Consider the following 72089-nt stretch of genomic DNA (forward strand, 5'->3'; position numbering starts at 1 on the left):
CTTTTTTAATTACATGGACAAATAACTTTTTAAGAAATTTACTATAGCCAAGTTTGATTAGAATGAGTATGTGTTTCTTGCACAGAGTAATTCATCAGTAGATATATGATCTATACTATCCTGCTATAATTTTCATCCTTTTTCTAGGCAAGGCCATATTTTTAGATTCTCATTAAAAACCTCTAATCCTATTTAAAGCACATTTACTAATCATTATATCCAACACGTTTTCATATTATCAAAATGTTCAATATCACTTGGCATCAGGAAAATACAAATCAAAACCACAATGAGATACCACCTCATACCAAGTCAGAATGGCTAAAATTAACAACTCAGAAAACAACAGATGTTGATGAAGATGTGGAGAAAGGGGAACCTTCTTACACTGTTGGTGGAGATTCAAGCTGGTGCAGCCACTCTGGAAAACAGTATGGGAGTTCCTCAAAAAGTTAAAACTAGAGCTACCCTATGACTTATCAATTGCACTACTGGGTATTTATTCAAAGGATACAAAAATAGTGATTCAAAGGGCACATGCACCCCTATATATATCAGCAATATCCACAGTAGCCAAACTATGGCTATAGCCCAGATGTCCGTCAACTGATGAATGGATAAAGAAGATATGGTATATGCACACCATGGAATGTTACTCAGCCATCAGAAAGAGTGAAATCTTGCCATTTACAATGATGTGGATGGAACTAGAGGGTATTATGCTAAGTGAAATGAGTCAGAGAAAGACAAATATCATATGATTTCACTCATATGGAATTAAAGAAACAAAACAGATGAACATTGTTAGAAGGGAAGGAAAAATAAGATAAGAACAAAAGAAGACAAAACCATGAGAGACTCTTAATTATAGGAAACAGACTGAGGGTTGCTGGAGGAGAGGTGAATGGTGGACAGAGTAATTGGGTGATGGGCATGAAGGAAAGCACTTCATGTAATGAGCACTGGATGTTATATATAACTGATGAATCACAATTCTAACCTTGAAACTAATAATACACATGTTAACTAAATTGAATTAAAATTTAAAAAAAAATTAAATGCATCTGGTCAATAACAGATACCCCTAACCAATGTAGACCATCCTAAATATCATTGAATTTTGTCTAAAGTCCATTCCCGGAGCATGACATTTAAGGAAGCACCAAAAAACTCAACACTCAAAATGAGAGTTTAATGCAACATTTTAAAAAATGACAGTGCAGAAAAGTCTATGATGAACAAAATAGGAATTTAAAGAGGGGGTCAGTAGTGCTGATTTTTCCTTTTGTCTCAAGCTCTAAAATGGCACAGAGAGATACTGCTCACAGCCTATGCCCTCAAGGATTTCACCTTAGAGGGAGAAAAAGACGTAAATGGGTAAATGGAGTGTTGGGGCCAGAAGCACGGATCTATCACCAGTGCTGGCCAGATAGACTAACTGATGCCTTCCAGAATAAACAACATGGCTATTGCTGTTGCTATGCTTAAATTACCTTTAGGGAAAGAAATTTCTGATACCCAGGTCTACCCAAAAGCATGCTCCTAAAGATCATTATTCCTTCAATTATCTTCTTCTCTTATTGATTGGTTAGGAGAGAAAGAGCTAATTGTTTCTAATTTGAATTTGATGTGCCCCTATCTAATTTGCAATTAAAGAGGCTTTTTTTTTTTTTTACAAAGTTAATGAATCTTCATCCCCTTCATCAGACTATCTCTGTTAATTTTTGCAAATCAGCATACACACAAAAATGGTACATTTTCATTGAGTTGTCTGACCTAACAAGCACTAAACATTTGTGATCTAATTTCTCTGAAAGTTTCAGCATTTTGGTACTGACATATTGCTAATGTGAAGAAATATGACTTTATTCTGCTGACTACTAATTAATCTTGATAATTATATCATCTCTCAAGCATATTCGAAATCAGATGTGAGAAATAGTGGCTAAGAAGTAAAAAAAAAAAAATGTCTTTATCTGCACAAATGCCTTGCTATCTAGAAGAGACTTCAACTAAAGCTTCACTTGGAGCTAAGTGGTTTACTTGGTAATTATTGTTCTCAAATTAAGAGGGTTTAAAGGAAAAGGATATTAGTTTGCATGCATAGTTTGCACATGGTGTTTCAATGAGACATGGAAATGTTCTGGGAAAAATGTTTTTAATAATAAATATTGTATGTAAAACCACACAATTCTAGACAGTTATATAAGTAATTTTCTGTTATCTTCCCAATAACTCCACAAGAATGAAGTTTTGTTTAACTCCAATTTTATGAAAACATAAAGAGATGAGAATGGTTAAAGTAACTTATCTAAGTAAGTGTAGGCAGTAACCTTAGAGTTAAGGTATCCAAGCTATGTTCAAAGTACGTCTCTTCTTGATGCAAATTTCTTTGCTTATGGTATTTAGCAAATTTCTCACTTCATATGTTTTTCCCACTTCTTATGTGTTCCTAAGTTTCCTCCAATAATTGCTGCTGGGTGGTTTACAACAACAGAAATTTATTTTTTGGAGATGTCTGGGTGGCTCAGTGGTTGAGCTGCATTCAGCTTAGGTTGTGATCCGAGGGTCCTGGGATTGAGTCCCACATAGGGCTCCCTGCATGGAGCCTGCTTCTCCCTCTGCCTATGTCTTTGCCTCTCTCTCTCTGTGTCTCCCATGAATAGATAAATCTTAAAATAATAATAATAATAATAATAATAATAATAATAATAATAATAATAAAAGAAGTATAGTCTTTCACAGTCCTGGAGGCCCAAAAATCCAAAATCAAAAAGAGATCAATGGTATCGGTTCATTGTGAAGTGTCTGAGGGAGAATCTGTTTCATACCTTCTCCTCCCTTCCATTGGCTCCTAGCAATCCTTAACTTTCCCTGACTTGTAGCTGCATTAACTTTGACCTTTGCGTTTCTCTTTCCTCTGGTTTTTCCTCTGTTTTTCCCTCTGTTTCTCAAATCTCCCATTCTTTACTTTTGTAACAATCATTGGATTTAGGATCCATCTTAAATGATTTCATCTCAAGACCCTTAATTTAATTACATCTGCAAAAACTCTGTTTCCAAGGAAGATCACATTCATAGGTACCAGAGTTAGGATGTGGCCTTGTATTTTGGGGGGCCACAATGCAGTCCACTTGTTAGGTTTTATGTTTTGTGTTGATGATAATTCAAAAGAACATAAATACATCACTGATTATAGAAATAGGTAAAAATCAAGTTATTTATAATTTATTATGAGTCCACACACTCTTTCCATATAAGAGTTTGCAAATACTAGAGGCAAACATTTAAAGAGATTTATCAAAGGAGGAAAATAAGGTCTTGATCAGGTTTATTATGTGTTTTTGCTTCAGTAATCTATCACTGGTGGGAGTTAGATCACTGTTAAACGTCAAAAAGCAGAAAGCAATAAACTATACTGGCTGCTAAGAAGATAACTTATTTTTGCTGTTTTTGGCATTATCCACAGAATGTAAAGAGGTTCATGCAAGGCAGCAAACTTTGCAATTAATGAACAAAAGGCACAGATTCTACTGGATGGAGCGGTTTACTAACGAGGGAAAGAGTGAATTTGCTTCTTTATTTTTGAAGCATAATATGTAACCTTTTAGAGAATTCTGTAGGACATTGTCATCCCATCGCTCTCCAATCAGTTTTGATATTTAGGTTCAGCCATGCAGAACTAACAGTTATTAAGGGGAGAAGTGTGTGTCAGCCATGCATCCGGTTTAACAGAACATGACTAGTATACCTGAAGAATAAGACAAATGTCAGAAAAAAGGAAATATATTGAATGTTGAAAAAGTCTCTAAGTCCTTTTTTTATGATGACCTCAAAGTTTTGCCAGAACATACTTATTTTGATATATTTTGTGACTCATATAATTATTCAGTTTATTGGCTTTTAACCAGTAGATTTCAGAACCCAGTTCCAGACTGAGTCACTCAACGTTGTAACTGATTAAGAACCTTGTGTCTCAGACAGTAGAATGTGCGTTTGCATATAGCAGTAGGGCGGTAACTGAAAGACTCAAAAAGTAGATCAGTATAAGAACCTATGAAAGGGCTGTTAATTTATTTGAACAGGGGAGTCTGTTATGGCATTTTCAAGGAGCAAGATGATTCCTATAGGAAGAGTGGAAAATAATCCAGCAATAATGAAGAGGATACTAAAATCTAATTGTTTAATTAAAAAAAAAAAAAGAAGATTTTCATGAAATAACTTATGAGGAGATTGATTCAGGGTTGATAGATTTTGTTTTGTTTTTTAAATATTTTTATTTATTTATCCATGAGAGACAGAGAGAGAGAGAGAGAGGCAGAGACACAGACAGAGGGAGAAGCAGGCCCCATGCTGGGAGCCTGATATGTGACTCCATCCTGGGTCTACAGGATCAGGCCTTGGGCTGAAGGTAGCGCTAAACCGCTGAACCACCCGGGCTGCCCAGGTTGATAGTTTTTTGAGTGTGACACGGATCAGAGATTGAAAGGCTACTACAGAAGATGAGTAACTTTCAAACCTACTCCTGTGAAAATGGGTAAGTTCTAGACAAGATGGTCTGCCTTAGAGTAATAAATAGGTGATCAGGGATGGATAACAGGATAACAGAGTTGAATTCAACTCCTTTGTGGTGCCTGGGTGGCTTCCTTGGTTAAGTGGCCCACTCTTGATTTTCGATAAATCTACAAAAATTCAACTTTATTTTTTTAATTTAAATCCCATTAATCAACATACATTGTAATATTAGTTTCAGGTGTACAGTTTAGTTATTCAGCACTCCCATACAATACCCAGTGCTTGGGAAGCCTGGGTGGCTCAGCAGTTAAGCATCTGCCTTCAGCCCAGGGCTTGACCCAGGATCGAGTACCACTTCGGGCTCCCTGCATGGAGCCTGCTTCTCCCTCTGCCTGCGACTCTCTCTCTCTCTCTCTCTCTCATGAATAAATAAAATCATTAAAAAACAAAAACAAACAGTGCTTATCTCAAGCACACTTCTTAATCCCCATTCCCTATTTTATCCATCTCCCACCCACCTCCCCTCTGATAACCATGAGTTTGTTCTCTATAGTTAAGAGTCTGTTTTTGGTTTCCTTCTCTCTCTTTTCCCCCCTGTGTGATCATTTGTTTCTTAAATTCCACATATGAGTGAAATCATATGGTATCTGTCTTTCTCTGCCTTTAAATTCAACTCCATTGAACACAGAAGTCACTGGACAAGTGCTCATTATTCAAAGTGTGGTTAGCACCCAGTACTAATCCTTTACTTCCCACCTCAGTCACTTCAGCTACCTCCCTTCCCTAGGCCTGCTTTTCCAGACCCTGTGATTAGCTTAGCAATTACTCATCAATTATCAACCATGCCTGTAGAGACTCTAAGATAGAGTCTCAGATATATATATATATATATATATATATATATATATATATATATACACATATATATGTAGTATGTAGCAGTGAACTCTTTGAAAAAGAACTTTCCTTTTTGTTTAGTATCTAAATAGGGCAGTATTAATTTTCAAATTGCTGAAAAGCTCTTGAGGGAATATGCTGATGGATGTCTCAACACAGGAGAAAGGAGCCCTTAGTGTGGGAAGGATGTTCTATCATCACCGGGATCTCATTCAATGTGTGCCTTGTTAATCTATTCAATTTTGCTATTCTAATTATTTTCCTTCTTTTTTGTTCTCTCCATATTCATTGACCTCCATTTAGGCCGGTTTACTTGATCCTGAATTCCTCCCTAACCATTCTCAGCAATAGTGCTTGAAGAACATTGACAAGGATATGAAAGATGTTATGCCCACCCTTCGTGAGAAAATGTCTACCTTCTTTGTATTTACAGTTTAACTACAAAATTGTACTTTATATTTTACCAATATAATTTTGACAATTGTAGCCACTCATGCTAATGTTTTCTCACCTTGTTTTATTTATTTCTGTCCATATCTTGTTCACAGAATGGGAATGCACCAGCTGCAAGGCTAGTCATCCTAGTGACATTTCTCTCCCTTGCACATCTTAGTTGCTACAATTATATATATATATATATATATATATATATATATATACATATATATATAAATATATATAATATATAAATAGATATTTTCTCTCTAACTCATGAAACATGTATCAAATACTCAGGAACAAAAGGTGTTTATATAATATGTGGGTGTATTATTCCAAATGGCTCCTATTTTGCTAATTATACATTTCTAGTAGGGCATTGTCACTGGGAGCAAATAAGTATTTGGATGACACATATGCATATTAGTCAGATGAAGGTGTGATTGCTGCTTTGCCTGCCAAGAGAAAAAAAATCATATTTAAAAATAAAATTGTAGTTATCTCACAGGATCGGAAAGAAAAGAACAACTCTACAAAATATTAATAGAAGCTGAGAAGGTGAACAATGCTAATGTAAACACCTACTCTGTGAAATGAATTGTGTAAGACACTGGAAATATCTCTCTCATTTATTTCTCAAACACCCTGAGAGACATTTATAAACAATTCTCATTGACATCGTCCTTCTATTTTAAATATTAGGAAACGGAGGCAGAATGAAGTTAACTCATTTGCCCAAGGACACCTAATGCAATATCAACATAAATTCACTTTTGTCTAACTCAGAGCCCTTGCTCTCTCCATGACCGTACATTCTGGGCCATGAAAGGTTATGGCTAATCTTTGACTTTTCCAATCTCAGTCTAGTTATTTAGGAATCTTTGCAACAAATTATCTATTGGCAAAGAGCCAGATACCATAGTATTCACTTACATTCTCAGTTTCTTTCTGCATGGGGCATCTATCTGTTACAGGCCACATCTTTTACCTGTTCCTATTGTCCTTAATTAACATCAAGACCAGATAGAGCTTATATTCAGAGTCACATGTAAACACATTTAAATCAAATCTCTACCTCTTATAAGCTATGTGACCTTGGGTCATTTACTGATATTTCTGAATGTGTCTGTTTTTTATATACAGAATGATAGAATGATGATACTTATCTATTATAAGGGTTCTTCAGACGATAAGACATAATAACATGTAGACATCCCCTACTCAATCCCTACACTGAGTTGGCATGCAATTTATTTTACCTTCTTTCTTATCCCTCTAAGTTCAATTATTATATCTTTATGCAGATGTGAATTCCAAGGTGATACTATACAGAAGTATGTAAGATTAGAGAGTGTTGATGGATTTCTTTGAGGGCAAAATTAAAGCAATCAGTATCTGGTGCTATAGCATCCAGAGAAATATGGGCTACTCTTCAAGACACTCTATTTAAATCAAAATGCTCGGGGCACCTAGGTGGCTCAGTGGTTGAGTGTCTGCCTTTGGCTCAGGGTGTGATCCCAGGGTCCTGGGATCGAGTCCCACATTGGGCTCCCTACTTCCCAATGAGCCTGCTTCCCCCTCTGCCTGTGTCTCTGCCTCTTTCTCTGTGTCTCTCATAAATAAATAAATCTTTTTTAAAAAAATGCTGAATTTAATTGTCAGAACTGAAATTCTCAGCATTAATACTAAAAACATTTATGTCCACCATTCCTAAATTCAAAGGTAGTAAGCTTGGAGTGGGCAGGTTCCATATGCAAAATGGATTTTTGTGCATTTGTGTATATACTTATCTTTAAGACAATGTATATTTATAGTTTTCAGGTTTACCCGCTATTTCTGAGAGTTGGCATAAATATGTGACGGCACTATTCCTGAACTCAACCAATGGTTCAATCATTTTAGTACTGACATGCTTCAGTAAAAATAAATATAATTCAGGAAAAGTCTTTCATGAATATTCCCCAAGGAACTGAAAAAATGATATGAAGCAAGATATTACTATGGGAGGATTCTATTGTCTGCACTATGCTTTGGCAAGGTTTTTGGGATACAGTCATTAAATAGGTTGGCTATAAATTAGTTTCACTGGTTAATTAAATCTAAGAGTTTGCAGGGAAGGATGTCATGTTATATTGAATTTAATTTCTTAAAACACATTGATCTTATAGAATTTGTTAATGAGTTCTGAAAAGGTAGTTGGAAGCATTGGCAAAAGGTAGTTGGAAGCATTGGCAAGTACCCAATCTCCTTTTAATCCAAAGCTGCTGCTTCTCTTCTAATTTCCGTTTTCAAGTGTGAAAGGAGTATATGTTTGTTGTTTTGGTTTGGTTTTACAAAACAGAATAAACTAAAACACCTCTCTCTAATCTCTTAGCATGAAATCACGAGGGAAAAAGTGGTATTTCAATAATCCCTTAGGAAAGCAAATACACATAAGCATTTGTAGAACATTATTTATAAACAAGAGATCATGATAGGAACTGTGTAAATAATCATTGAATTTTGCTACAGTCCTCCATTGTGGAGATAATTTGTTTTCTTCTCATCCATGTCACTGATCTATTATATAGTTAAGGAAACTAAAGAGCAGGGAAAACAAGAGACTTGACCAAGGGTGACATGCGTTGGCACTGGTGGTCCTAATGTGAATTCAGATTCTTTTGACACTGAAGGAAAAAAAAAATGTTTTTCTTGTCCCATTTCTTCTTCCTAAAAGGTACTTTATGGAAAAAGATTCAGTTGATTAGTGGAATATAGATTATTGAAGAACCAAACACACATTCCTACAACATACTCCTTCATTAACCATTAGCTTATCAAACTCTATTACAACATAATTCCAAGGAATTTTAATTTTAAGTGATATCTTTCTAAGTTAAATATTTATCAAAGGATGAAACAATTTAGATGACATGCAATATCATCGATAAAGCTTTCCTGTCCTATCTAAAAGCGAGGCATACATTTGGAAAAACCACCTATTGAAATGTGGAAGGAAAATACAATTTAGCACTGTCTTGCCAAATATGTGGATTTATTTTATCTAAAAATAGTATTTTATCTCAGTCATGTTCTTTAGCTACATTATATGCGACTACATTTCAAAGTCGGTCCATAGAGATCACTTGTATGAAAGAAATAGAGAAATATAGATGTGAAAAAGTAACAATATAAATACGACATTGGCGGAGTTGCAAAAGCTGCAGAAGGAATGGAATTCTTTATGTCGTACAAGTCTGTTATTATTTCTAGTCTTAGAAATTGCAATTCAGTACTAGTGCTTAATATGTCTGAGAAAGCTGTGCCAGATTTATGTGAAAGGAACAGAACTGTCTTTGCTTTGCTTTTTTAATATCCATCAGGCAAATGGGATGTTGCTAAGTATCATTTGTGAGGCAAATACACTTCACCCTAAAGTAGAACCCATGCTGCAAAATTCCAAGGAATTGGTTAGTAGATGGGGGAGGGGGGTATAATTTGTTTTAGAAAATTATGCTAACCTTAATTGCATCATAAATATTCTAACTGTGCTTAGCATGTAAGTTTTTGGTTGTTTCCTAACAGACACAAACTACAAATGAGTGGTACAAGTAGATGAGATAGGAAGCCCAAAACTTCCTAAAGTGAAATTCTTCTTTGGAAATTTTATGTCAATAGAGGGTTTGCAAAAGAGGACACCTTGCAAAAGAGGGTATCAAATAAAGTTTTATAACAACAGCAACAACAAAAGCACTGACTTCAATTTTAAGAGGGGAAAATCACAAAAGATACTCGCTAGATCTGGGGAAGTAAAGAGAAATAAAAGGTAAAATTTACTGAATGGTTGCTATGTTCCAAGAACTGCATAAGGAAACTTTTTACTAGTTATTTCATCTAGTCCTCAGACAGTCTGACAGGAAAGCATGGCTGGTTTTGTTTTGCCTGTGAGCAAACTACATTTCCATTTCTGAGAAGTAATAGCAATAAGAATAATAACTAGCTCAAGTTACAGATAATGTTATCCAATAACCACAGAGATGAATTAACTTGCCCAGGTAGTAGAGAACAGAGCTGAAATTAAGACCTAGGTCCGCTTCACCCCCTAAGGTCATGCTTTTTCTGTGCCATTGTGCTTTTTTCTACTCATCGCTACTTCTGGAGATTTATCATTCATTGGGATTGATGTGTTCCGGGATATAATACATAATATGAAGTATATATCTTAGAAAATGCAATGATGGTTTAAGAAAGGCTTGAATAAATGGTTTCCAAAAGTCATTCTGTGATGATGTTTAGGCTTGAGTGGCTTGTATAATAACACAGAAAACAAAAGATCAAGGCCTATTAGCCAATACTCTAAAAACATCTAACATGATTTAATGTTTTAAAGACTGTATTAGTGAATAATAAGTATCAAAATTACTCTTTTCTAATGTCAAAGTGGGCAATTTAGAAAAGTGGGCAAGAATAATTGTCCTTTATATTGCATTTAATGTTTACTGAATGAACCAAGAGCTGTATAGATCAGAGGAGCTACATCCCAAGGAAAGAACTATTTATAAATGGATCTGTCATCTCCATCTGAGATCACTATGACTAAATCCTTTGAAAAAGTTGTTCTTCCAGACAGAATTGGTCACATTACTCAGTTAGCTTCATGATCATTAGCATCTGTATTTTATTTTTATTTTTTCTGCACTAGATTGACACGACTTGGACACATTTCATCTCTTAAAATAAGATATTTTATTTTCCACAGAAAAATAAAGTATCCAACAAAACCAACAAGCAGATCTCTTAATTAAATCAAGGCCTGGAGTTGTTTTCATTGGGAAATAAAATCAAAATGGAAAATGCTCTTTTTTATATATCTTTTTTCCAAGTAGTAGGGTTTTTTGTTTGTTTGTTTGTTTGCTTGTTTGTTTGTTTTGTGTGTGTGTGTGTGTGTGTGTGTGTGTTTAGGGTGCCTTGATGGCTCAGTTGGTTAAGAGTCTAACTCTATGTTGGCTCTGGTCATGACCTCAGGGTCATACAATTGAGCCCAGTTTGGGCTCCACACTGGGCATAGAACCTGCTTATAATTCCCTCTCTCTCTCCCTCCTCATCTTCCCCTCTACTGCTTTCTTTCTCTCTCTTTCAAAGATAAAAAGTTATTATTTTTTTATTTACTACTTTTGATTTTGTCAAGTCTGATAATATTTATTGGTAACTTACAATACATTCAATGAAATATTTTAAATACTTTTCAGGTAATCACCACATAATACATTAGAATAACAGAAAGGAAGATAAATCAAGTATGATTGTGATTTTAATGAAAAAAAAATATTTAAAATGGGTAAAGGTGCTAATGCTAACATGACATTTTGTGAGCAGTTAAATAAAGCAGATGCTCAAAAACTTGAAATGCCCTCAAGAGCCAAGTTCTTGATTACAAGCACTCATAATACCAGCCTTATTTTGCTTAGGGGGATAATCAAGGGGGAGAAGTAGAGCTTAGTTTACATGATGATTTCCAAAACCTTCTGATAACCTAAGACCAATGGTAGGAGGACATAAGTAAGTAAACTTACCTTAGAAGTTATCCAGGAGTAACTGATGAAATGATTGGACTTTTATAAAATTTCTTGATTGTGCCTCGGGATTATTTTCAATATGTTAGAATAGTGATTTTGAGAATTTGCAATATGACAACAGCCTACTAATTGGGTTCTAGTGGACAAGGGGGTTTGATTGTATGGCTATAAACAATGTAATTTCTAGTACAGCAGAGCTACATTAATTGTGTCAAGGATATAGGGCAGAGGGTATAGCACATGGATAACAAAACATGTTTCTTGTTCAGAAGCCAGAAAAACCAAAAATAGATAAACAGAATGTGTATAGATCAGGATGAGTAACTCACAACTGGGCACTTTTTAAGGAAATAAAATAATTAACGTTACTGGGAGAGAGAAAGTAGTGAGAGGAAAGCAGGTGTTGAAAGCCTAAGGAGCTTAAATGGTTTTCATAAGGCAATATTAAACCATTGACATTTTTTGGAAAGGGAGTAACAAGCTTAATATTTAATTCATTAGAATTAAATATTAGTAAAGATGAACTAGGGGAAACGATATCATTTCTTTAAAATCTATGCACTGAAAAGTGCCTGGGTGGCTCAGTTGGTTGAACATGTGACTCTTGATTTTGGCTCAGATCATGATCTCAGGGCCATGTCAGGCTCCATGCTCAGCACAGAGTCTGCTGATCCCTCTCCTTCTGCTCCTCCCTGCACCACCCCCCACACACACCCTCATGCTCTATCAAATAATTAAAACCTTTAAAAAAATATACGTGCTACACAATGTGTTAAGCATTTTATTAACATTAGAAATTAGAAATTAGAAATCTCTTAATTTATATTAGAAACATTCTAACTCTTATCTAGTTGTAAGGAAGACAAATTCATCCATAACTGCTTAAATATAAATATTTATTGTAGTGGATACAAAGGACATCTCTTAGGAAGCCAACACTAAGTTGTCTGGCTTCAGGAAATAGAAGGTTGGATGGGATGCCTGGGTGGCTCAGGGCAAACCTGGAGTCTGGGAATCAAGTCCCACTTTGAGCTCCCTGCATGGAGCCTGCTTCTCCCTCTACCTGTGTCTCTGCCTTTCTCTATGTCTCTCATGAATAAATAAATAGAATCTTAAAAAAAAAAAGGAACTGGAAGGTTGGGATCTAATTCTCCTTTCCCATCTTTCAAGGGCTATATGTTCTAGCTAGCATCCATTTATCTTGTTTTTCAACAAAAACTAGTTCATCTTGTACATGTTCATATTTGTATCTTACCAATACTTAAGGAGCACTTGATACCCATCCCTTTTAGTCTTCATAGTGAAACCATAAGGTAGAGATTATTATCTTTATTTTTTAAATGTAAATGAGGTACTGAGAGTTTAAGTAGCTTGCCAAAGGTTGCCCAGCTAGAATGGGAGATGCTGTGATTGAAACTCAGACTAGACTTAGCTACATATTCCTGTTCTTTTTTTTTTTTAATAATTTTTTATTTATTTATTTTTATTTATGATAGTCACAGAGAGAGAGAGAGAGAGAGGCAGAGACATAGGCAGAGGGAGAAGCAGGCCCCATGCACCAGGAGCCCGATGTGGGATTTGATCCCGGGTCTCCAGGATCGCACCCTGGGCCAAAGGCAGGCACCAAACCGCTGCGCCACCCAAGGATCCCCATATTCCTGTTCTTGATGACAGTCTTATGGCTACTGCATTGGCCAACATGGCCATTATTAGGCTTAAATCTCCATGAAGACTTCAAGGTTCTCCCTGCTAGAGTATTTTCAGCCTTCCAGTCCAAGTATTGGAAAGAACAGGATGTTCTGAAAGGATTACTGGATTCTACTAGCAGTTTGAGATAGAGATGGGACACAAGTAGCCATACTGGGTCTGTAATTTATAATTCTCTTTATCTATTTTTTGGAAACCCCAAACTGGTATCTTCCACATTAACTCAGCCTATGTTTTCTTATAGTTAAAAATATTTTTAAAGCCCAATTAATGGTAGATATCAAATAGCATAAATAAATAGCATGAATATATCTGGAGAAGGAAACCTTGGTAAAGTTCTGTTTATTCATTAATGGTAGGGACTGGGCATCTGAAACAACCAGAAAGAACAGGAAAAAATAAGATCTATTTATAAAGTTTGTAAACACCAAAGAAAGATAGGGAAGGGGAGGAAGAAGAAAGAGAAAGGAAATAACATAGATTAAAAAAAAAAAAAAGAGTTCAATGTGTACATAGCAGACAGTATGATATAAAGTTTAGGTGAATGCGCTTTGAGACAAGATTGCCTGAGCATAAATTTATCCTTTACCATTTGACCTTGAAAGTTATTTATCCTCTTTGTGCCCCTGTATGCCAATTTATATATAAATTGAAATCTGTAATACTACTTCACAGAGTTGTTGAGTGGGTTATTGTGGGGAATCAATACAAAAATGCATTGCAATGTATGATTACAGTGAATATTAAGATATTTAAGGATATGTGGAATTCTAAAGGAAAGGAAGCTATTTGTTGAAGCTTTAAGAAAAAAAAAAGCCTGTTGTAGCAAGTTAGATTGGTAAGGAAAATGGCAATGAAATACTGACGGGGATGTAAAATCGAATTAGATAACTCTGTTAAACAAGCTTTCAAAAAAAAAAAAAAAAAAACAAGCTTTCAGGGTGCTCGGGTGGCTCAGTTGGTTAAGCATGTGACTCTTGATTTCAGCTCAGGTCATGATCTTGGGGTTTTGGGATCGAGCTCCATGTCAGGGTTTGTATTGGGCATGAAGCCTGCATAGGATTCTCTCTCCCCCTCTCCCTCTGCCCTGCCCCCCCAACCCCTCACCTCTGTTCTCTAAAAAATTGAAAACAAAAATCTCATTGACTGTATCACTTCCTATAAAAGGTTAAAAAATACTGATCTAGTGGAAAAAAAGTGGAAAAGTATTCATATAATCAAATATTTAACTTGCTTCAATTTTTCTTTGACAAAGTAAATGTCTTTTGTTATGCACTTCCTCGATTACACACTAACACAATAAGATTTAACATGATTGTCTATTGTTTAAAAGTAATTTTTCAATTAACTCGGCACAAAGAATGTGTTCCAAAATTAGTAATGTAAGTCGACTTAAAATTTTCCTTTATAATGCACTCCAGTTATAATTTATGGCAAAATAATATTGGAAATAACCCCAAATAGAAGAGTTAGTGTTTCCACGGTTACGGGCTATAACACAGGATATTCTTTCTTTGAATTGATTCTTTTGCATTTTATTTCAGTTTTCAATCTTCCTCCTTTTTAAAGTCTCTGTGTGCTTTCTTCAGGTTAGGCTGCAAAATGGAGATGACAGAAAAGAAATATCACATTTGCAAGATAGATGTGAAAGATAGTTGAAATTGTTTTTCAGTAATTCTGAGTTCACATCTGGTTTTGTGGATGCTGGAGATTGGACCCGATATGTAATCAATCTAGAGAGAGACAATTCTAGCATTGCTGCTAATAGTCTCATTATTGGTAAATTCTTCTCTATTAGTTATCTATTTTTGCATCACAAGTTATTCCAAACGTAGCAACTTAAAACAACATGTATTTATTATTTCCAAGTTTCTATGAATAAAAGATATGGGCACAGTTTATCACGAGCCTCTGCTTTCTCGTCTGTCATGAGGCTATAATCAGTATATCAGCCCTGGGGTCTGTGGTTCCATCTCAAGTCTCAACTGGAGACATGGAGTCTTCAGGCACATTTAGGTGACATTTGACAGGACTGAGTTTCTCGAGGGCTGGTAGGCAGAGAGTTCCTGATCACTGTTGTCTGGAGACCATGCTAAGTCTCTTTCCATGGTGACCAATCTTCCTAATGCAGCTTGCTTTATCAAAGTATCTAAACAAAATGGCAATAAAATAAATTTGCCATCAAGAGAGAAACTATAATCTTTTGTGACCAAATCATGTAAGTGGCATCTCAGTACTTGCGTGGTATTCTTTCGATTAGAAAACAAGTCACTACATTTAGCCCACACTCGAATGCAGGGATTCCATAGTGTGTTAATACCATCTGGAAGATCTCACTGGAGGCCATCTCGGAAGTCCACTTACCACAACCTCCATCTCACTATTACATTATCATTGCTGTTTTTTATGGATTAAAAACAACTAATTACCTACCACTAGCTGAGCTACTCCAAACCCTGTTGCCTCCAGCAAAATATGTATTGTATTCCATTAAACTGTTTACTTATACATTACATTGTAGGGCCCAGGGATAGTGATTTAGTAAACTTTATTCTGGTTCTGTGAAAGGCGTTTATCCTATTGATGTGCTCAGCCACATTTAATTTGGTTCCTCTACTGTGCCCCTGTATTGTTCAAATGAAAGCTTATCTATGTGAAAGTGAGACTCTTTGCTTTGAGTTATAATATATCCAGTTTTCTGCCTGTAACTGAGGAACTGACCTCATCTGAAACACAGCATTTTAATAACACAGCAACCGTAAATTACAGAGACACAGCATTTAGCACATTTCCCAGGGAGATCCACAGTCTACATCTCCCAAATGGCATTCTCCAAGTTGGGGGACTGGAAGTGCAGATCTCCTTTTCTAGATGAGTAAACTCTGACCAGACTTGAGAAGGAAGATAAATGTGAATTAAATATCTGGGTCAAACACTTTGGAGCTTTGTGACCATGGGAGAGTAGTCCAGTCTGAAAAGTTCCCATTTCCCACATGCAAATAATATTTTCCTTTGTAATAACATTTTTGTTTAACTAGATGGCATAATTTATATAATATCCTTAGCACATTATTTAATAATTTAGCTGTCATTGTCTTGACTTGATTGTGTCATACGCATGATTTGCCAATTTGGGAGGGGGGGTTATTTGCATGGTCATTTGGTGGTAATGATTCAAAGACAAACTTCAGACTTTTTTTTTTATGCTTGTTTTCCCATCAGATCAGGGTCAACATATAGGCAGTTATTACATGTGTCATAACCTGCTAGGTATTCATTCCATGTAGTTTGAGCATTTACTATATGCTGTGCTATTCTGGCTTCTAAGACACACAGATAAACAAGATATCATGCCTGCATTAACCATCACTTGCAGGTGTTAGTAGGCACTAATCTCTGGGGCCAATCCTGGGCTTAGAAAGGAAGGATGTAAATAAATAAATAAATAAATAAATAAATAAATAAATAAATAGGATGTAAGAAACTCTAACCTACTCATAAACTCAGCATCTATTGACTTCAGTACGAAGTTCATATAACAGTTGTTGGTCAGAGTTTTTACATTTATAAATCTAAGCCTAGTTACATAATTTTTGTCTTTTCTATACATGTATTATGATAGTATCCTCTAAGGATTGCACAAATTTGACTTGTTTGCTATCATCTAACTGACCTCACTGACACTATATGTAGTTCCTGTATGTTCTTTTCACTCTCTTATTGTGGAAGGTAATTCATCCAGGTTGCAAAACAGGTTCAGGATTTTGCTCCCAAAATCCTATTGCTGTCTTCCAATTTCTGGCTGAATTTTGAAAAAAAAAAAATTCTCATATCTCTTATGAACATTTGTGTAGAATGTTGATGTATCACCAATAAATATGGTTAACATTTATATTCAATGATCCCATTCTCCAGGAAAACTATTACTTGATAAACATATAATACAGATATCAAGATGACCCTAAGGAGTTTTGGTCTAAAACATTGAAATTTTTACAGCGACAAGTTGTGTCAGGGAGGGAAGTCTGTACTAAGAAGATATATTCTGAAGTTATGCCTTTATGAAAATCATGTTTACTATTAATTTCAATACAGAAAGGGCAGCACTCTTATGTAGCATGTATACCTCTACTACCAAATCATATTTTGTCCTTTTTCAGCTGTGGACTGTAAGGTAACAGTCATTTACTTCTGAATCTTTGCATATTTGCCTCAGCCAAGACTATTGTATTTATGAAATATTTTTTGAAGAGGGGAAAGAAAGAAGAGAAGTTATAGCTGTTTTCAGGGTAAGAAGTGAACACCATCTAAAATACCAGAGTCTCCTATGAAAGCACAGCTTCCTTTCTCCATTCTAAATACTCCTACAGACCAACAATCCTAAGCTCATATGGAGTCACTAATATGAGATTATTTTGCTGACCTATTTCTGGTTTCTCAGTGATATGATGAACAGTGTTACTGAACAGTCCGTGGATTTCCTTCTAAGCAGCCATTTGCTCTTCAATCATGGAATGCTTAGTACTCTAAGCACTACCATGTAGATAAGTCAGAGAAGGCAACAGAAGGCAAACGAATGTGATAAACTAATAAAAGGAGAATAAGAAAACCTGTTATCTGGGATTCAAGACTCTGGAGTTCTTGTCCCTCTTTTTTTTTCTAGACTGTATTGCTTGGACATGCTACTTCACTCATTGGATTCTTTTATCGCTAAGGGACATGGCTATGTAGCTTATGAATTGTTGCAGCTCCCATACTTTACAATAGAAATATTACATCCGTTTTTAGCAATACACTCTAATGCTGATCCTTTGTGGCTGAGTTAAACTCATCCAACAAGAAAGACTTGATTGGATTCTAGACTGTAAAAACTTCAATAAATAAGAGTAAATAAAAAACATACACGTGAATACATAATTAGATAATTCTAAAGTATTGAGATCGTTGGTAAAATTCAAATATGGAATACAGATTAGATATGATTAGATATGATTAGATTAGATTAGATATGTATGTTAAGAATATGTTATCAATGTTTAATTCCTGATTTTGTTAAATGTACTGTGGTTGTTTTAAGAGTAAATCCTTATTCTCAGAAAATGCTCTGAACAATTTGAGGCTTAAAAAAATTCAATGATTTTTTTTTTAAGATTTTTAAAAATTTATTTGGGAGAGAAAAATCATGTGTGGGGAGACAGGCAGAGGGAGAGGGAGAAGAAGACTCCCAGCTGAGCAGGGAGCCCTACTCGGCACCCAATCCGAGGACACTGAGATCATGACCTGAGCCAAAGGCAGATGCTCAACCGACTGAGCCACCCATGTGTTCCTAACTTCAGTTATTTCTAATAGGGTAAAGAATAGGGTCACAGCAAAGAGCGTGTCCAAAGTATGAAGATTCTCAAGAGTACTGCAATTTCTGTTTCCGAATCTGGAGGATTTTCTATGTACTTGTCTATATATTCTGTGAGTATCTACATAATTTCTTATGAAGAATGATTTGTGCTTTTTCATTGGTGCTCTAGCTCCAGCAGTTTCCTGTTACTCAAAACTAACAATGTCTACAGTCAACATATTAAGGCAACTTATAAAGGCTTGGCATAAAGAATCACAACTACCTTACATAAGATCAGGATGCACAAGTGTCCACTGCCTTGGAACCCAATAAAGGTTACCTGTCCACATGCCCGTAGTAGCCATAAGTGAGCTCCCATGCTCTAGGTCTTGTCAACTGTGGCTACTACACGGATGTCCTTACTTTCCAGCATTTTTAGGAGCACTGTGCAGGTGCTGTGGAAAAGTTGAAAACCATTCAGATGAGTGCATGAGCCTGAGTAAATGCTCCAGTGTCCTCTGAACACTTAGTATGACTTCACACAGTTCCATTTGCACAACTGAAAGGAATGACTATTCCCTTCACCTTCAGGATTATGCCTTGTGACATAGACTTCAAGACATGGCTTAGGTTTTAGAGAAACAGTTGTTACTTGAGAGTCTATCTTTTGCTCTGAAAGTCTGTCAGATATTCATTCCATGTAGAGCTTAAAGTTAGTGGTAAAACAGCCTTAGAAGGATCACCCTGAGTACATAAATGATGGCAAAAGGCAATAGTAACACTACCAGCTTTTCAGCCAAATGGCTTTGGTTTAAGTCCTGGTTCTTTCACACGCTATGACATCAGGCAAGTTTTTTGTTTTTTTTTTTTAACACCTTTTAATCTCAGTTTCCCCATTTGTGTAATGGCGCCAATATTAATACCCAACTCATAAGGGTGAAATGAGATTTGATGCAGAATATCTGAAGTTTATAGAAGGGTGCCAGTGACAACTTCAGTCCTCAATGAATTAGCTGTTGCCTCATTTAAAATATTTCCCTTATGTTTATGACAAGGTTCACTCCCTATAATTTGTATTATTTTCAATAATCTCAAGTTACATCAAAGTATACTCTGTTCTAAATGTCAACATTTTTGGATGCAACAGTCATATTTTAAAATTCTTCGGTCTAAATTTCATTGGCTTTTCCACACATAATGTAAAATTATGGCCTTCTGTCTTCCTGGCTACTATTCTCTAGGACACAATCCAGATTGGTCATCTTCCTCACAAAAGTGGGACCTAGAACTTTCTGAAAATGAACTTTTAATTATATCTCCTCTTTTTGGATGCCATGCTTCTATCTCAAAACTCATCTATCAGCCTTAGAGGCAGCTGCTTAGCACTGTTGTTTACGTTGCTCAGTGGTCTTTCTCTTCTACTGTCTTAACACTTTTTTTCCTCCTAAACTCACAAAACTGATTTGTTACTTTATGTCTAAAATTGTGGCTTATTTTTCTGTCTGAATTTCATTTCAGTGAAAAAAAGAAAAAAATCCTGTTACCTAGGATCTTATAGGTTCCTTCCTGCTCTGAAATTTCTTGATTTAGTACCTTTATATTTATCCCTATTATAATTCATCATATTTGGTCTGGCCCTAATTTCCAGCAGGTGGAGATAAAGAACACTGATTGTGTCAAGTAACCTAATCCACTGATTCTTCTTTAAGTGCTATGCTATAAGAAATTTAGTCAAAAGCCATCTATAACCTCAAATAAGACAATGGTTAGGAGAGAATGTTGGCAATACCAAGGGCCGAATCCAAAGCAGCCCAGTTACCTCGTCTGATCATTAACCATCGCTGTCCAGCATCTAATAACCTTGTAGTACCTACCATGTGTTCTAGGTGATAAAAACATCATTATTATTTTATTTCATCATTTAATGTTTAGATGAAACCCCAGTGCTTTTTACTTCCTTAAATGTGTAAGGTCGTTTTCTTCTTATCAGATTGTCAGAACTAATGGTAAGCATTTATTGTTTGTTTAAGGAAAATATGCCTCATAAAAGTAGAGTCAAATAGGAAAGTCTGCAAAAGTCAAATTTCACACAATGTTAATCCGTTTCAGCTGGGTTTTAACTATTTTTATTTATTTATTTATTTAAAAAAATTAAAGATTTATTTATTTACCCATGAGAGACACAGAGAGAGAGGCAGAGACACAGACAGAGGGAGCCCAACATGGGACTCGATCCCAGCACCTTGGGATCATGCCCTGAGCCGAAGGCAGACATTCAACCGCTGAGCCACCCAGCTGCCCCTATTTTTTTTTTTTTTACATATATTTATTTTAGAGAGAGAGAGAGCAAGGAGAGGAGCCAAGGGAGGGAGAGAATCTCAGGCAGACTCTGCATGGAGCCAGATGTGGGGCCTTAGATCATGACTTGAGCTGGGATCAAGAGTTGGATGCTTAATCGACTGAGCCACCCAAGTGCCCCTGGCTTTAGCTATTTTACACAGTATTCTTGAAGTGATGAGTAAAAGACCTTGTCATAAACAAAGCCAATGGACAAAATAACACATTTTCATGGAGAAAAAAAAAAAAAAAAGATTTCTCAATTCTGTATCCTTGCCTGTTTGGGGAGAAAGTACTTAAGAAACAGGGGCTGTGGTCACTTCTTTCTATTAAACATGCTGTTTCATGTCTTGTGGCATAACAGAATCAAACCACAGATGCTCCACTGCTTTGGTGAGACTGAGAATGTGTCATCATGGCTCCTAAAGAACTATTATTTGATCTCTTCCTCTCTTGCACATATTGGCCTGCATTTTCTGTTGATTCTTGGAGTCTGTAAATAAACCAGTTTAATTAAAAAGGTAGAGAAAGACAGGCATCTGGTAGGGATGTTTATTGCCAGGTGGCCTGACCTTCTCTTGCCAAGGTAATTTACTTTGCTAGGGTTATTTATTTTCTTTCTTTTTTTTTTGAGGCATACAGGAAAATACTAATTAATTCTCTGAATTGTGAAGTAGCTCAGAGATGACAACAATTTTCTGTTTCTGTGTGTAAGAGCTATTAGGGTCATGAGGAATGGGAGAAAAGACAATATTTTTTAGTCCTCCTATGGAACAGATTATAAACTTGGTGTATTATATATTATTCCACATAATTGTAAGAGCCACCTTGTATCATGGTATCACCCGTGGAGGGAAACTGAGCTTAGAGGAGTGAACTTTTTGGCCTAATGTCATTAACTCATAACTACAAGGAATTGGGATTTTGAGCATAGGTTTTCTAGGCCCTATAATCGATACATTTTGACTTCCTTTATATTATATACCCACTATAGATAATTCAAACCTATGCAATACCTTTAATTTCTAGGCAACTCATTATTGACCATAATTTGCTATTTCCTAAAAGAAAAAGAACATCTGATACATTTTTTTTCCCTAGCAACTTGCTACCAGGTGCTGGAATAATTAATATCTCCAAATAAAAATCCTAGCTCTTTTCAGGTCAAAATTCAAATATTACCTATACATATGTGGATCCTTCCTTTCCTACCCTCCTCCATATAGGAAGGGTGTTGGCCTTGTGGTTCCCATTTCTAAATGTCGCTAATATAAAATAGATTTGGCTTTATGTTCCAAGTACATCATGCATTTAAAACCTTTTGGGATTAGGTGGTTCTTTGGCCAGTGAAATGTAAGAGTAAGTGACATCTGTTATTTCTAGGTATAAGATTTTGAAAAAAAAAAAAAAAAAAAAAAGCCAATGTCCCGTTCACCCCATCTGCTATTTGCTGCTGTTTGGTGACAGTCAAGTTGAGCTGAAGCTTTTTTCAGTGTGGACTTTTGAGTGACTGCTATGGGCAGACCAGCCTCTTTAGTCAGAATAGGTTAGATTTTGTTGTTATAATAAAACACTCTCAGACTTTCCATGGCTTAGCTCAATAAAAGGTTATTTCTCACTCCTATGAAATATTCATGAGCTGACTCAGGACCCTAAGCCATGTTTTAATTATCCTTACCATTGGTGCCTGGACTGATAGAGCTAGCTACTACCTATTACCTTTCTTAGATCCATGGAAAAAGAGGAGAGCACAGAGAAGTGCTGACTGGCTTATTCATTTCCTGTTCACTATGCTTTGACCAGAGCAACTTGCATGGCCACATCAGAGTTCAAGGGGGAGGAGGCATAGAGTTTTGCCATCTGCCTGGAAAAGGAGTGCCAAATATTTGTGAACAGTCTTCATGGCAACCACAACCTCTAGTCTACCCCCTTGTGTTACACATACAGCCTAAGCAAGAAATGAGGTCACTGGGATAATCAAGGAGGTATTGGGGTTGTTACTTCAGCAGTATCAGCCCAACTGGACCCAAATAGTCATCAGGAGAGAATGAGTTAAGAAATCCTATTTCACATATAGTAGCAGTTACTAATCCAAGGCATACATTAGAATAACCTAAAAAAAATTTTTTTAAAGATTTTATTTATTCATAAGAGACAGAGGCAGAGACAAAGGCAGAGGGAGAAGCAGGCTCCATGCAGGGAGCCCAATGTGGGACTTGATCCTGGGACCCCGGGATCACACCCTGAGCCAAAGTCAGATGTTCAACCGCTGAGCCACCCAGGTGTCTCAAGAATCATCTGAAATGTTTTTAAAAGTATTAGGACTCAAGGCTCTCTAGCCACCAATATCATTAGAAACTTAGGGATGGCCTGGGCCTTGATATTTTTTTTTTTTTAAGTTTCCCAAAGGATTGTGATATGCAGCCAGAGCTGAGAACTATTGATACGTATAACAGAAGATTAGGTATATGATGTAAAACTATAGGTGATGATTTGTAATCATGCTCATTTTCTATGAAAATCTACTTCAAGTTTAAAAGCAAGTCATAAAACACTTTGATATCTGCTCTATAACTGGGTACCTATATTTGTTTAAATGTACAGAAAAGTTTAGAATGCTGCATTGTCAAATCTTACGTACATTTTCCACTGAGGCATGGCTAGGACTTTTCATGACTTACTACAAGGAAGAAGAAAAGGTTTTAAGCTATACTTAGTTTTCATTTTCTTTTTTCTAAGTTATTGATGATTATTTTATGTTTCTATAATCGTAATCTTGTATAAGTAAAATATTTAATGTTAAAATTTAAAGGGCAAATATCACTTAATACATCAAAAATATAAAAGCATGCCATAATTGAAAGTAGGTAACTATAATGTTAAATATTATGTCAGTCTTCAGGGTGCCTGGGTGGCTCAGTTAGCTGAGCATTTGACTCTTGGTTTCTGCTCAGGTCATGATCCACAGGCTTACTGCGGAGTAGGCTTGAGATTCTCTCTCTCTCTCTCTCTCTCTCTCTCTCTGCCTCCCCCTCCCCCCACTCATACATGCTCCTTCTTCCTTTCTCTAACTAAATGAATCAAATTTTAAAATAAAAAAAAAAGACGTCAGTTTTCACCAGAGTAAATAACAAAGGTAAAGAGCAAAATTCCCAGATTTCTTAGGGAGAGTTAGAGGAGAACTTAATTATTTTAAATCTTTTCTGGTGGAATTAACACTTTAAGTTCCATCCATTTATTTAAAATATTATAGATAAAATACATTTGGGAAACAAGTATCCTAAGAGCTTTCATCCTAAGTTATTAAAATACTATACATGTAGAATATTGAAAAGACTTTTGTATAGCTGTAGGAATAGAAAATACATAATTCAAATGAATAGACATGGTTGTGGTAGACCCCAAAATATATAAGAATCTAGAATGTGGTAAAGGTGGTATTTCAAAGTATGGAAAGAGAAAATATACAGTACTGAGAAATGTACTCTTTTGAAAAAAAAAAGATTCTTACTCCTTATTGTAAATCAAAAATTATCATTATCCAAAATTTATTTTTTTTTTTATTTATTTATTTATTTATTTATTTATTTATTTATTTATTTATGATAGTCACAGAGAGAGAGAAAGGCAGAGACACAGGCAGAGGGAGAAGCAGCCTCCATGCACCGGGAGCCTGACGTGGGATTCGATCCCGGGTCTCCAGGATCGTGCCCTGGGCCAAAGGCAGGCGCCAAACCACTGCACCACCCAGGGATCCCTCATTATCCAAAATTTAATGTGGAATATAGCCTTTAATAAGTAAAACATAAAAGAAAATAAAAGTAACACATAGGTAAAGAGTCATCTTATAAAAGAAAAAGCTTTTACAAAAATAGGCTCATGGAAAGATGCTACGTTGAGGATTTTTACACACTTGTAAAAATAAAAATCTAAATTATCTGTGTCATTATGTATCACAAAACAATCAAAGTCCATTAGCACCTTGGGATATTTAACACATTTTAGGCAAAATATTAGTAATCTTTAATCCAGAACTCCAGAAAAATTATTGGAAAATGTTTAGCAAATCAAAAGAAAAAAAAAGAAAACAGGTGAAGAGATAATTGGCAAAAGAAATACAAGGTAATTGGTTCAATATCCATGTATTTATACTCTGCCTTTTGATGGACACATTGTTCTAAATAGAATCTGTGCCATCCGAGTGTATTTTCTAGTAGAGGGAAATAAAAGGAATAATCAAGTGTGTCGTGAATGTAATGCCGAATAATAAAGCAGCTTATGGGCATTAGGACATATGCTGTGGGATTTAGGAGTGGCTAATTTGTAGGGGATGCGCAGAGGAAAGCTTCAGTGAATCACTGAGTCATGTGGGCAGAGTGCTTCCCAGAGAGAAGATACACACGTGGTTGCTGAGGATGAATGTGCTCTGTGAGCTCTGGGGACAATGACACAATGCCCTTGGGATGGTGTGGGGTCTGGGGAAACAGTGCATACGAAAGTGTTCTGTAGATTTGTGTAGGGACAACGTGTGAAAGAGTCATCTAGAACAGGAGAATGAATAGGCTAGAGCCACAGAGTCAAAGTGCCAGGATCCACCAACAATGGACAGTTCTTAGTGGTTGCACACTGAAGGTGAGCTTACCTGTATTTGCTTTTCCAGCCATGTTCCTTTGTGGACCCAGAGAACATGGTGTTAAAACTGAGTTAATCTTGGGATTTTCTAGGCCAGAAAAACAAGAAAAGTAAAAACGAGCAAAGGACTTCAGGGTATATGCAAGAGAGTTACTACCTGCAACCAGTAAGAAATTTAAAAAAATAATAATAATAAAAATATTTAATTCAATTAAAAGCCATGATATAACTTACAAAATACTCATGTAAACTCATCACTGAATCACATGGGATATCATTATATTTGAAAACATTAGCAAAATTTGGCAAGAGTAGGAAAAAGGAAACCCCTTTATAACCTACAAGTGGTTTGATGTCATTGTATGAGAATGTTGCAGTTGATATCTAAATCTTTAAAAGGTTACTCAAAATTCACAAGTTTTGGGGCACCTGGGTGGCTCAGTCAGGTAAGCATCTGCCTTCAGCTCAGGTCGTGATCCTGGGGTCCTGGGATTGAGCCCCAGATCAGCTCCCTGTTTGGCAGGGAGTCGGCTTCTCCCTCTTCCTCTGCTGCTCCCCCTGCTTGTGCTCGCTTGCTCTATCTCTGTCAAATAAATAAATCTTAAAAAAAAAAAGAAAGAAATTCACTAGTTTTAGAGGAGTGGGTTTGTATTTTTCCAGATGGATCTTTATTTTAATATTCCACATAGTAGGAAAAATATTGAAATCCAACTGAAGTAGTTTCCAGATACCCTATCCTAAGTGTCTGACAATAGGTAATGGAGTACATGCCTTTGATATAAATTTATCTTTGTCCAAACACTTGGAAATATGTTCATTTGTGTATGTGTGTGTAGATGAATATACTTTAGAGATATATCAAGCTTGTACCCTGAGATATAAACACACGCATGATGTTTAAATATTTACTCACAAAAAAATAGCACGTAATTTTGTTTCTGAAATCTTGTTTTGTGAAACAGTTATGTTTTACTTATATATTGTGTACATATGTAGATATCTGCATATATGCTCCATAAACATGTATTTTATGTATACATACTACACATACATATACATGTGCATATAAATTTATACATATATTTGCATAGACCTACATATGCATAAATACAGACATCTAAGATACATGATAATGGAGTGATCTAACAGGGAGGGTTCAATACAAAGATTAATGTACTGACTTGATGCTTTTACATGACTGGCTTCAAGTCTCTGGCCTGGGTGGTTTTACCATTGGTAAGTTACAGGTGACATGTACCTCATAAATTCTGGAAAATGTTAAATAAGAAACTTATTCAAAGAAAGGACCAGCCATTCTGATTCTGCCAATTACAGATTCCTTCAATAGTAATCTTCTAACCAGATTTATCAATTTCCACTATTAGGTAGATGGTGGTAAATTTCATGATTATCTTCTGAAGCTTCAAAATGTGCTGCAAATAGTCCATACCTATCCTTTTTATTCTCAGTAATTTTCTTTTTTTTCTTTTTAGACTCCATTTTCTACTTCCCTCATAATGGTCCCTATTTTTCTTAATATGTACCCATGGATAGTTTTATTGACTAGATATTCTATGGAAGAACTTCATTCCAAAAAACCAATCTGTGCAAAAAAAGACCTTTAGTACCAAACACTCTTTCATTTTTTTTTTAAGATTTTATTTATTCATTAGAGACACACAGACAGAGAGGCAGTGACACAGGTAGAGGGAGAAGCAGGTTCCATGCAGGGATCCCGATGTGGGACTCAATCCTAAGACTCCAGGATCATGCCCTGAGCTGAAGGCAGATGCTCAACTGCTGAGCCACTCAGGCATCCCTTGATTTTTTTTTTTTTTAATTGAGAAACAGGAAGCATGGATCATCTACATCCTCCCACCATCTGAAATAACATGGCATGGCCAGTGGCAGTGGCAGAAATTCTGGGGTCCACATATGATAGAAGAAAGTATAGCATTGAAAAAAAGAGAAGTCATATAGGTAGTGGATACAGGGGCATTTAAATTTGCATATTTTTTATAGATCTGTTTACTTATTTGAGGGAGAGAGAGAAAAGGAAGGAAGGAAGGAAGGAAAGAAGGAAGGGGGCAAAAGGGGAGAGAACCTCAGGCAGACTCCTTGCTGACCTGGGAGCCCCACCCAAGGCTCAATCCCACAATCCTGACATCACAACCTGGGTCACAATTAGGAGTTGGATGTTTAACCTACTGAGCCACCCAGGCACCCTTGTATTTTCATTTCTAGTTATGCATGAGAGTTGTCAAGAAAGATTGTGAGAAACCATGTTCTAGAATATCCTAAAAGGGAAGGAAAAATATATTAAAAAAATAGTATCTCTAAGATATAAATTGTCTAACTTTCAGTCCTATTTGAAGTTGTTTTCATTTTTGGATTCAGCTGCTTCCTGTGGAAAAAAGAGACCGGGTCCAGAAAGAAGCAAGAAGGTGGCCCATGGTGGTTTAATTTACATTTTTGGGTCTGCTTAGAGTTGAGTGTGTAAGGTACAGTACCTTGCTGAGTCATTTTTACTTATGTTGCTTTAATGGTGATATAAAGGTTCAATTTTATAGGGACCCTTATTGTTTTTAGAGTAAAACCTCAAAGACTATGTAGAAACAAGTGCCAAGGCAATACTGGAGTACTGGTGAAAATACACACTTTGTGATGAGATGACCTGGGTGGAAAATTGGAAACTGAGTTAATGTCATCAAGAAATTATTATTTTGTTTAATGATCATGAGAGGTTGTAACATGGCAATCTTTTTTTTTTACTTACCCAGTTCCTTCAAGACCTATGCTTTTTTTTTTTTTTTTTTTTTTTGAAGACATGTGAAGACAATTAAAAATCTTGGGCAGCCCTGTTGGGGACCCCTCTCACTTCTGAGAACCTTCTCTGTATCTCTGCTTAATAAACTTCTACTGCTTTGCTCAAAAAAAAAAAAAAAAAAAATCTCCCTAAATTGGTTCAAGTGTGCCATCCTCTTCCAGGGAAGACTGAATCGGCTGGACATTTGCATATCACAGTGGGACTTACAATGCAGTATTACTTTGGATCTGTGTGTCACATGTGTCCATGTCATAGGACAAATAGAAAGTAATAAGCCTTGTACAGTCCAATCGAGTATATGGACGAGGTTGGGTCAGCTCGAGGCAACATGGTTGGTTGCCTTTAGCTAAAAGCTGCCTCAGAGTTTGCTTGATCTCTCTGAGGGCTGAAGGGAGAACTATTTCGCCTTCTATTAATGCCTTCACAGTGCTGGTTGGGGACACTCCGTCATGATAGGCTCTAGAGGGATTCACAGAAACTAACATGGCAAAAGCCAAGGATGAAAGTTTCAAATTATGGTTAAAATCTGCTCTTAGCGTAATCCGGCATTAGATATTCTTTAAAGTTCGTATGGCCTGATGTGTGAAAGGCAGCCTATAAAAGACACCTGAGGACTCAAAGACATAACAACATGATGGTTTCCATTTCCATATAGGACTCACTTCCTAGGAGATGCATGAGGCTGAGTGGAATTCGTCTACCATCTGTGTGTTGAATTTATGGGTATCTGGAAAAAGAGAAAATAATTCAGATTGGAAAAATTGCTATACAATACTTTTTATGGGGTGAGAGAGAATCAGAATTGAACTCTTCAGAATTTGGGAAATGCTAAATAATCTCATGACTCTTTCAACTGTGGACATGATCAGTAATTAAGGAATGACTGGCCTCATGCACCATCTCTCTTCACTCACCTTAGTCACTGGCTGTGAGCAGGGATTAAACCTGTTCGTGGGCACCTTTCCTTTTTTTCCCCTTTTCTAAGTTTATGCAAGGGGGTTATCTGATAGAAAAAGCCAGCCTAAGCTTAACTTTGGAACCAGAACTGTTCAAAGGAATTTACACCTAACCCCGTAGTATAAAGGAAAAAGCAAGAGGAGAATTTGCCATTCAGTAGAGGAGCCTATGAGCAAAGTAGAGATTACATCTCTTATTTTTCTGATCAAAAATTCTTGCCAGGAACTTCTCCAGAGAAAAATAAAGGAGAGAAAAGTGTTTTGTTTTGTTTTGTTTTGTTTTGTTTTGTTTTGTTTTGTTTTCTCAAGAGATTCTATGCATGGATGTCCATGATGACAAGGGAGGACCAGGAGTTAACCACCCTGAAGTATCCAGGTACCATCATTATACAGAGACGGGACTCCTGATAGCCAGTTCTGTCCAGGAGATAATGCAGCTCTAACATCACATGGGAGGGGAAAGGAAGAGGAAATCAAGAATCCCTGGGGCAACCATAGATTATGGTCAACTGGGGACTGAGGAACACAATTTTTAAGAATTGCTATTCTGGTTTGCTAATGTACCCTTGAGTGCTCTTAGAGACAAATAATGATAAGTGTCTTGTGATTGTTGTTTAGTGGAGTGTGAATTTTTGTGATGATCCCATAAAGGAACCAAATCCAATGAATACTAGGATGTCCTCAAATCATACAAACACCCCTTCTAAAGAAATCTGAATACTCACCTCTACTCAGTCAGCAGAGTAGTCAGCAGAGTAGTCAGCAGGAAAAGACTATTAAGAGATTTTATGACAATTTCTTTTAAATCAAACTACTGTTAGAAATGTTAACTAGTCTACGGCCATACCACCCTGAACATGCCCCATCTCGTCTGATCTCGGAAGCTAAGCAGGGTCGGGCCTGGTTAGTACTTGGATGGGAGAAATGTTAACTAAAAATAATAATAATAATAAATAAGAAAAAAAGAAATGTTAACTAGTGTTAACTAGGTAATCTCAGAACCAAATCAAAGCATATTAATGTGAGTAAATATTAAACTTGGACAGGAAAATGAATGCCTTTATACATCCTTGTATTAGAAATGATCTATTCCTACACCCTCGTGTAAATGTAAAAATGCAGAACCAAAGAAGTAATGACTTGTACATATTTCATAGCCATTGTCCAGATTTAGACATCATCCAAAAAAGCTTTCTGAAGATCTTTTCACCTTTAGAAAAAATTTTCCATAAACTACCTCTACTTCATTCCTACATTTTTTTTTTCCCTGTTAACTCCCTGCATTCTTCTAGATAGCTAAGTATTCCGAATCGTTTGTGGATGAGTGGACCTTTAAAAAGGTCATTCTCAGTGGGTAAATTTCAATTCTTCCACACAATTTCAAGCAAGTTCAAAATATAATCAAATATGTCCTTTCATTCTTAGCACTTATGACTCTGACATTTCACCTTTTTGACATTTTAAAATGAATTGCGATCCTGGTTCAGGTGCCTGATTGGCAGCCCTGGAAAATCTAGCTACCTGGCCCATGAAATGATAAAGACTGTTGGAGCCTTATACGGGCTCTGGAATCAGGTTGCCAGGACCTGGGAAGTCATTCTGTTGTGATGAACACCTCCTCTCTGGGTCTTTCAACAACTTCTGAATTGAATGGTTACGCTACAGGGTCGCCCCCTTGGACCATTGGTAGTTGAAGTTTCTACTCGTGTGCGTACAAGTAGTGTCAAGGAAGAGCAAGACATGGCCACCCTTTCAGGCAACTGTCAATCAGCTCAGGCTGCTATAAAAAAAGCTACCACAGCATGGAGGACTTGCAATAAACATGTATTTCTCACAGTTTTGGAGGCTGGGGAATATCAGATCAGGGTGCTGGCAGATTCCTTTCTTGTGAGAACCTGCTTCCTGGTTTGCTGATGACTCTTCTTGCTGTGCGCTCATGTGGCTGAGAGCAGAGAGAGGCAGGAGAGCAAGCTCTGCGATCTCTTCAAGGGCACCATTCCCATTCATGAGGGTTCCACCCTTATGATCTAGTCGCTTCTTGAAGGTCCCACCTCCTAATGTCAGCTCATTGAGGGTTAGGGTGGCAACATATGAATGGGGGGCACAAGAACATTCAAAAGCAAGAACTTTTACCTTTGTTGGGCAATCGTTTAAATAGACACGTGGGGGGGGGCGTCCAACAGCGTGTCATCCCCAAAGTGCCAGAGTTAACATAGCTCCTAGAACTCATTACACTGTTTACCTCTCCAGGTCTCCATGTTAGCTCTTCCCTCATCCAGATGGCTCGAGACCACTGTAGTGGCTTCAAATGATCACTTGGGTCTAGTTTGCCTTTCTTTCTGGCACACACAAAGATTTTACTCCTTTCCATTCCTTGTGGTCGGATGAGGCCATGCAGCTAGTTCTGGTCAATGGCTTGTGGGCAGGATCTGGCCGTTTAACTGACATGAGAGGATTATAAATCTCTGTGTGTATTTACTTAGCTCTGTTCAGTGTGCTGTGGACAGAAATGATCGATGTATTTAGTGGTGATCAAATAGGGCTTTTACCTGCTAGTCCTATGCCTTCCAGCTCTCTTGTGAAGACATGTATTGAAATGGAGTTTCAATAATATCAACATCGCTTATCATCTGAGCAACCTCACATTACTGCTCTGGAGAATTTAGCAGACTCACAAGAGATGTTGTGCAAGCAAGAAATAAAGGTTTTTGTTTGTTTGTTTGTTTCCCCCCTAAGCCACTGAGATTTAGAGGTGGTTTGTTCTTACACCGTAGTCCATTCTTTCCCGCCTGATATTATTTCTCTTCTGGACCTTGAAACATGTTTCAGAAGTCATAGCTGTCTTCTCCTATTCTGAGATCTTCCAGGCTGAGTTAGGGGCCTGCGCCTTTTGTGATCGCTTCAAAATCCACTTTCCTCTTCTGATGCCAACATTCATGCTATTTTTTTTCTTTTCAGGCCTTTGTGACGATACATTTTTACTCTGTAGACTCTATGAAACTGCCCCCAGCTTATGTATAGGAGCATATGATTCACACCAAAGTCAATCAATATAACACATTCCCTGTGATAAATTCAGATGTGGGCACCTGATTAATTAATTCTGAACAATATGAATCTCAAGACTTTCTTGTAATGTGGCATCAAAATATTTTCATCTTGTGGAGTGATTTGTAGTGGAAGGGAAATACCGCTAAAGCTACTGGAAGCCATTTTGCTGCCATGAGGGATGTCCATTCTAAAATCAGAGGCAAACTGCATGAAGTCAACTCACATTACAGAGAGAATTAGATGTCCTGCTATAAGACCTTCTTACAAATCCATACCTGAACTTTTATGTTATGTGATTCAATAAATTTCCTTATTCTTAAGTGAACTTCTGCTTAGTTTTCCTATCTATTTTTCTTTCTTTTTTTTTTTTTTTTCAATCCAAAAAGTATCTCTGGTATGGATTCTTCCTTCTATACTTATAATGCCAGGCAGTTTCTGCTATTAGAAAATTTAATGTGCAGGGATGCCTGGGCAGCACAGTCCATTAAGCATCTGGTTCTTGATTTTGGCTCAGGTCATGATCTCAGTGTTGTGAGGTTGAGCCCCACATGAGGCTCCTGTGGGCATGGAGCCTGCTTGAGATTCCCTCTCTCCCTCTGCCCTTCCCCTTCTACCCTCTGTAAAAGAAAAAAGAAACTATTTTAACTTGCAGATTACTATACGTCTGCATATTTGTATCTCCCTCTAAACCATAGATTTCGTGAGGCCAGAGTCTCTGTCTTTGCATTGTAAGAGTGGTACCTGGTGGTGCCAGGGTGGCTCAGTTGGTTAAACATCTGACTCTAGATTCTGACTCAGGTCACGATTTCAGGGTTGTGAGGTCAAGCCACACACGGGGCTCCATTCACACTGCATGTGGAACCTGCTTAAGATTCTCTCTCTCCCCCTCTGCCTCTCCCCCCCACTATCTCTTAAAAACAAACAAACAAACAAACAAACAAACAAAACAGATTGATGCCTGGCTTACACAGATGTTTAGTAAATGGCTAATCAACTCATCTAACCTGAGAAGTGGACATGGAATGTTTGTGGGAATGGCAGAGGTTTGGGGCTCCGGTGGGGTCAGCAGGCAGCCAGATGAAGAAAGGGTTCTTCCAAGGTCGTGAAAGAAAAGGGTGCTCAAAGCAAATGTCACAGATTCCCAACATTTTTGAGGCCATTCTTATATTTCCACAGAAACTGGAGTGGTTTCACAGTTTTCAGGCTGTTTTAAAATATCAGAATAGCCTTACAAGAATTCTGCTTACTGGTTGAAGAAGCCACCTCAGGTCTTGAAGAACTATGACTGTCTGGCAAAGCAGGAGAAGACCGAAGAGTAAGAGTACATTAAAAGGATGGAGACGGCATCAGAGAATGTTTTTTATCCTGAGAGGTCAAGGGAAAAATTAAGACACATTTAAGAAAACTACATCTCCAGCGGGAAACACTTCAATATCTTTGCTCTGCTTGGGTCTTTCTCATAGATGAAGCTAATCCAATTTGAGAGCTTGGTAAAACACTGTGAATGATGCTCTCTCATTACCTGTCACCTCAGGGACAAGGCCCTTTGGAGCATGACAAAATACATCCTCCCGTTCTCACCCTGAGTCACTGTCACTTTTCTCTTTTTGACCTTTTTCAGGCGCTGCAGGCGCATCATTCTTGACTGACACTGATGTTGCCAGGCACCTTGCTCCCAAGGACAGCACCCACGGGCTCTTTGGCTGTGACTAATACTGAGGGCTTACTTCTAACAGGATAAAAAAAAAAAAAGAAGAAAAAGAAAGAAAAGAAAACTATGAAGGAAAATGGTGAAAATTACTGTAGTGGAATAAATAGTGATGGTAGAGTGCCAGCTGATATACTGCCACTGAATGGCATCCTTCCCCTTTTTTGCCGAGGCCTTCTCTTGCTTCCTTTAAATAATCATTGCATTGTAGTTCTTAAGTCATCTCAGGCAGACCTTTTACATCTTCTTCAAAACCTAGGAATTGCTTATCAAACTTCATTGCCCATATATTAAACAGTATTATAACCAAGCACTTGCCAATTTATTATACGGTTTCTTGAAGTATGGTCCATGCAGATTGAACATCAAAGTTATTCCCTTTATTGTACTTTTAAGGGGCATCTGGGTGGCCCAGTCAGTTAAGTGTCTGGCTCTTGGTTTCTGCTCAGACGGTGATCTCAGGGTCATGGGATTGAGCACTGCATAGGCTCTTGCTCAGCAGGGAGAGTCTTTCCCCCTCCCTCCCCCTCTGCTCCTCCCACTGCTTACTGTGAGCTCTTTTTCTTTCTCTAAAATAAATAAAATCTTTTTAGAAAAATGAAAATATGGGTGTCTCACAGAACCCAGTGAATATTGGCTTTTTTTTTTTAAAGATATTATTCATGTATTCATGAGAGACACAGAGAGAGGCAGAGACACAGGCAGAGGGAGAGGCAGGCTCCCCATGGGGAGCCTGATATAGGACTCGATCCCAGAACCCCAGGGTTGCCACCTGAGCCAAAGGCAGATGTTCAAACACTGAGCCACCAGGCATCCCTGCTTATGATCTCTGAAAGCTATATTACTGATCTATTTCTCTTTTACTTTATTTTTTTTTACCTGATTTCAGTGAAATGACTTACACAATTTTAAAAGAAAAGAAAAACACATAGGATGAAAAAATAGTCATCAATAACCATTACCACTGTTACCACTGTAGATAGATACTCTATTTTCTTTACTGCCATATCTATATTATAAAATATATAAAAAAAATATTTTTTTACGTAATTTTTTCTCATTAAATTATTTTGTAAATCACTATTTTTATTATAATGCATTCTCACATAAAGGATACCATCATTTATTTAATTCCTAATTAATGACACATAATCTCGCTATGTAATTTTGATTTTGAGCCTTACTATAACCTTTTGAGGCAAGCAGTGGATATTATTGTTTTTACTGATGAGAAAATTGAGGCTTGTACAGTAGGGTGTCTTACAAAATGTCACCATGTAGGATCAGGCCAAGCTAGATTTCAGACTCTCAATCCATCCCACTTACCATCTTCTGCCTCCCATAATAAACACTAATTATCTTTATATTGCAGATGTAGATTTAAGTGATAATTGATAGAAATTAAACCTTGATCAAAATCCCGCTAGAGAATAGTATTCCCTGTGTTTATCAATTCAACTCCTTGCTCTCTCACTGAAAACTGACTGGTTTAAAGGTTAAAGTCCATCAGCCACCCAAACTAAGTAAGATTCAATCCATAGATCAGTGTCAGCTTCATTAATATTCTTGACCAGATATCCCTAATCATTTTTCATGTCTGACATTAGAATCCCTGCATAGAAATAATTTGCACAACTTTAATTTTCCCCCCCATTTAATCCATCACACACCGAGACACTTGATATTCCCACTGTGATCAACCCATGAAATTTGTCAGCTTTATCTCTGATTTACACTGGACTCTGCTAATAATAAATGTCATTGCTGTATGTATCCTAACTTCTCTAGACTTGCATGATCAAAGAAAATGTTATTTTCTTTTTTAATCAGAGCTTTTTGGTTACACAAACACAGAAAAATCTGGGTATAAAAGTATCCAACAGCTCAAAGATGATTCCAACACCATGTGCTACAAAAATCAGTAGTTTGATGAATGCATGAGAGGGATGCCAAAATATTATTCTCTTATGAAACATGTTGCAGTACATCTCTTGTTTAAAGAATTGTATTGTTTAAACCTAAACTTTACAATTCATATTATATAATCTAATCAAGAGTCCCAACCCATTGAACTAATGGAAGAAGGAATGTATTTTTTTCCCTATACACAGCTCTTATGAAGAGGTAATCTTAAAGGAAAGCACTCAAATTTCAAAGTAAGACATACTTTGGTTTGAAGCTTTGCTCCATTACTTATTATCAAGTGACTTAATTTCTTCAGCCTTTAAAAAAAAAATAAAAAAAAAAAAAAACACAAAACAAAAACAAAAACTACAGAGGGGATAATACAAGCAATCTTATAAAGCTTCTGTGACAAGTATAACATGAGTGAAGTAAATAAAAATTTTCAGGAAAAATGAGAAGCACAATCATTATGATAAGGCCAATTTATATTTGATTTGAGCTATTCAATTTTAAATATGTGTTGCCTTATTTGTTCCTCATAAGAAATTCTATGAAATAACTACAGCAAATATTCTGATTAGGTTTAGATAAGAAAACTACGGCTCTGGGGGCATAAATGTTCTGTGATAACACAGCTATAAAAATGGGCGTGGGGGTCACTTTGTTTTAACTTCCTTTGCATCAATTTTCCTTTTCCACACTATGTCCTTGTTCAGTTCTTTCTTGCCTCTCTTCCTATGAAAGGTAAAATCTCCTATTCTCCCTAGTACCTGAAATAAGACATGGAACACTTGGGTGAGCTGAAAACGGCTATGGAGTATTTTATTAGCTGTTAAATCAGTACTCAAAGGAAGCCGGTCAATATCTATTAAGGCTACAATATAAAAAGAGAAACTAAAAACTTAATAATTGTGGATCCTCAACTAGAGTCTTTTGGAGTTAATAGATGTCAAGCCACAAAGAACATTACAACACGAAATCAATCAGTATGCGAAGAATTTTAGGCCAGTGTTTGAATCAGGATATCTAATGCACATAAGAATACTTATAAGCTATTATTCAGAGGGATTTAGTGATTTTAATAAAATCAAAATCCCCTTCACAGAGTTTTCAGATACATATGAGTGTGTGTGTGCATTTTTTTCTTCTAGAAACTGTCAAGCTAATTGCATGTATTTCCAAAAATCAATAACATTTATCGAAGACTTCCTATGTGAAAACCTCTTTCCCAGATAATTGAATTGTCATAACATACTAGTGGGATTATTATTATTATTATTATTATTATTTTTCATTTTACAGATGAACTAATATTCAGAGTGGTCAGGTGACTTCAAGTCACACAGCTAACAAGCAGTAAATGCAGAACTTAAGCCGCATCTGAAGTCAAAGACTAAGGTTTCCATCACCAAATTATAAGTCCTTGTTTTTAAAGGCTATCTCTCAAAAAAAAAAAAAAATCAAAGAATGAAAGTTTAAAAAAAATGGTTAGAATTCTACATTTATGGCCAAGTGCAAAAATGACACAATCACACATATGTGTGCAAAGGCAACATAAATTATCTGTCTTTGAGTTTGACACTGTGTTGGATGCAGGTTTCCATATTGCTAAATTCCAACAGTAAAAATAGTTGCAAGATTTTTTTTTTTTTATTCTTCAGTATAGTATGATACAGTTTGGAACTTCTCCAAAGTAAAATACTCTGATTTTAACATTCTACACAGAATTATGGTAAATATTTAGAGTTGTTAGGAAATTGTAAATATTTCCACTTGTTTTAAGCTGCTCTATATCTTTACTCTGAATTTATTTTTTCTGAGAATTTTGAAACCTGATTTTGTTTTGCCTGAGTGAGCTGATACTGTTATATATTTCTTTCTTGGCCTGAACAATTCATCTTTAAAGCAGCTACCTTGACTAGTCTCTATCATTTTATAACTTATATTTGGCTTGTGTTTATTTGTAATGTCTCTCAGAGAAGTTCACTACTTCTTGTAAATATTAACACCATTGCTCAGCCTGCCATTCATAGGTCATTACTAAATCTGACTTTCAAAAATGGAATAAGACAATCTCAGGATTTAAAAAAAAATTCTCGGGATCCCTGGGTGGCGCAGCGGTTTGGCGCCTGCCTTTGGCCCAGGATGCGATCCTGGAGACCCGGGATCGAATCCCACGTCGGGCTCCCGGTGCATGGAGCCTGCTTCTCCCTCTGCCTGTGTCTCTGCCTCATTCTCTCTTTCTCTCTGTGACTATCACAAATAAATAAAAAAAAAATTAAAAAAAAATTCTCTTTGGTAAATAATTTATTTGATCCTTGCCATCCATCCACTCCAATCCCTTTCTTTCATCCCAATAATCTTCCATAAACATCTTATGATTCTGTTATGTCTTGTGGCCCATACTTCTTAGCCTTAGACATTAATTATGAATTATTATGCCTTGGAATTTTTAAGCATAGATATTCTTTTTTTTTTTAAGCATAGATATTCTTTTGTATGAGTTCTTCCATTACTTCATGTGGTTTTAATATGTTTTTAAAACTTGAGTGGTAGCAAGAACCATGTCTAAATACCTAATGAAATTAGTAATTCCAACACCTTGTGCATTGATTAACGTAACTGAGACACTTGGTAGAAGGTTTAGATCATAGTGTGAGCAAGGAAATGAATTCATCTGTTATCCGTATCCAAAAATTCTACTTCGTTGAGATTATCTGAAATGTTTATAAAGTATTAAGGATGCCAATAATTTTACTATAAGATCTAAAAAAATCTACTTTTAAGTGATCAGTAGGCTGCTGTCCTAAAAGTTATAGACCCACATTCTAAATAATAATAAAAATAATAAATAATATTTTGGTGAATATTTACTCTACTGCAGATACTCAAATGAAAACTTAGTGTATCTAATCTTAATTGCTCTAAACTTTGATATTCCTGGTGTCTAGCACAGTGCCTAATCAAAAAAATACAATAAATTGGCAGTTCTCAAACTTTGTTGTACCTTAAAGAGGTCACCTGCATTAATGGTTAAGAAAGAGTTAGCAGAGGGATGCCTGGGTGGCTCAGTGGTTGAGCATCTGCCTCTGGCTCAGGTCTTGATCCCGGGGTCCTGGGATCGAGTCCCACATCGGGCTTCCCTCAGGGAGCCTGCTTCTCCCTCTGCCTGTGTCTCTTCCTCTCTCTGTGTGTGTGTCTTTCATGGACAAACAACAAACAAACAAAAAAACCCAAAATCTTAAAGAAACAAGCATTATCCACACATATACAATTATGTCTTAGATGGAAGTTTACACATAAGCTATGACTGAACAGAATTGCTCACAAAAATTCCCTTTTCCATCTCTCCCCATGTCCTATACCATAAGATACTGTGATGTTGGCACAAGAATATTAGTTGTTGTTAATGGATAGAATTTTGGGGAAATTTGTAAATCATCTCTGAGTTGAAACTCAGAATTATTAGAGGTTCTGATACTGTGAATGCACACCAGAAGAAGAATACAACACCTGATATTAAGGGTCTATTCATGGTGGACGGACATGGGGAAGTTGAAGGTGAGAAGGGAAGGGAGAAACTCTGAGTCACAGTTCAGATGCTCACCCTGTTTTTCGTTTTTAGATAATATCTGCATCTCAGGGATACAGGGACAAGAAGTTAAAGGAACTCACATTCTCTAGAACTTGAGGCCTTTAATCTACGTAGTTTTAGGAAGGAGGTGGTATATAACAATTACTCCTACTCTCCTCTAACACACATCTCTTGCCCAATTTATGGTATCTGGGACACCATGGATATTGATCAGTGGATTCCAGACTCCTTGGAATTGGTCTAAAATTTCTCTCTTGCACACATGTTTATGGATAAGTTGCATTGTATGAATATGTACACACACGTATATATGAAACAAATGAGAGAGAACAAAATGGGCTAGGATTTTAAGTGATAAAATCAGTTTCTGTGTGCTACCACTCATCAGGGCTTTCATGGGGACTCAGGCAGACTAGATAAGGCCACAGCTTAACACTTCGCAGAGCTATCTTACCATTTAATGCACTTTCATCAGGAAATCCTTCTATATCCCAGGCCTGGGCTTTCTGAAACCAATGCACTTACAAAAGGTAAAAATATCTTTGTAAGCAGATGCCATCTACTGTTACTGTGCTTAAGAGTATCAAGCATAAGAATACAGATCCGGATAAATCTTTGTGATGCCCAGTGGCATATTCTCAATTTAAGCACGTTCTTTAGTGAGCTCACACATCCCCAGAAGTGCCAGGCATCACCTTGCAACTCACTGTTTGCCGTGGTGGAGAGTACATTAAGGTAAAACCCTGCTACGCTGGGGGTGGTGGTGGTTGTGTTGTTGTTCTCCATTCCAACTACACATCGGGCCATTAACTCTTCCAAAAGATTTGCTTCTCAACATCACTATTTGTCATTTACTGGAGCTCATCTTAGTGTGTTCTCAGAATTTCTGTTTTACAGCCATGACTTCGCTTTCAACAGACCCTTACTAAAACCTCTGTCAGCTGTCAAATATTTTGAGTTGTTCTTAAATAAATCAGATAACAGCAGGCCACTCATGAAGGCTTTTTTGTTTGTTTTGTTTCCTGTGATGGCCTCTGGCTGCTTAGCCGTTTCAGTTTTGTAGTGACTCTCCTGTTCCCCATTTCAGAAACTTAAAATGAGAATCTACAGATTTCTTAAGAGATGTAGGTTTTAATTAATGATTCATCTGCTGTCAGCTTTTGTTATTTTAAAGGCTGTAATGTAACATTAATGAAATTTTGAAATCCCTACTTTAACAAAATCTACCTCTCTAAAATAAAAAGGGTTTTTTTTTTTCATTACTGTCTTTTATACTGCACCTTACATGTGGAATATTTGACTCGCAATATCTTTTTGTCTTTTTTTTCCTTAGCATCATATCATAAAAATGTTTTCCATTTGAATACTCTCGTAATTATAAATTGAATAGCTAAATGGCATCTATCTGAGTTGCCATTCAAACATTTTACTACTCTCAAACATTTGGATTGTCCATCTTTCTGTTTGCGATTATACATGTACTCGGTGCTTATCTACATATAAACTATTATTCTTCTAAATTATTTCTTATAAGTTCTCAAAGTTGTAGTTGCTAGATCAACTCTGTGGTTTCTCATTAATGAATCTGTGTTAGTAGCTAAGAGAAGCTCCTCTCTGCCTCTTTCATCTTTTTGTTGCTGCTCTGAAGCTGATAGATAGGAGTTGAAGATAGAATGGCTCTCAGCATATGTCATTGGGTGATGGTAGTAAAGTATGACAATCGGGGTGAAGGGAGAGATCTTAAATGGTGTAATCCCTTTGACTGATTCTCTTAGGATTCCTCATCTACTTGTTTTGTTTTTCTCCTTTGGAAGCCACTTTCTCTGGAGTTGGAGTCTTTCTTTTCTCTTGAGTTTGGGTTGATAAAAGAAAAGTCTAGTGCCTCTTTCTTTTGAAGGAGCCATCTACTCCCTTCCTATTTTTGGAATTATAAGGAAACAGTCACCTGAGTAGCTTGATATCTGAAGGACATAAGTGAAATAAATGATTTTGACTCCTTGTTTTACTCTAAGAGGTGACTTTTTTTTTTTTTTTCTGTATGTGGTCAAAATAAATATAGGCTTTGTGAACCAAGAAGTAAAGTTGGAGATATTATGTAGGTACTTGCATAAAAAGAGAGAAGAAATTTCCACAATTTTTGTAATTGATTAAAAGTTTTTACAATTGCATATTTTTTGTTTTTATTGTAAAGGTCCACTAATGAGAATTGAACATTTTTTGTTCTTTGGAATAATATTTTGCTTAACTGGTCTTCAAAGTTAGTACTCCTAATTTGATTTCAAACATTCATCTTTTGAAAAAGAAAAGAAAAAAATCTTAGCTCAGAAGCCATATAAAAGCGGGTAGAAGTCTGGTTTTAGCTAACCGGCCAAAGTAGGCAGACCCTTGTTCTCGTCCTTCAAAAAAAATGTTTCTGTAGCCGTGGCTTGTTTTCTTTTGAGATCATTGGTTTGTAAAAAAGATATGGGCCTAGGAGAAAGAATCAAATCTTGGTTTTAGTCCTGCCCTCAAGACTGTTTTCCTAAGCAAAAAGATGTCCTTGTTCTCCAATGGAAGTAATCCCAGTGACTACTAGACTGTTTTGAGATTTGAGGTAAAGAATTGTAGGGTTTAAATAAAATGTTTGCTTGTTATGCTGTTCATGTATCTCCCTTACAGACACTTCATGGATATCCTGTATCTATACTATGTGGCTGACATAATGTAAATCAGTTATGTCACCCTTCAAGGCTAACATCATATTGCTTTATAATGACATCAGTGTCATTACTACTTCTTATCTAAAAATGAATTAACCGAAAACTAAATAGTAAGCTCTTTCTTTTTGTTGGTTGAAAAGGAATTTCTCTTTTGACTTACCAGTTTTTCTTTTGAAATTCAACTTTGTAGAACTACTTAGATGTGGGTGGGAGGGATGTTTTGTGAAGATAGATTTGGAAAATAATGAAATGAGCCTTACAAAGTGAAAGCATAAGTAAATAATGGTGCATTAAGAATGATGCATCAATTAATGAAGAAACCCACTTTGAGAATCAGATAGACCTATATGCATTGACATAAAGAACTTCAAAATATAGTAAGTACATAAAAAAATAAATGAATAAATTTAAAAAATCAAAAAAATAAAAATAATAAAAAATAAAAAATATAGTAGGTACATGAAAAGTTACAGAATTTAAATACACAAGTATAATTTCAATTTTTCATATATACAAAATATGATTCTAGATATGTAAAAAAAAATCATATGGATAGGAAATAATAGAAAAAGTTTTGGAAGATGGGCTCCCTGCCCATTGGGGAGCCTGCTTCTCCCTCTCCTCTTGTCCCTCTCCCTGCTCATTGTCTCTCTGTTTCTGTCTCTCTTAAATAAATAACTAAAATCTTAAAAAAGAAAAGAGAAAGGACTAGAAGAATATATACCAAACTAAATATTGCTTATATTGGAAAGGGTGTGTGCAAAGAGTGGGGTGACATTACAGCAGTCCAGAGATGGGATATCAATTGGAATTTTCATGTTTTATGCTATAATATTTTATTAATTGATTATGGTACAATAATTATATTTACTTTCTAATTTAAAAATTAAAATGTATATTTTTACCAACACATAATTGATTTGCATTTCCAAATTTTATCATATGTTCTATATACCATTCCATTTTAGAGATTAAAAAAACTTAAAGTCTTGCTTGTTAAAGAATAGGATATTAAGAAGGATTAAATCATATATAGCAACATAAATGGCTATATGTGTATGTGTGTGTGTATAAAATATTCTTATTCTCTTATTAGCTTGTGGAGGGTTTTATGGTAACTGATGTGGTATTGTGTAATTTCCTATCAAATAACATCTCTTTTTTATCATTATTCTTGAAATGATTTTATTATTTTTGTAATTACTATTGACCTCCTGCTGTTTCCTCTTTTAAAATAGTCCCTTCACTTTATAAACATTGGCAATTCTCAAAGTTTCTACTATAGCTTAATTGTACATTCCCATTATTTTCATTCTAGATTCTAATGATTTGTCTGACCTAAACTGTAAATAGTTATAAGCAGAATCCTTTTACTCTTTCTCCTCCATCTCCCATCTTGAGAGTCTGAAGAGAACTTGCAAAGTTAATTTTAATTATAATTTGGCTTTCCAAATGAGACTTCTTAGTTGCTTTGAGCATAAGAAGCTTACTACTTTAAAGCAGTCAAGGGGTACCTGTGGAGTAAACAGGTGCTGTGTGGACGCTTGTAGTTGGCGTCTGAGGGTATAGGTCACCATGAACTAGCTCCAGGATGAGTATGACCCCTACACAGTGGAAGAGCCTAGCGACAAGGAATCTGCTTTGAGCAGTTCTGAAGATGAAGTGGATGTGCTTTTACGTGGAACTCCTGACCAAAAAAGAAAACTCATCAGAGAATGTCTTACTGGAGAAAGTGAATCATCTAGTGAAGATGAATTTGAAAAAGAAATGGAAGCTGAATTAAATTCCGCCCTAAAAACAATGGAGGACAAGTTATCCTCTCTGGAAACAGGGTCTTCCTCAGGAACTGGAAGAGTTGGAACAGCTCTGACAAAGTATTATGATGATATATATTGATTCTGATTCTGTAGATGAAGACAAAACAGCACAGGTAACCAAGAAGAAAAAGAAAAGACGACACCGGATTCTAACAAATGATGAGTTATTATATGATCCTGAAAATGATAACAGAGATCAGGCCTGGGTTGATGCACAAAGAAGAGGCTACCATGGTTTTGGAATACAGAGACCACATCCACAACAACAACCTGTTCCAAATAGTGATGCTGTCTTGAATTGCCCTGCCTGCATGACCACATTAGGTCTTGATTGCCAAAGGCATGAATCATACAAACTCAGTATAGAACAATGTTTGTGATGAATTGTTCTGTCAACAAAGAGGAGGTTCTAAGATACAAAATCCCAGAGAACAGGAAGAAAAGGTGGGGCCATAAGAAGATGAGGTATAACCATGAAGACGCTGCATTGCAGACAGAGGCACAAGTGGAAGAAATGTATCACCCTGTCATGTGCACCGAATGTTCCACTGGAGTGGCCGTCTTTGACCAGGATGAAGTCTTTCATTTTTTCAACCTTTTACCAAGTCATTCTTGAATAGCTCAGTTGGCGTTTAATTGCCCAATACAGTATATAAGGCACCTATGGACAGTTATTTTCCTCTTGCCTATTCATATCAAGTAACATTCTGAGCGGTTATCTGAGGACGCAATGTTTATCTTTTTGAAAGAGAATGGTTGTCAGCCTTCATCCCTCCAAACCCCCCCTTTTTTTTTTCCCCAACTCTGATGGGACTGATGATTCATTCCCCTTTGATGGGCATTTGGAAACTATGGGCCTTTTCATGTATTAAAGCTCTTTAGAAGTAAAATGTTCTGGAGTTATAATTAAAAAAAATAAAATAAATCAGTCAAGGTAAAAAAGAAAAAGTGATGTAAAAACAATGTTAAATCTTGATAAAAAAATGCTTCTTTAGAAGAAAACTGAAGGTGCTTCATGGAAATAGGCCTTGATATTTAAGAGAATATTGCCTTTACTTTTACTCATATTCATTGACAACTTAGGTTTCAGTGAAGTGGGGCTGGAAGCAACCTAAGCAGAGGTCTGATAGAAAATTTCATAACAATGATTCACCACAATTACATCAGAATTAAATAATCTTTAAAAAAGGAGTGAAACAAGTTTTTAATTTTTTCTTTGAGTTTGTGATTCTCTAAAATTAAAACTTTTATTTTTTTAGATAGATTATTTAATATTAAGGCTGATTTGTGTTTCATAAAATCCTTTTGACCTCAGAATCTAACCCTCCAAGAACATAGTTAAAAATAGTAGAAGCTAGACAACAAATCGAGTCTACTCCCACATTGTAGATAATAAAATAATTGGTTGTATTTTCCCAATTCTTAGTTAATACATTAAATTTTTCCACATTTGAAACACTTAGTGTATAAGGGTTCTTGAAAGAAATAGAACCAATAGGTTGTCTGTATATCTCGATCTCTGTCTTTCTCTCTGTATCTATAGAGAGATTTTATTGTAAGGAATAAAGGAGCCTGAGAAGCCCCAAGATCTGCAATCAGAAAGCTGGAAGTTCAGGAAAGCTGATGGTATAGTTCCCTCAAGTCTGAGTTCAAAGTCTGAAAATAGGCAAGCCAATGGTGTTAAAACTCCAATCTGAAAGTTTACAGACTCAAGACCTGAGAAGAGCTTGTGTTTTAGTTTGAGTTCAAAAGCCAGCAAAAACCAACTTCCCAGCTCTCGCAGGCAGGCAAGAGGAGCTCCCTCTTACTCAGCTTTTTTGTTCTATTTAGGTCTTCAAGCGATTGGATGAGGCCCAACCACATTAGGGAAGACAATGCTTTAGTCAATCTGCTGATTCAAATGTGAATCTAATCCAAAAATATCCACATAGAAACACCCAGAATAATGTTTGGTGAAATATCTGGGCACCCCATAACCCAGTCAGGCTGACATATTAACTGTAACAGATGGTTAGACTCAGAAAATATTTATTTCATCTCCTCAATTATGGATAGATGGAATGTAAGATGCATTCTAAGAAATTTTTGTAGAAATTTTTGTAGAATTCTCCTTGTAGTAGATTTAAACACACTGTACTCAGTAATGTGTATATTCACAATCAGATCAAGTTTTCAACATTATAATTGTTAAGTCAAATGAACTAAATAGCATTTGTAGGAAAAACATGTGGTTAAGCAAGCAATAACTTTCCAAATCTGGGTTTATATACTTGAAAAAGTTATTTATTTTCCCCAGTCACCAAATTTACTTATACAATTAGTATAATATTAGTGCTACCTCATTAGATTTTGGGGAACAATGTATAATATGCATATAAATATAATTGGAATATCCAATAAATATTGGTTATTAATGCCATTATTCCTTTTTGTCATCTTCTGATTAATATTAGCCTAGTCAATCAGATTAAACATTATATGAAGAAAAATAATGTACACGTGGGAGCAAAATGACAAATAGAAATTATCATTTGGTCTACTTGAAAAGCTGTGAGATGAACTCATAATACATTTACAGCTTTAAGCTATTAGTTGTATGCATGTTTTTATTAATGAGAGTTTCTTTTTGACTAGAAAATAGTTCAAAGTAAAAATAAATGTTATATCAAGGACCCAGTTAGCATCATGTATTTAAAGAAATTTATAACCTCTCCAACCTCATTTCTCTTAACATTTTGCTAATTTTCAAAATAAAAAAGTAAAAGCTAGTTAAAGATGATGTTGCAGTTTCTTCAAATATTAAATGCTGTTCAGATATTTAGTAGTTCTATCTTTTTTCTCCTTTATGAGCATGTATTTGTAGAGATAATGTAATGAATAATCATTCTCATTTTGAGGCATTTTTTATACCTGAAATTTAAGATCCTAACTACATGTGTGTGTGCGCCTCATCTTGATCTAGCGAGGTTATTTTTTTCCTTCTAAAGCATCCTACACTAGCATGGATATAATTACATGTTTATATTCAAATATTTTGTCCTAATTTACAATTTGTCTTGAAAATTTTAAAATCCAAAATAGGTAAGGAGAGATAAAATAATAAATCATAATTTGTCTCTGTCATAAACGATTTAACAAAATAATACAAGACATAGATACATTAAAAAGTACTATAATACAATAATAAAATAATGTGAATTATTGAGAATCTCTGAAGATTCAACGTAGGTTCTTTTATATTATTTGAATCAAGGCTAAAACCATTAATTGGTAGGTATTTTTATGATATGTATAGTTTTGTGGGTTCTTTTAATTAGCATTAAATTTTGAAAACATTAATTTACCCAAGATAATATAGCTAAAGAATATCAAAACCAGGATCTTTCAAACTAGGCGAATGAGATTACAGATTCCCTGCCCTTAATCAGCTCCCCACATTGTCTTTTTAAGATAATATAATGATGTCTGTAAGAAAGAAAATAAGTAAAGAAATTTGATGAAGTTTAGAGACAGAATAGTAACATGCTATTGTGTAGTTGGAGAAGAAAAATTAAATGCCTAGTGGAATGAGGGAAACCTCCAAATGTGGAAATACTGACCCAGAATCTTTAGTATGGTGAAACTAACATATTTACAAAAATTTTATTTGGGATTTAAAGGTAGAGTTGCTTTACTATGGAGGGGAGGAAGTTAAAAATAATTCTTGGTATTAGGCACATAGAAGAAAGACGTTTCACATTTTGTTTTATTTTGAATTCTTACAAAGAAGATGTATTTGTCCCTTTTTAATGATAATGAAAAGTAGTGACTACTATCAGAGAAAAATGTATAAAATTATTACTAAAATATTTACTAACTTGTTCATGTTTATATGGAATCTTCTGCTATATAATTATTTCCTTTTTCAATGAAACAAATATATTTATATACTTATCCAACATTAAACATTAAATAACTTCTTTTCATAGTCATGTACTAACTGTATAGAGTATTTACCCGGTGATCAAAGTATTAGGGATAGAGCAATGTAGAAGTCAGAGAAGACACTCCCAAAAGGTACTGGAATTCTAGTTGGGGAGATCAAAAGGAATAAAACAATAAATGCATAGGACAATTCAGGCTGTGATTAGATTGTGATATACACAAAATATATAGGGTGACAGTATAAAGATTTAGAGACAACGGACTAGTGGAAATGGGAACAAAAAGAAACATACAATTTTGATAGAAAGTGGGACCATAAGAACTAAATGACTAATGAAATATAAAATTAAAGGAACAGGAGGATCTATGTGTATCTCCTAGGATTTGAAGTTTACTTAAGGTTGGTGGTGGACCTACTCTTTAAAGATTTGAGAAAGGCCATGGGAGGAAAAGCTAAGGGGTAGAAAAGAAAAATCAAAGTTCTCTGAACATAAAATGCCATTAGATAGGAAAGTTGAAATTTTGAGTAAAAAGATTTACAACACTGAAGCAAAAGGAAAAGGTCAAAGTTAAATTGTAAGCCCAGGATTTATATTTAAATACATTCCATTTAAAAATAATTATTTTGGGATCCCTGGGTGGCGCAGCGGTTTGGCGCCTGCCTTTGGCCCAGGGCGCGATCCTGGAGACCCGGGATCGAGTCCCACGTCGGGCTCCCGGTGCATGGAGCCTGCTTCTCCCTCTGCCTGTGTCTCTGCCTCTCTCTCTCTGTGACTATCATAAATAAATAAAATTAAAAAAAAAAAAATTTTTAAAATAATTATTTGGATGAGAACAGCTAAAGTATAGCTAAGTCTATGTGGGGATGTAGATAGGTGGTTATACAAAACACTTTTATATACTTCTAGTTTTGATAAGGAATTTCTCAGGATTCACTTCTGGATTCTCTCTATCCTTTGATCATTCCTCTTCAAGGAAATAATATGTCTGGGTTATAAATTAGAAAGACTGGGTAAATTAATCTCATCTCCAACACCTCCATTCTCTTGGGAGTATGACTGTCAACAGTTTTTCTCTGTTTCTTCATTATGTATTTTTTTTTTTATTTTGTTAGAACTTTTTAAAAAGATTTCATTTTTTTGAGAGAGAGCATGCTAGCACAAGCAGGGGGACGGAAGGCAGGGGGAGTTGCAGAGGGAGGAGCAGGTTCCCTGCTTGGCAGGAAGCCTGATGTGGAGCTTGATCCCAGGACCTTGAGATCATGACCTGAGCTGAAGGCCATTGTTCAACCACTGAGCCACCCAGGTGCCCACTTTCTGTTGTAGTTTACTATTTGTTCAGGCCCACTTGAAGAAGCAGTGCAACTGTTTATTAAGGAGAATTTTAGAAATCTTCAGCATCAGAACTGACTCTCTAAAGCTAAAAAGCTTATAAGTGAGTCAGAAAAATGAAGCATGAACACAAAAGAAGATAAAAGTATACACCCAGGACTTGCGGGAAAGATGTTTTTTTTGACAAGGAACTGGGTCACATGATAAATCTTGGAAATTCTCAGCTAGATAAATACCATAATTAAAAAAAATACCATAATTGACTGGGTTAATGGCACTGGGACAAAAATTGGGGATAGCATGGAAGAATGGGAGTGTCTACATTGGCAAAGTGTGGTAAGATGAAAGAAGCCATTTAGAGAGGTATGTCAGGTAAATATAAAGTATGTATCTTGGCTCTGTGATTTTCATCTTTGCTTTTCCTCCCTCTACCTCTTCATCATACAACTGAAGATAAAAAAGAGGCTACTTTCTTTTTTAACTATATTTTTTTTTCCAATTATCTAGTAACACTAAAGACAGTTATTTAAAGCAAGACATATTAGGGGCCTGGGTGGCTCAGTCGATGAAGCGTCTGCCTTTGGCTCAGGTCATGATCCCAGGGAGCTGGGATTGAGCCTGTGTAGGGCTCCCTGCTCACTGGGGAGTCTGCTGCTCCCTCTTCCTCTGCCCCTCCCTCCTGCTCATGGTCTCTTTCTCAAATAAAATCTTAAAAAAATAAAGCAAGACATATTAGACTTATGGTAATCTTGTCTCTAGTTACCTTTTCAATTTTTTTCCCCTGGCATTCTCCTTTTCATTCTTTTATTCGTTTTATTCATTCATTCATTCATTGAGTAGTGAAATAGCCAGTGTTCGTTCATTCAGTAGTTACTGAACATCAGCTATCTCTTGGTTCTGCTGACACCTTAGTGAGGAAGACACAGGCAGCTTGTACCCTTGAGAAATCACAATCAGAGAAGATAAACAAATTATTTCGAATAATCTATAATGGCTGTGATATCTAGGTACCATGAAGTGAGAACATTAGTCTTGAATACAGAAGATTGTTCAGTTCCACTGAACATGGGTTATTTATTTATCATTCATAAAATACCTTTATTTATGAAATGTGCCAGGAATTGTGCTTAGCTTTCTTTGTAATTACATATAACTTCACAGAAAGCAGAAATTCTTACAAGGTAAAGCTTTTAAAAATAATTAGATGCTCAATATCAGTATATACACAAAGATCACCTCAATTTTAGACACTAGTTTGTGAAATTTCTAATTAAAATTTCTCAAGAAAACAGTATATAGACGTAGTGTCTGTTTGGGTTAACGTTCCTATTTTCACTGAACAAGAACATATCCTAGTACTAGATACTTTAATTAAAAAAAAAGACGTAATGGTCATTTAAAAATATCAAATAGCAGAGGGAGGAGCAAGATGGCGGAAGAGTAGGGTCTCCAAATCACCTGTCTCCACCAAACTACCTAGAAAACCTTCAAATTATCCTGAAAATCTATGAATTCGGCCTGAGATTTAAAGAGAGACAAGCTGGAATGCTACAGTGAGAAGAGTTCGCGCTTCTATCAAGGTAGGAAGACGGGGAAAAAGACATAAAGGAACAAAGGCCTCCAAGGGGGAGGGGCCCGCGAGGAGCCGGGCTGAGGCCGGGGCGAGTGTCCCCAGGACAGGAGAGCCCCGTCCCGGAGGAGCAGGAGCTGCACCGACCTTCCCGGGCGGAAAGGGGCTCGCAGGGAGTTGGAGCAGGACCCAGGAGGGCGGGGATGCCCTCGGGCTCCCGGGGACAGTAACAGCAACTGCGCGCCCAGGAGAGTGCGCCGAGCTCCCTAAGGGCTGCAGCGCGCACGGCGGGACCCGGCGGGACCCGGAGCAGCTGAAGGGGCTCGGGCGGCGGCTCCGCGGAGGGGGCTGCGCGGCCCCGGGAGCAGCTCGGAGGGGCTCGGGCAGAGGAAGAGGCTCCGTGCGGAGGGGGCTGCGCGGTTCCAGGAGCAGCTCGGAGGGGCTCGGGCGGCGGCTCCGCGGAGGGGGCTGCGCGGCCCGGGAGCGCGAATCCACCAGCGCAGGCTCCGGAGCACAGGGCGCCGGGACACAGCCCAGGATCCCGCCTCCCCCGGGACAGGCAGAGGCCGGGAGGGCCCAGGACAGCGAGGACGCTCCTGCCCCAGCTGAGCACATCAGCAGCCCCGCCCCGGAGCCTCCAGGCCCTGCAGACGGAGTTCCTGCCGGAGCTGAATCCAGGTTTCCAGAGCTGCCCCGCCACTGGGGCTGTTCCTCCTGCGGCCTCACGGGGTAAACAACCCCCACCGAGCCCTGCACCAGGCAGGGGCACAGCAGCTCCCCCAACTGCTAACACCTGAAAATCAGCACAACAGGCCCCTCCCCCAGAACACCAGCTGGACGGACAACTTCCAGGAGAAGCCAAGGGACTTAAAGTACACAGAATCAGAAGATACTCCCCGGTGGTTCTTTTTTTGTTTGTTTTTGTTTTTGTTTTTGTTTTTGTTTTGTTTTGCTTTTTGATTTGTTTCCTTCCCCCACCCCCTTTTTTTTCTCCTTTCTTTTTCTTTCTCTTTTTCTTCTTTTTTTTTTTTCGTTTTTTTTTTTCTTTTTCTTCCCTTTTTTTTTCTCTTTCTCTTTTCTTTCCTTCTTTCTCTCCTCTCTTTTTCTCTTTTTCCCAATACAACTTGCTTTTGGCCACTCTGCACTGAGCAAAATGACTAGAAGGAAAACCTCACGTCAAAAGAAAGAATCAGAAACAGTCCTCTCTCCCACAGAGTTACAAAATCTGGATTACAATTCAATGTCAGAAAGCCAATTCAGAAGCACTATTATACAGCTACTGGTGGCTCTAGAAAAAAGTATAAAGGACTCAAGAGACTTCATGACTGCAGAATTTAGAGCTAATCAGGCAGAAATTAAAAATCAATTGAATGAGATGCAATCCAAACTAGAAGTCCTAACGACAAGGGTTAACGAGGTGGAAGAACGAGTGAGTGACATAGAAGACAAGTTGATAGCAAAGAGGGAAACTGAGGAAAAAAGAGACAAACAATTAAAAGACCATGAAGATAGATTAAGGGAAATAAACGACAGCCTGAGGAAGAAAAACCTACGTTTAATTGGGGTTCCCGAGGGCGCCGAAAGGGACAGAGGGCCAGAATATGTATTTGAACAAATTCTAGCTGAAAACTTTCCTAATCTGGGAAGGGAAACAGGCATTCAGATCCAGGAAATAGAGAGATCCCCCCCTAAAATCAATAAAAACCGTTCAACACCTCGACATTTAATTGTGAAGCTTGCAAATTCCAAAGATAAGGAGAAGATCCTTAAAGCAGCAAGAGACAAGAAATCCCTGACTTTTATGGGGAGGAGTATTAGGGTAACAGCAGACCTCTCCACAGAGACCTGGCAGGCCAGAAAGGGCTGGCAGGATATATTCAGGGTCCTAAATGAGAAGAACATGCAACCAAGAATACTTTATCCAGCAAGGCTCTCATTCAAAATGGAAGGAGAGATAAAGAGCTTCCAAGACAGGCAGCAACTAAAAGAATATGTGACCTCCAAACCAGCTCTGCAAGAAATTTTAAGGGGGCCTCTTAAAATTCCCCTTTAAGAAGAAGTTCAGTGGAACAGTCCACAAAAACAAAGACTGAATAGATATCATGATGACACTAAACTCATATCTCTCAATAGTAACTCTGAATGTGAACGGGCTTAATGACCCCATCAAAAGGCGCAGGGTTTCAGACTGGATAAAAAAGCAGGACCCATCTATTTGCTGTCTACAAGAGACTCATTTTAGACAGAAGGACACCTACAGCCTGAAAATAAAAGGTTGGAGAACCATTTACCATTCGAATGGTCCTCAAAAGAAAGCAGGGGTAGCCATCCTTATATCAGATAAACTAAAATTTACCCCAAAGACTGTAGTGAGAGATGAAGAGGGACACTATATCATACTTAAAGGATCTATTCAACAAGAGGACTTAACAATCCTCAATATATATGCCCCGAATGTGGGAGCTGCCAAATATATAAATCAATTATTAACCAAAGTGAAGAAATACTTAGATAATAATACACTTATACTTGGTGACTTCAATCTAGCTCTTTCTATACTCGATAGGTCTTCTAAGCACAACATCTCCAAAGAAACGAGAGCTTTAAATGATACACTGGACCAGATGGATTTCACAGATATCTACAGAACTTTACATCCAAACTCAACTGAATACACATTCTTCTCAAGCGCACATGGAACTTTCTCCAGAATAGACCACATATTGGGACACAAATCGGGTCTGAACCGATACCAAAAGATTGGGATTGTCCCCTGCATATTCTCGGACCATAATGCCTTGAAATTAGAACTAAATCACAACAAGAAGTTTGGAAGGACCTCAAACACGTGGAGGTTAAGGACCATCCTGCTAAAAGATAAAAGGGTCAACCAGGAAATTAAGGAAGAATTAAAAAGATTCATGGAAACTAATGAGAATGAAGATACAACCGTTCAAAATCTTTGGGATGCAGCAAAAGCAGTCCTAAGGGGGAAATACATCGCAATACAAGCATCCATTCAAAAACTGGAAGGAACTCAAATACAAAAGCTAACCTTACACATAAAGGAGCTAGAGAAAAAACAGCAAATAGATCCTACACCCAAGAGAAGAAGGGAGTTAATAAAGATTCGAGCAGAACTCAACGAAATCGAGACCAGAAGAACTGTGGAACAGATCAACAGAACCAGGAGTTGGTTCTTTGAAAGAATTAATAAGATAGATAAACCATTAGCCAGCCTTATTAAAAAGAAGAGAGAGAAGACTCAAATTAATAAAATCATGAATGAGAAAGGAGAGATCACTACCAACACCAAGGAAATGCAAACGATTTTAAAAACATATTATGAACAGCTATACGCCAATAAATTAGGCAATCTAGAAGAAATGGACGCATTCCTGGAAAGCCACAAACTACCAAAACTGGAACAGGAAGAAATAGAAAACCTGAACAGGCCAATAACCAGGGAGGAAATTGAAGCAGTCATCAAAAACCTCCCAAGACACAAGAGTCCAGGGCCAGATGGCTTCCCAGGGGAATTTTATCAAATGTTTAAAGAAGAAATCATACCTATTCTCCTAAAGCTGTTTGGAAAGATAGAAAGAGATGGAGTACTTCCAAAATCGTTCTATGAAGCCAGCATCACCTTAATTCCAAAGCCAGACAAAGACCCCACCAAAAAGGAGAATTACAGACCAATATCCCTGATGAACATGGATGCAAAAATTCTCAACAAGATACTGGCCAATAGGATCCAACAGTACATTAAGAAAATTATTCACCATGACCAAGTAGGATTTATCCCTGGGACACAAGGCTGGTTCAACACCCGTAAAACAATCAATGTGATTCATCATATCAGCAAGAGAAAAACCAAGAACCATATGATCCTCTCATTGGATGCAGAGAAAGCATTTGACAAAATACAGCATCCATTCCTGATCAAAACTCTTCAAAGTGTAGGGATAGAGGGAACATTCCTCGACATCTTAAAAGCCATCTACAAAAAGCCCACAGCAAATATCATTCTCAATGGGGAAGCACTGGGAGCCTTTCCCCTAAGATCAGGAACAAGACAGGGATGTCCACTCTCACCACTGCTGTTCAACATAGTACTGGAAGTCCTAGCCTCGGCAATCAGACAACAAAAAGACATTAAAGGCATTCAAATTGGCAAAGAAGAAGTCAAACTCTCCCTCTTCGCCGATGACATGATACTCTACATAGAAAACCCAAAAGTCTCCACCCCAAGATTGCTAGAACTCATACAGCATTTCGGTAGCGTGGCAGGATACAAAATCAATGCCCAGAAGTCAGTGGCATTTCTATACACTAACAATGAGACAGAAGAAAGAGAAATTAAGGAGTCAATCCCATTTACAATTGCACCCAAAAGCATAAGATACCTAGGAATAAACCTCACCAAAGATGTAAAGGATCTATACCCTCAAAACTATAGAACACTTCTGAAAGAAATTGAGGAAGACACAAAGAGATGGAAAAATATTCCATGCTCATGGATTGGCAGAATTAATATTGTGAAAATGTCAATGTTACCCAGGGCAATATACACGTTTAATGCAATCCCTATCAAAATACCATGGACTTTCTTCAGAGAGTTAGAACAAATTATTTTAAGATTTGTGTGGAATCAGAAAAGACCCCGAATAGCCAGGGGAATTTTAAAAAAGAAAACCATATCTGGGGGCATCACAATGCCAGATTTCAGGTTCTACTACAAAGCTGTGGTCATCAAGACAGTGTGGTACTGGCACAAAAACAGACACATAGATCAGTGGAACAGAATAGAGAATCCAGAAGTGGACCCTGAACTTTATGGGCAACTAATATTCGATAAAGGAGGAAAGACTATCCATTGGAAGAAAGACAGTCTCTTCAATAAATGGTGCTGGGAAAATTGGACATCCACATGCAGAAGAATGAAACTAGACCACTCCCTTTCACCATACACAAAGATAAACTCAAAATGGATGAAAGATCTAAATGTGAGACAAGATTCCATCAAAATCCTAGAGAAGAACACAGGCAACACCCTTTTTGAACTCGGCCATAGTAACTTCTTGCAAGATACATCCACAAAGGCAAAAGAAACAAAAGCAAAAATGAACTATTGGGACTTCATCAAGATAAGAAGCTTTTGCACAGCAAAGGATACAGTCAACAAAACTCAAAGACAACCTACAGAATGGGAGAAGATATTTGCAAATGACATATCAGATAAAGGGCTAGTTTCCAAGATCTATAAAGAACTTATTAAACTCAACACCAAAGAAACAAACAATCCAATCATGAAATGGGCAAAAGACATGAACAGAAATCTCACAGAGGAAGACATAGACATGGCCAACATGCATATGAGAAAATGCTCTGCATCACTTGCCATCAGGGAAATACAAATCAAAACTACAATGAGATACCACCTCACACCAGTGAGAATGGGGAAAATTAACAAGGCAGGAAACAACAAATGTTGGAGAGGATGCGGAGAAAAGGGAACCCTCCTACACTGTTGGTGGGAATGTGAACTGGTGCAGCCACTCTGGAAAACTGTGTGGAGGTTCCTCAAACAGTTAAAAATATACCTGCCCTACGACCCAGCAATTGCACTGTTGGGGATTTACCCCAAAGATACAAATGCAATGAAACGCCGGGACACCTGCACCCCGATGTTTCTAGCAGCAATGGCCACGATAGCCAAACTGTGGAAGGAGCCTCGGTGTCCAACGAAAGATGAATGGATAAAGAAGATGTGGTTTATGTATACAATGGAATATTACTCAGCTATTAGAAATGACAAATACCCACCATTTGCTTCAACGTGGATGGAACTGGAGGGTATTATGCTGAGTGAAGTAAGTCAGTCGGAGAAGGACAAACATTATATGTTCTCATTCATTTGGGGAATATAAATAATAGTGAAAGGGAAAACAAGGGAAGGGAGAAGAAATGTGTGGGAAATATCAGAAAGGGAGACAGAACGTAAAGACTGCTAACTCTGGGAAACGAACTAGGGGTGGTAGAAGGGGAGGAGGGCGGGGGGTGGGAGTGAATGGGTGACGGGCACTGGGTGTTATTCTGTATGTTAGTAAATTGAACACCAATAAAAAAAAAAAAAAAACTATAGAACACTTCTGAAAGAAATTGAGGAAGACACAAAGAGATGGAAAAACATTCCATGCTCATGGATTGGCAGAATTAATATTGTGAAAATGTCAATGTTACCCAGGGCAATATACACGTTTAATGCAATCCCTATCAAAATACCATGGACTTTCTTCAGAGAGTTAGAACAAATTATTTTAAGATTTGTGTGGAATCAGAAAAGACCCCGAATAGCCAGGGGAATTTTAAAAAAGAAAACCATATCTGGGGGCATCACAATGCCAGATTTCAGGTTGTACTACAAAGCTGTGGTCATCAAGACAGTGTGGTACTGGCACAAAAACAGACACATAGATCAATGGAACAGAATAGAGAATCCAGAAGTGGACCCTGAACTTTATGGGCAACTAATATTCGATAAAGGAGGAAAGACTATCCATTGGAAGAAAGACAGTCTCTTCAATAAATGGTGCTGGGAAAATTGGACATCCACATGCAGAAGAATGAAAGTAGACCACTCTCTTTCACCATACACAAAGATAAACTCAAAATGGATGAAAGATCTAAATGTGAGACAAGATTCCATCAAAATCCTAGAGAAGAACACAGGCAACACCCTTTTTGAACTCGGCCACAGTAACTTCTTGCAAGATACATCCACGAAGGCAAAAGAAACAAAAGCAAAAATGAACTATTGGGACTTCATCAAGATAAGAAGCTTTTGCACAGCAAAGGATACAGTCAACAAAACTCAAAGACAACCTACAGAATGGGAGAAGATATTTGCAAATGACATATCAGATAAAGGGCTAGTTTCCAAGATCTATAAAGAACTTATTAAACTCAACACCAAAGAAACAAACAATCCAATCATGAAATGGGCAAAAGACATGAACAGAAATCTCACAGAGGAAGACATAGACATGGCCAACATGCATATGAGAAAATGTTCTGCATCACTTGCCATCAGGGAAATACAAATCAAAACTACAATGAGATACCACCTCACACCAGTGAGAATGGGGAAAATTAACAAGGCAGGAAACAACAAATGTTGGAGAGGATGCGGAGAAAAGGGAACCCTCTTACACTGTTGGTGGGAATGTGAACTGGTGCAGCCACTCTGGAAAACTGTGTGGAGGTTCCTCAAACAGTTAAAAATATACCTGCCCTACGACCCAGCAATTGCACTGTTGGGGATTTACCCCAAAGATACAAATGCAATGAAACGCCGGGACACCTGCACCCCGATGTTTATAGCAGCAATGGCCACGATAGCCAAACTGTGGAAGGAGCCTCGGTGTCCAACAAAAGATGAATGGATAAAGAAGATGTGGTTTATGTATACAATGGAATATTACTCAGCTATTAGAAATGACAAATACCCACCATTTGCTTCAACGTGGATGGAACTGGAGGGTATTATGCTGAGTGAAGTAAGTCAGTCGGAGAAGGACAAACATTATATGTTCTCATTCATTTGGGGAATATAAATAATAGTGAAAGGGAATATAAGGGAAGGGAGAAGAAATGTGTGGGAAATATCAGAAAGGGAGACAGAACGTAAAGACTGCTAACTCTGGGAAACGAACTAGGGGTGGTAGAAGGGGAGGAGGGCGGGGGGTGGGAGTGAATGGGTGACGGGCACTGGGTGTTATTCTGTATGTTAGTAAATTGAACACCAATAAAAAATAAATTAAATAAAATAATAAAAAAAAATAAAAATGAAAAATCAAGCAAAAAAAAAATAAAAAAAAATAAAAAAAATAAAAATATCAAATAGCAAAGTGAGCATCTTTTCCTTTTATCTATTCAGCCTTTTCCAAAATAAGATCGTAAAGATGTTGTCACTGTGAACTACGGAACATGCGGTATTGAGATGGAGGAAACACTTGTCTTCCAACACCAATTCCTGCGGTGTTCCACTTCTTAAGATCTATTTGTATTTGTTAAAAAGGACAGAACTTGAATTTAAGGGAATAAAAGCCCCTAGTTAAGAACTATTGTGAGAATACTGCCCAATTAGTGAACATTTCACTCAGATCCCTTCACAAAGGAAGCTCTTCTATCCAAAAGGTATTTGATTTGATATAGGAAAGTACATTTATTTTAGGAAAAGGAAGGAAGAAACCCTAAATGTAATAACTTAATTAGTCTATGCATATTGTTCTTCTTTCCTTCCTTCCTTTCTTTTCTTTCTTTCCTCTTCATTCCCTTCCATTAGACTACAATACACATGCACACACACACATATACACACACACGGTGGCAAATGAGTTGTTGATTTATTATATACTTATTTTGTACTTCTATTGAAGAATGGAAAACAAGTTTTATATTTTTCATCCAACCACTCACTCCCATTCCTCACCAACCCCACTCAACCAGAAAGCAATGAAGCAAGACTCTGAGAAGTTTTTTGTTTTGGAAAATGAACAAGCTTAGATTCAGAACCAAATAATTTAACATGTACATTTGTTACCTGCCAAGTGGGCAGACTAAAGTTGATACAGTATGGAGGGAGCTTCCCATGATAGTAAGAAATGTCTGAGTTGGGGGTGATATCAGTACTTGACAATAAACTGTGAACCATTTCTGTGAATACCCAGAGAAGTTCAGGTCTCCTAATATCGAGGTAGTGAGTTGTCAAGAATCTAAACAGGATGCTTGGATTGGTCCAATGAATATCCAGGTTGGAATCACAATGGTTGGATGTTTAGATTTTCTTGTTCTGTTTTTGCTCAGTCCACACAAAATTTCTTCATATATTTGTGGCACTGTAGTTAAATGGAAGGGCTACACATAGCATGGATGAGATTGAATTTCTCAGAATCTTGTACAGTGAGTACAGAAGCACTTTTCACTTGATTCACAGCACTTAAAGGAAGGTGACAGGAGAGGTGGAATGCGTTCATTTTCCTCCTGCATTCAATTTTTCCCGTAAGGCTTTATCATACATTGGGTTTCAAAAATAAGTGAGCCTCAGGTTGGGGAAATTTTGAGTTTCAGAACAGGAAATCCTTCTTACTGAGAATTTCATGAATAAAACCAACAAAATTAAACGGGCTAAGAGAAGAAATTAAATTTAATCTGTCCTTTATACTCACTGTACACTTAATTATAAATTAACATAAAAATCTACAAATTATCTGATTTATCTTTAGGTTAAATTACAAGAAAATAGAAATCACAAGTCATAATAGTATTTAGTTTAGAAAATAAATTTGTTCATAAAAGGCTTGGAATTTATACTGTCAAAATGTAGGTAGAGACAATTAGGTAATATTTACATACCCGTTACCTCAGAGGCTCCAGGAATAAAGACTATTAATTAGATTGGGCAAATGTTTTACTTGAGTTAAAAAGCATACCCCCACATTTGTAATCATGTTTATAGTTCTTTCAGTGTTTCTAAAGTAATGGAATGAATGTCTTTGAGATATGGAACAGGTCATTGAGATTACCACTTGAACTGTGAAGAGTTTGTTTTAATCTTTTACCCACAAAGTTTGTAAAAGGCATTTGTTTTAGGAATTGCATTTGTTATGTTTACAATGGAAAGTTTTATTTGTTTAAATGCTATGAGGATGTAGATATACTCACTCAAACTATAAAATGAACCCATTAGGCTTATGAAAATTAATTTAAAATTTAAAACCTCAACAGCTCTGTGTTTATTAATTCCACATCTATAAATATGGCATTAAATCTCTCACTTGTAAGAAAACAGTCTTGGTTTTCTCCTCAAGAGCCCATTTGTTCTAAATATTAACTTTGCAAATTTAATTAATTCTCCACACAAGGCAAAACCCTGTTCCTCTCACAATGTGAGGAAATAAATTAACCTCATCCTTAGGACTTGCACTTAATCCTTTGTAAGAGATATATTTATTTATTTGAGAGAGAGAGAGAGAGCGCACGCACACATTGGGTGGAGGGCAGAGGGAAAGAGAATCTCAAGCAGACTCTATGCTTAGTATGGAGTCAATGTAGGGCTCAATCTCACTAGCATGAGATCATGACCTGAGCTGAAGCCAAGTCGACACTTAATCCACTGTGCCACACAGACCTGTGGACTTGCACTCTATGTGGTTCAATCCTAAACCAGTTTCAGCTATGGCACCAATTATGAAGAATGGGTCTTCCACAGCAGAGGGGAATATGTGATCCAGCAGGTGTTCTACTCCAATGGGTCTCAAAGTGTGGTGTGCAGACCAGCGTCATCGTGATCACCTATTGACATGTTAGAAAAGCAGATTTGGGAACCTCACTCTGGACATACTGAATCAGATAATTCTAACTTGCATTGAGTTGAATAACCACTACTCCAATTAGCAAATTGCACCATTCCCCATCATTGGCAAATGTGCTTTTATGGCTTTTCCTCATTTATACACACACACACACACACATACACACACACACATACATAATATAAAAGCATTCATAGCTGCTCAGTCAACCCATGCTTTGATTTTCTCATAATGTGTAGGAATAGAAAGTAGTTTCTCCACAAAAACATCTTTGACTCCACATTCACCTGCATTCTATAAAGGCAATGTGGCTTCATCAAAAATATGTACATAAAAATCTCCAGGGTGAAAGACCTATCTAGAGACATTTTTATTCTGCTTAGTTTACAGCCAAGACATCAGCATCTTATGAGTCTTATATGCCAGAAGATCTGGCAAGGCAACAAATTCATTTCCCTGAGTGTTTCTGTTTGATACACTTAAAAAGCACCACAGGTAAAGAATAGAAGTGCCTATGTGAGCACATTTCCTCGGCAGCTGATGTTAATGTTTAATTCACTTCTGGGGAAGAATGATGACAAATATGAGGCTCTAATTGAATAGACACACAGCTGCTTTTAATATTATACAATTAAGATCCTGTCAACAAAATGATTATTTTCTTTTTTTCTAAGAAAATTACAGAAAATCTGAATATATCTGAGACATACATAGTGTTGTATGGTTAAAAAACTGAACTACTTGACACTATATAATCTATTTCTGTGAACAGAATGTGAGTTTCATGGTAGTAGAGATGTCGTCTCTCTTTTTCACCCTGGATGTGTGCTTCACTTCTAGAATTTGATAAAAAATAATAAAAAATAAAAATAATTTTAAAAAAATCCTAAATAAATGAAAACAACAACTGAGAACCAGGGATCTGTATAAATCTTAAATAATATTTCCGTTCATAGCTTTTGTTTCTTTAGTTGTAGAGAAAGGCAAAGACAAATGTAAAATTAGTGTCCAAATGGAAATGGCCAGACCACATAGGAAAACAGAACTCTGACTCACAATCTGCTGCAACAAGAAAGAAAGCTAAGCCACACTCTACATAGTGGTTAAATGACTCCAAATTGTCAGAATTTACTGCCAGTTTCCCTAATCTTTGCTTCCTCTTTCAACTAAGGATCAACCAGAGAGAACCAAATAGACTCCTTCAATCAATCACATTGGATGCCTGGCTTCTGGCTAGCCCCCCTCCAGCTTCCCCATGGCAATGATTCCAATTAGGGAATACTTAAAGCCTTCACTTTTTCTACTATAAAACTGTTATACTCCCCTGTTCATATTTGAGTCTCTCAAAAGCGATGGTGGCTGACTTCCTTGCTATAACAAGCTATGAATAAGCAGCATTTGTTTGTTCTAAAGTGGGTGACCTTCCCTTCTTTCTGTACAAGCAAGTCTGTAATACTAGAGGCTATGACCTCCAAGGAGGAATTTGCATCAGCCTATAGGCATTTTTTTTCAAATCCAGGTTATAAAATCTTGAAGACTCAGTGAAGACCATGAGAGCCGCATTAAAAAAGTACTAAAATTTTGGGGTGCCTGGGTGGCTCAATAAGTTAAGTGCCTGACTCTTGGTTTTGGCTCAAGTCATGATCTCAGGGTTGTGAAATTGAGCCGTGTGGAGGCTCTGCACTCTGCAGAGTCTGCTTGAGTTTCTTTCCCCCTCCTTCTCATTCCCCCTCTGCTCTTTCCCCTGCCCATGCTCTTTCTTTCTAAAATAAATAAAATAAAAGAAATAGTACTAAGATTTTAATTGAAGATGGAAAGGAGAGGTTGTGTTAGCAATGGATTGAAAAATCATAAATTTCAAGTGGGCTTTCCTAACTGGACATTACCATGTTGTCCAAATTTTTTCAAATGGCCACCTGTACTGCAGGGAATTAATCAGAAACTTCCAGACCCACTGTTACCCATTTTGGGACAGGAAAGCTTCAAAGAACACTGCTGAAGCTAAGGATATTATTTGATAGATTCATTATTCCAGAGACACACTAAAAGAAATGAGATAAATATATGTCCTCTACCACTGATATTCCAAAGGTAGAGGGGTAGGAAAGTCAAGTTCAAATGTACTCCCTGGGAACAAGGGGTAGTTATTCATGGAGTACTAAAAACAACAAGAGAACTAAGTAAAAGTTGCTCTGATTTTGATTATTCCCATGCAATATTAATTTAAACAATGTCAGTGTTTTAAAAAAATGAAAGTCACTGGAAGCATAAGGGAGTTCATATTATTGTCGGTCTAAGTTGAAAACAATTGCTATGGTTACAGTAGAGGCTGAGTTTTAGTAATCTAGTATGTGAGCTGCATATTAAGACACTTTTATTATTTATTAACAAAAATTGAGTTACACATGAAAGTTACTTCAAATACCTCTCAGTTTTACAGGTGGACCCTTCACACATACAGGCTGAGTCAGACTCATGGTTGAGAATAATACTATAATTGTCAGGTTCTTTTTTTTAAGATTTATTTATTTATCTTGTATTTATTTATTTATTTATTTATTTATTTATTTATTTATTTATGATAGACAGAGAGAGAGACAGGAGGAGGGAGATGCAGGCTCCATGCCAGGAGCCTGACGTGGGACTCGATCCCGGGACTCCAGGATTGCACCCTGGGCCAAAGGCAGGCACTAAACCTCTGAGCCACCCAGGCATCCCCCTAATTGTCAGGTTCTTCAAGCTCAATTCAGTGTATATGTATGTGTGTGTGTGTGTATATATATATATATATATACTGTATATACACACACACACACACGCACACACACAAATATCTCTAATGGATCCTAAAATCTAAATCATCCTAAATACCACATCCTATATTTAAATGGGAGGTTTGGAATATTTGGAAATGAAACGTTAGAACTTGATTCACTTGAATTCTGTCATTTTATGTTACTACTTGGTTTTTTAATTTGTGTGAAAAATTGAAAACATTCATCTTTGCCTGGGTGGAGTTACACTGCCCTTGCCAGGGGGCCAGGCTCAGTGTAAGCAGTTCTAGATTCCTCTATGTGGCTTTTGTTCTCAGAAGTTTTTTTGTGCTGTTTTAGAGGATGGAAATAAAAATGGTGACACCCTAGTCCCTAGCCTTGGAGCTGAAAGATCACAACTCCCACTCTTGAGTATGCCCTCAGGAAAAGCAGTCAATCACTCTCATCTCTCTGGTTTCCATCCACACTTTATGTCCACCCAGCCTGTGACCAAGCATTCTTTTTTTAATCTCAGGCACTCGACTCCATTTCAGGTATCCAAATTTTGCAGAGTCCTGCACAGTGCACCTGCATGGCTCCTCCCAGGAGAGGGAGGGAGGGTGTTCACCATTATTCTGCTACCTGTTAGGCCCCTGCTCAGAGAGTAGTCACTTGTTCATGCCATAGTTCATGATTAATGGCAACAGCAGCTGAAAGCCCACTCTGAGCTCACTGATTGCAGCTGGCTTCCCCCCTCTTATGCGTGGGAATTGTGCCCCACTCAGACACCCCTGCTCTTCCTGTGACCCCAGGGATCCTGAGACCACACTGTCCCACCTAGGATTGTCTTGCTTTGTCACCTGAGCACCTTTTGGGCAGGGACATCCCTCACCCAAGCAGAATTACAAAAGTTCTGGTTTTGTAATCTGATGCTATATCACTTTTTGGAAGGGGGCTTACAGATGCTCCCTCCCCCCCCACAATTTATCTTCTGATCTATCACCTCAGAGTCACTTCTCTAAGCCTCCTACCTTGTAAAACGTGGTTACTTTTCTATTTGTAGATCTGCAGCATCTCTCAGATCTCTGGTTGAGTTCACAGGTGTTAAGAAATGACTTGATAGCTATCTAGCTGAATTCCAGGGACCAGATGAGATTAGGGTCCCTTACCCCTCTGCCATCTTCAAAGAATAATTGCTATAGACCCCTCCCCCAGAAGATCAGCAAGAGCATCCAGTTAAGACAAAGTTTACTGATCACACAGAACTGCAAAACTCCAACAATAGGGAAAAATAGTATATAGAATTCATCTTTTTTTTTCTCTTGATTCTTTAGTCTTGCAATTTTTTTTCTTTTTCCTTTTCAAATAATTTTTTATTTTATTAACTCTTTTTAAGTCTTTTTAAATTTTCATTTTGCAGTTACATTCTATCCTTTCATCACATGTAATATCTATACTATATATAGTTATATATAATTATTATAATTATGTATATATAAGTATTTTCTTTCTTTACAATTTTGGGATGTAGTTTTCTAACAGACCAAAATACACTCAGGATCTAATGTACTACACTGTTTTGTTCACCTTTCTGATTATATTCTCTCCTCTTTTTTTTTTTCCTTGTTGGTTTCTGGTTTATTTTGTTTAATGTGTAATTCTCTGAGGCCATTGTGGCTATTTTAGAATTTTGTTCTCATTCATCTATTCTTCTCTGGACAGAATGACAAGACACAAAAACTTGCCTCAAAAAAGAGAACAAGAGGTAGTACTGAACACCAGGGGCCTAATCAGTATGGCTAAAAGTAAGATGATGGAACTAGAATTCAGAATAAATTATAAAGATACTAGCAGGGCTTGGGGAAAAAATAGACACTAGAGAATCCCTTTTTGAAGAAATAACTAAAATCTAATCAGGTCAAAATTCAAAAAGGCTATTAATGAGAAGCAATAACAAAAATTGAGGCTCTAATGGCTAGGATAAATGAGGAAGAAGAGAGAATTAATGATACAGAAGACAAAATGATGGAGAATAAAGAAGCTGAGAAAAAGAAAGATAAACAACTATTAGATCGTGAGGGGATAATTTGAGAAATAAGTGATACCATAAAGTAAAACAATATTAGAATAATTGGGATCCCAGAAGAAGAGGAAAAGAGAGAGGGGTAGAAGGTGTATTGGAGAAAATTATAGCAGAGAACTTCCCTAATCTGGGGAAGGAGGCACAGAGGACCCCCCCACACACACACACTGAGAACCCTGCTCAAAATCAATAAATGAGGTCAACACCCAGACATGAAATTGTGAAACTTGAAAATCTCAGAGACAAAGAGAAAATCCTGAAAACAGCTCAAGATAAGGGTAGAAACATACAAGGGTAGAAGCATAAGACTGGCACAAGACCTGTCCAAACACCTGGCTGCCCAGAAAGGACTGGCATGATGTATTCAGGGTGATCAGAAAAGCAACCAAGAATATTTTATCCAGCAAGGTTGTCATTCAGAATAGAAGGCAAGATAAAGAGCTTCCAGGACAAATAAAAACTAAAAGAACTTGTGATCAGTAAACCAGCCTGGCAGGAAATATTAAAGGGGATCCTTTAAGCAAAGAGAGAGCCCAAAAGTAACATAGAACAGAAAAGAACAGAGACAGTATACAGAAACAGTGATTTTTAGGTAATAAAATAGCACTAAATTCATCTTTCAATGATTACTCTGAATGTAAATGGGATAAAGGCTCCAATCAAAAGACATAGGGTATCAGATTGGAAAAAAACAAGTAAAACCCATCAATATGCTGTTTATAAGAGAATCATTTTAGACCCAAAGACACCTCCAGATTGAAAGTGAGGGGGTGGAAAACCATTTGTCATGCTAATAGAGTTCAAAATAAAGCTGGGGTAGCAATCCTTATATCAGACAAATTAGATTTTAAACCAAAGACTGTACTAAGAGATGAAGAAGGACACTATATCATTATTAAAGGGTCTATCCAACAAGAAGATCTAACAATTATAAATATTTATGCCCCTAACATGGGAGCAGCCAATTACACAAACCAATTAATAACAAAATTAAAGAAATACATTGATAATACAATAATAGTAGGGGACTTTAACCCCACTTACAGCAATAGACAGATCATCTAACCAGAAGATCAACAAGGAAACAAGGAGTTTAAATGACACAACTGGACCAGATGGACTTCACAGATATATTCAGAGCATTCCATCCTAAAACATCAGAGTACACATTCTTCTCAAGTGCACATGGAACATTCTCCAGAATAGATCACATACTGGGTCACAAATCAAGTCTCACTCAGTTACCAGAAGATTGAAATAATTTCCTATTTTCAGACCACAATGCTTTGAAACTTGAACTCAATCACAAGAGGAAATTTGGTAAGAACTCAAACACATGGGGGCTAAAGAGCATTCTACTAAAGAATGAACAGGTCAACCAGGAAATCAAAGAAGAATTTAAAAATTCATGAGAAAAATGAAAATGAAAACACAACTGTTCAAAACCTTTGGGATGCAGCAAAGGCAGTCCTAAGAGGGAAGTATATGGCAATACAGGCCTTTCTCAAAAAAACAAGAAAGGTCTCAAATACACAACCTAACTTCACACTTACAGGACCTGAAGGAAGGACAGTGAATAAAGTCTAAACCCAGTAGGAGAAGAGAATTAAGAGATTTGAGCAGAAATCAATGAAATAGAAACCAAGAGAACAGTAGAACAGATAAACCAAACTAGGAGCTTGTTCTTTGAAAGAATTAATAAGAACAATAACTCCCTGGCCAGACTTATCAAAATCAAAAGAGAAAGGACCCAGATTAATAAAATCATGAACAAAAGAGGTTAGATCACAACCAACACCAAAAAAATACAAAGAATTCTAAGAACATATTATGAGCAACTACATGCCAATGGATTAGTCAATCTGGAACAAATGGATGCATTCCTAGAGACTTATAACTACCAAAACTGAAACAAGAAATATAAAAGCTGAACAGACCCATAACCTGCAAAAAAATTGAAGAAGTAATCAAAAATCTCCCAACAAACAAGAATCCAGGGCCAGATGACTCCCAGAGGAATTCTACCGAACATTTAAAGAAGAATTAATATTTATTCTTCTGAAACTATTTCAAAAAACAGAAATGGAAGGAAAACTTCCAAACTCTTCCCATAAGGCCAACATTACCTTGATCTCAAAATCAGACAAAGACCCCACCCAAATGGAGAATTACAGACAAATATCCCTGATGAACATGGATACAAAAATCCCCACCAAGATACTAGTCAATGGGATCCAACAGTATATTAAAAGGATTATTCACCATATCCAAGTGGGATTTATTCCTGGACTGCAAAGGTGGTTCGACATCTGCAAATTAATCATTGTGCTATATTACATTAATAAAAGGACAAGAGCCATATGATTCTCTCAATAGATGAAGAAAAAACATTTGACAAAATGCAGCATCCTTTCTTGACTAAAACTCTCCACAGCATAGGGCTGAGGCAACATACTTCAATATCATAAAAGCCATATAGGAAAGCCCACAGTGAATAATATCCTAATGGAGAAAAACTGAGAGTTTTTCCTTCAGAGTCAGGAACATGACAGGGAAATCCACTCTTGCTACTATTGTTCAACGTAATAATAGAAGTCCTAGCCTCAACAATTGGACAACAAAAGGAAATAAAAAGCATCTGAATTGGCAAAGAAGAGGTCAAACACTCTGGAAAACAGTATGGAATTTCCTCCAGAAGTTAAAAACAGAGCTATCCTATGCCCCAGTATTGCTAGGGATTTACCCCAAAGATACAGATGTAGTGATCCAAAGGGGCACCTGCACCACAATGTTTGTAGCCGAACAATGAAAAAAGCCAAATGTCCATTGACAGATGAATGGATAAAGAAGATGTATATACACACAATGGAATATTACTCAGCCATCAAAAAAATGAAATCTTGCCATTTGTAATGAGGTAGATGGAACTACAGTGTATTATGCTAAGCAAAATAAGTCAGTCAGAGAAAGACAATCATCAAATGATTTCACACATATGTGGAATTTAAGAAACAAAACAGAGGATCATAGGGGAAGGGAGGGAAAAATAAAATAAGACAAAGTCAAAGAAGGAGACAAGCCATATGAGACTTAATCATAAGAAAGAAACAGGATTACTAGAGGGGAGGAGAGTGGGGGGGGGCAGGGTAACTGGGTGATGGACATTAAGGAGGGCACATGATATAATGAGCACTGGGTATTACATAAGACTAATGAATGACTGACCTCTACCCTGTGAAACCAATAATACACTATAGTGTAATTAATTGAATTTAAATAAAAAAATGAAAAAAAAATTACATGTGAATAGTGAGATGAAGTACTTTTGTCTGGTAAATGTCCTGAAGCTAAAATATAAAATTCCCAGTTAAATTTAAACTTAGATAAACAGTGATTTTTTTAAATAATTATTATAAATATGCCTCTTGATATTTTAGGGAACATACTTATAATAAGAAAATATTTGTTATTTGTCAGAAATTCAAATTTTCATTTGCTGTATCTTTATTTTCTAAATCTACATTGGCAGTATTTTAGTTCATAAATGGCTTATCTTACTGAATTTGAAAACCTTTAAAGTAGAAATTCTTTTTAAAGTTTTACTTATTCTTAAAGAATGATTTAAGAAAAATATTACATCATTGGTACAATTTATTGGTTTCCAAAACTTATTAAAGTTAGTTTAGTTTTATTATAATCTAGTTATTAAGTTACAGTTATTTTATAAAATATTATATGACTTCAAGGGATCAAAGTTCAAAATGTTAGATACATATTCCCCAGAATTATTAGACCCGCTTATGTATAGTCAACTGATCTTTGACAAAGGAAACAAAGGCAGCATAATGGAGGAAAGGCAGTTTTTAAATAAATAGTGCTAGAATAACTGGACATATACATGTAGGGGGAACAAAAGTATCTAGACACAAATCTGACAAAAAGTAACCCTTCAAAAAAATTAACTCAAAATGGATCATAGACCTAAATATAAAACAAAGAAATAGTAATAATCTTAGAAAATTACACAGGGGAAAACCTACATTATCTTGGATATGGGAGTGACTTGTAAGATAAAAACACTCAAGGCATCATCCATGGTAGAAATAAACGATGAGCTGGATTTATTAAAACTAAAAACTTTTGCTCTGCAAATGACAATGTCAGGAGAATGTGAAGACAAGTCAAGCCACAGACTGGGAGAAAGTATTTGCAGAAGACACATCTGACAATGGACTGTTACCTAAAATATACAAAAAACTCTTAAAACTCAACAATAAGAAAAAGAATCCCATTGAAAAATAGACCAAAACCCTTAACAGACAGCTCACCAAAAAAGTTGAACAGATGGCAAATAAACGTATGAAAAGATGTCCAACATCATATGCCATTAGGCAACTGCAAATTAAAATAACAAGGTACCACTGCAAACCTATTAGAATAGCCAAACTCCAAAACACTGACAATAACCCCATGCTGGGTATGATGTAGAGCAACGGTTCAATCTCGTTTATTGCTGGTGGGAATTCAGAATGTACAGCCACTTTGGAAAATAGGTTTCCAAGCGTCTCACAAAACTAACCATATTCTTACAATATGATTCAACAATCACACTCCTTATAATTCAACTCAACTCAAAGTTGGAAATTTATGTCCAAACACCATATAACAATGTTCATGGCAGTGTTACTCATATTTGCCAATATGTGGAAGCAACCAAGATGTCCTTCAGGAGGGAAGTTATAAATAAACTTTTATAGATTTGGAAAATGGAGTATTATTTGGCATTAAAAAGAAATGAGCTATCGAGCCATGAAAGATATGGCAAAACCTTAAATGCATATTACTATGCGAAAGAAGCCAATCTAAAAAGGCTACCTACCACATCATTCAACTATATGATGTTTTGGAAAAGGCAAAATGGTGGTGACCGTAAAAAGACCAGTGGTTGCCAGGAGTTAGCAGGGAGGAGGGATAAACAGGCAGAGCATAGAAGATTTTTAGTGAAATGAAACTATTTGATGTATGGTACATACATCATCATGCATGTGTCCAAATCCGTAGACTATACAGCACCGCGTGAGGACCCTGATGTGATCTGTGGACTTTCAGTGATAGGATGTGTCCATTGAATTTAACAGATGTACCTCCGATGCAAAAGGTTAGGAATGAGGGTGGTTATAGGTGCATAGGTGATGGGGGATCAGGGCTGGCTGAGGACAAGGCCCAAGCTTGGTGCAGCCCATTGACAAGTCCTTGAAAAACAGGCAGAGGGACCTTCCTCTAGGGACTCAACTGCCTCGATGTTCATCCTTGGCTAAGGGCAGAAGGCAATCTTAGCCCGACCCCCAGGAGCCTGTGAGTCTACTTTAACACATAAACATCCCTTTAGAAATTTCCTTTACCTCTTAACCCCCAAGGTACATGTTGGCCATTATCCCCCAAGGACATGGCCCACCCACATCCATCCAAAGGGTCTCATGACTCAGGTTTTATTAGACGGTAACCAGTGCCTTTTTCCCAACAAGAGCCAGCCCCCTCCAGGTCCTGGAGACCTCGCTTCCAACATTCCTTAGAGGTGACGCTGTCCCCAAACCCGTCCCAACTCCCAGGTACATCATCAGCCTCCCCTCCCAGGCCCGGGGCAGCAGCTCTTCCTGCCCACGGGTCCTGTCCCCGGGCTTTCATAAAACCACCACTTTGCACCAAGGAGTCTCAAGAACTCTTTCTTGGTCACCAGTTCTGGACCTCACCTATATTCCAGAACTTCAACATAGGGACAGAAATTATGTACTTTTCAGACAATTTTGCCTCAAACCTGAAACTGCTCTAAAAAATAGTTTATTAATTAAAAAAATGTCAAATGTAAAGTGTAAAGAATTTTGCTTTTGTCTCTTTTATACTACACATTTCATTTATTTTTTACTGGCACAATTACATATACATGACATTCAGTTCACTTTCTCAGTTTCTTGTGGCCGTTATCCATTGCACTTCATGATTATTATAGAAAATTATTTTTATATAAAGGAAGGGGTATTACGGTATCTGATGCAGCTGTCAAATCCACTACCTTCTCCAGTG

General features: G+C 36.9%; 1 long non-coding RNA gene and 1 pseudogene across 1 annotated transcript; one reads left to right on the plus strand and one right to left on the minus strand.

The window, feature by feature from the left end:
• Nucleotides 1–18786: 18786 nt before the first annotated feature.
• On the minus strand, nt 18787–28970 carry LOC140613487 (uncharacterized). The gene is made up of 3 exons (XR_012014494.1): nt 28903–28970; nt 25424–25501; nt 18787–18899 (listed from the first exon to the last, which is right to left on the minus strand). It is a non-coding gene; the product is annotated as an uncharacterized lncRNA (long non-coding RNA).
• A 14759-nt stretch (nt 28971–43729) lies between these two features.
• On the plus strand, nt 43730–44817 carry LOC140613488 (E2F-associated phosphoprotein pseudogene; annotated as a pseudogene).
• The last annotated feature ends 27272 nt before the right edge of the window (nt 44818–72089 follow it).

Source organism: Canis lupus, chromosome 21, assembly GCF_048164855.1.
Source record: "Canis lupus baileyi chromosome 21, mCanLup2.hap1, whole genome shotgun sequence".
Taxonomy (NCBI): domain Eukaryota; kingdom Metazoa; phylum Chordata; class Mammalia; order Carnivora; family Canidae; genus Canis; species Canis lupus.